This window comes from Molothrus aeneus, chromosome 3, assembly GCF_037042795.1.
Source record: "Molothrus aeneus isolate 106 chromosome 3, BPBGC_Maene_1.0, whole genome shotgun sequence".
In the NCBI taxonomy this organism is placed as follows: domain Eukaryota; kingdom Metazoa; phylum Chordata; class Aves; order Passeriformes; family Icteridae; genus Molothrus; species Molothrus aeneus.
In genome coordinates, this window is record NC_089648.1 from 91,720,084 (window position 1) to 91,792,172 (window position 72,089).

At 39.3% G+C, this 72,089-nt stretch overlaps 1 protein-coding gene across 1 annotated transcript; it reads right to left on the minus strand.

Moving 5' to 3' along the window:
• Nucleotides 1-15,448: 15,448 nt before the first annotated feature.
• Nucleotides 15,449-45,361, minus strand: TTK (TTK protein kinase). Its single transcript, XM_066545899.1, has 23 exons — nucleotides 45,334-45,361; nucleotides 43,834-44,003; nucleotides 41,474-41,618; nucleotides 40,973-41,198; nucleotides 36,694-36,800; nucleotides 33,004-33,147; nucleotides 29,795-29,903; nucleotides 29,605-29,680; nucleotides 29,425-29,522; nucleotides 28,793-28,892; nucleotides 27,967-28,084; nucleotides 26,444-26,625; nucleotides 26,188-26,324; nucleotides 24,341-24,467; nucleotides 23,183-23,275; nucleotides 21,323-21,480; nucleotides 21,088-21,239; nucleotides 19,769-19,893; nucleotides 19,381-19,461; nucleotides 17,969-18,145; nucleotides 17,571-17,661; nucleotides 17,239-17,336; nucleotides 15,449-16,143 (listed from the first exon to the last, which is right to left on the minus strand). The coding sequence occupies exons 3-23, from the start codon at nucleotides 41,616-41,618 to the stop codon at nucleotides 16,054-16,056; spliced, it is 2,634 nt and encodes an 877-aa protein (XP_066401996.1). The 5' UTR covers nucleotides 43,834-44,003; nucleotides 45,334-45,361; the 3' UTR covers nucleotides 15,449-16,053.
• Between the last annotated feature and the right edge of the window lie 26,728 nt (nucleotides 45,362-72,089).

Below are 72,089 nucleotides of genomic sequence, written 5' to 3' on the forward strand. Positions count from 1 at the left end.
TGCTTTGCTTGTCTGAGTAGCTTTTACTTTCCCCATCAAACTGTATTTATCTCAACCCACGAGTTTTATACCTTTTACCCTTCCAATTCTCTCCCTTATCCTGCAGGTGGGGGAATGAGCAAGTGGCTGCTTGGGGCTTGGCCTCTGCCTGGGGTCGAACCAGGCAGGTGTAAAGGTAATAGAAGCTGCCAAGCCAATGGATTTATATGAAAGAAAGCCAGGAGCCAGAGGGATTTGCATGCAGATACTCTTTGTGGCATGGATGGAGCAATTGGACAGGAAGAGAATGGAACTGAAGACTTAAAAGTAGAACTGAACTACTCAGCACCTCAAAGGGAGAGTAGAATTCACAGACAACTGGAGAAGAGCCCAGGGCCTCCAAAGGTAGTAGAAATATACCACAAAAGTATAGTCAAGCCTAATTCTCAGAGCCCTTTTGAACTGTGCAGAGGCACAGTTAGATCACTGAGATCAATCAAAGAGATGACTGTTAAATAATGATCTCTTGGATGCCAGTGTACAGGAGCCATTCTCTTCTGACACCTACACCAAACTGCTTAAAAAGGGTGATGGAAACATTGCTGGAGTCAATGTCCACAGCACACAGCTCTGTTTTCTTTCCAGAAAATTCATTGGTTAGCTGGTCTGACAGAGGGAAGAGATAAAACAACTTGTGAAGTTGATCCCTGGGCTTTCAGACCACGCTTTGATTCAAGAAGCAAGAGACAGTCCCAGTGCATGGGCTGGCTGGGACAGTGGGAGACCCTCACTCAGCTCACCCAGTGCAACAGCTCTGCAACAGGGAGACTTCTGGGTTCTCACTGTAGAAACCCAGGAATACCAATGTTTTTTCTTCAAACAGTTCATTAAAATCAGCAGCTGTTTGATTTGCAGCCTCTGTGGGGAGTGCAGGCTGCACCTCACTCCCGGCTGGCACAAGCTCAGCAGATTGACTGGCAGTCCCAAATCTCACAGCCTGATCACCAACCTCATTCAACAAAGCTAAAAGAGAGATAATAGTTGGAAAGGAAGCAGCTGACCCAGGGGCAAGAGGCATTCATTTTTCCCACCCTTTAGACCAACACCAGCCTGCCCAAAGTCTTTTTATCGGGTGAAATTTCATCTGTTGCAGAGGAGTTCTGAAAGAGATGACTCACTGAGAAAGATAAGGTTCTCAATGAGGCCATAAATAACAAATCTAGACAGCAATGTCACCCCTACATTTTAGGTCATTGAATGTGAACATAATGAAGTGCAGTGTGCAGCTGCTGAAGCTGAAGCTCAGAGAGGACACAGTTTTTCACACAACCTGGTGGTAGATTTGAGACTCAAACCCATTTTTCCTATGTATTTGCCTGGCACCATGCCAGCCAGGGCCATTTGGACTCCTGGGCTGAGCCCCAGATTAAATAAATTCTTATTCTTTCTGGCATTGTAGGACAGATCTCTCCTACTGAAGCTTTATGCATTTGGGAGCCCATTCATGTGCTGACAAGCCTGCAGTGGCCCAGCCTCTGAAATGCAAACAGAAACACTTTTGGGGCACAACTCCAAGGCCTGCAACACTTGCCAGAGCAGCACACACCTCCTCCTTTTTATTCCTCTCAGGTAATAAGCTTAAATTCCAAGTACCCCTCAGGAGGTTTCACCAGGCAGCTCTTTACAGTGCTGTGAAGGACTCCTGACCTGTTAGCAATTGGCCCTAGCAGGAACAGACCACTTTGTGGTTTAGTCACATCCTCAGTCAAACCTCTCTGCCAAAAGGGCTCTGCAGAGGGATCTGGACAGGCTGGATCAACAGGTCAAAGCCATCTGTAAATTCAGGAAAGCCAAGTGCCAGGTCCTGCATTTGGGTGACAACAACCCCCTGCAGCACTACAGGCTGGAGGAAGAGTGCCTGGAAAGCTGCCCAGAGGAAAAGGACCTGATGGTGCTAGTTGACAGCAGATGAACATGAGCCAGCTGTGTCCAGCTGGCCAAGAAGGCCAATGGCATTCTGGAATGTATCAGAAATGGTGTGGCCAGCAGGACCAGGGCAGTGACTTTTCCTCTGTACTGGGCCCTGGTGAGGACACACCTCAAGTGCTGTGTCCAGTTCAGGGCCCCTCACCACAGGAGAGACACTGGGGGCTGGCATGTGTCCAGAGAACAGCAACAAACTGGTGAAGGGGCTGAAGGACAAGTCTGATAATGAGCAGCTGAGGGAACTGGGGGCATTTAGCCTGAAGACAAGGAGGGCTGGAGGACACCTTTTATCAGCCTACAGCTCTACAGGTTCCTGAAAGGAGGTTGTAGCCAGGTGGGGATCAGTCTCTTATCCCGTGTAACAAGTGACAGGATGAAAGGAAATGCATTTAAGTTGTGCTGAGGAGCTAGTCTAGGGGAAAATTGCTTCAGTGAAAGGGTGGTCAGACATTAGAATCAGTTGCCTAGGCAAGTGATGGAATCACCATTCCTGGAAGTGTTTAACAGGCCTGCAGAGGTGGCATTTAGGGACATGGCTTAGTGGTGGACCTCACATTGCTGGGTTACCAGCTGGGAGTCTGATCATCTTATATGTCTTTTCCAACTTTAATAATTCTATGAAAGTTCAGAAACCTCCCTCTAAAACCAGCAAGTAACCATCCCTCAGCCAGTGCCAGCATTGCTCCCCTTCAAGCAGCCAAGCCAAGGGGCTGCACCTCTGAGGGGATGCAGGGTGAACCACGGCCATTCTTGTTCTGGGGCTTGTTCAGCCTCTGTTTCTCTAGGAGCTGTGCCATACTGGGGGGACCTCCTCAGCCACACAAAGGTGACCTTATTGCCAAAAGAACTCCCTTGGCTGAGGGAATGCAGCTGCACCCAAGCCTGGCTGTGCCGTGCCTGCAGGGGATGCTGCAGAGGGCAGTAACAAACATTAGGCTGGTTGGGGATGCAAAGGTCAGAGCCTGAGTAAAGCCGTGCTTGAAGGGAGAGAAAGCATGGGATGCAGACATGGAATGGAAAAAGGAAGGAAGAAGAGGTTCAGCATCTCAGTGGTAGCAGTGGCTTTGCCTGTTGGAGGGAGGGTGCAGAGGGCTGCCTGCCCAGCCCACTCCCCATGCTGAGCACTGTATCTGCCTTTGGCTCACAGGCCCTTCTCAAATAAATGAGTTGTCACTGCCCTGGCTCTCCCAGAAAAGCCGGTATCCCACCAGAGCTAAGAACTAAATGAGTCCTTGTTTTTCCTCCATTTGAGTCAGTTCACCACAAGCACATGTCCCTCTTGGCAGGGAAAGGGCTGGTATAACTGTGCACCACAAGAGGGTCTCGTGTGCTGGGGCAGAGCGCCCACAATCCGGGGGAGGTCAAACAGAGCAGAAATACACATTCTTACAATGTGGTGGTGGTTTTAAATAAATTATGCAGGGTTTTTTTTCCCCCCGAAGGATTCCTTTATAGTGCAGGGTACAGTCCCGCACGAGGTTAACAAAATCCCTGCTGCCGGCAGTACTGTGGTGCCCTCAAGTGGATGCAGAACTCGGAGAAATGTGCTACACTCCCTGCTCCCTGCCTCGCAAACCCAGCCTGCAAACAAAGCTCCAGCTCACCGCAAGAGCTCTTTGCAATGCCAGAGGAATAAATGTGCTTCAACACTAGGACTGACAGACCGAAAGTTTCTCACTTAAGAAAAATTTATTTTTCGAGACATTATTTGATTTATGGAAAAAAAAAAAAAACTTCAAAAGGGGGATTAGTTGCAGCACTACCCTCATGATATTTCCAAGGAATAAGCTGGAAATAGAGATGCTTTTGGGTCCAACCACAGACCAAAAGCCCTTGAGCTTGATTCCCCTCACCACATGCAGTATTGCTGGCCTTCCTCTAGAAATTGGCAGTAGATGCCAAATTGCCTGGCATCGGTCCCTATCAATGTGTCATCCAACCACTTCTCAGTGCCAGCAGATGTGAAATACCCCATTTCCCACCTGCTGCTTTCACTGGTGGCAAGTTACCCATGCAGGGCTTCCTCCTCCTCCTGATTGTCCTTCCCATATGCTGTGTTCTTTGTCACATCACAGAGATGTAGGGGCAACACGGGCTCTAACAGCCAGTCTTAAAGAACACAGGGAAGACCTTGAGAGGCTGGAAAGGTAATAAAAACATCCTGACACCCAGGTCACATAATTTTAAAACATCCCTAATTTTCTTTTAAAACTACACAGTGAGCATGGCTGTGCTTACTGCTCAGAGGCACAGGATAAATCATGCTGCTGCTAGAGAGAACTCGAATCATGGGGGAATGACACAGAACTTAACAGCAGATATTGACTAATTTACCTCAGCTAAACACTGCACAGGCAGAGGTTCTGTTGGAAGAGCACTGCAGGTGCTGATCTGGGGCACACACATGCCCATCTCACTGCCTACCACGGCCCTTTCCACAGAGCAATTCCCCAGCAGTCCCAGCTTATCCTGGTGCCCAGGGCAGGGCTTGGCATTTACCCTTGCTGAATTTTATGGGGTTCCTGTTTATCCATTCCTCCAGCCTACCTGGGAAAAGCATGCCTGACCTCAAGCAGTAATCATCTGCAAGTTTGATGAGAGTGCATTGCATTGCCTCCTCCAGGCCATCGATGATGTAGAATAGGACACACCCCAGCAACAAGTAGAGAACTGCAGGGGTCTGAAAGTGCAACCCATGAACCACTGCCCTCTGATCCCAGTCATCCAGCCAGCATTTCACCCATCTTCTAGTTGTCCATCTACCCTTCCACCCAATCCCTAATATCCTGCCATGCTTACAAGAGTTTTATGAGGGGCGGTGCCAAAAGTCTTGCTAAAGTCAAAGGAAACATCATCTCTTGCTCACCCCTCATTCCCAGATCCAGTCATTTCACCACAGAAAGCCACCTGATTAGTCAAGGGTGACTTAATCTTGTGAGCAGCTGTGGAAAGAACTGGCAATACAAGACTAAAGCTACATCAAACCATATTGATTAGAAAGAACATTCCTAGGTGCATAGAGGAATCATGGCCAACCAGAGTCAAACAGAAGCAGCTGTCCAGCTGAGCAGGAATGAATACAAATCTTCCTAAAGCAGTGAACTAAGTTCAAAAATGTCTTACCTAACTTTCTTCTCTGAATCAGCTGCTTTAGAGTATTCCTATGCAAAAGTATCCAAGCCACTGTTAAAAACCTGGTAAAGATTTAACTCTCAAAGGAGTTAATTAAAGAACCTGATTACAATACCTGTGAGTCACTGAAGGAGTGCATGGGCAATGCATTCCTAAAACACCAGCAGGACATGGAGCTTCTAGCATGTGGGCCAGGCACAAACAGACCCCAGCAAGTAGCGTGTTTGAGCAGAAACAGCAGCTTTGACCACAACCTATAGTCACAGAAAATTTTAGACTCATTACTGGAAGACCAGTGTTTGACTCTGAACAAAAAACATGCCTTTCAGACAGTCAAAAAGCTCTGTGTGCTTTCAGTCAATGTAGGTAACACACAAATCAAATGCTAACCTGGGAGATATTTGGTGAGTGCAGAAGTTTTTCCCTGGGGATCCATCAGAAGTGAGATAAACTACAGTGCACAGCCAGTGGCATGTCAGTTTTGTACAGCTCAGCCAACCATTACAAGAGCTATAACTAAACACAAAACCTTACCAAAAGAAGGCAGAGCTATGAATACAAAAGATTGTTCATAATCTCTTAGTGACAGATGAGGAAGCTCTCAGTACAGGTAGAAACATGTTTAAAGGCACCTAGACTGTAATACAATTATTTTTTATAGAGAGATTTAAGAAAGCTAAATGACATTTCATATTGCTTGAAGGTGGTCTGAGGACACTGTCAACACCTGCCAGTTCTATGCCAAAAATACAGGCCCATGCAGAGAACAGGAGGGACTGCTGCCATTGCCACAGCAGCTCTTACACCAGTGCCACTATCAATTTGGCATTGACTGGACAATGACATATTGCTCTGTAGCATCATTCCTGATAACAAACCCTAGGACAGCACCAAAAGAAACCCTACTCACTCCTGGCACTTTGTTCTGACTGTGGGACAGCTGAAGGAAGCAAACCTGCACTCTGGCTGCCACTGGTACACACCTGGTCTGGATACAGTCACAGCTCACATTAAAAGCTTGCACTCATTAATACAAGGGCAACCAGTAAGCAGCAGTTACTTGCAGCAGAAATACAACATCAAGTTACTTGCAGAAATGAAACATGAAGCAATTAAAAGGTGATGCTTTGATCAAGCCAAATAGTTGAGTTCAAGCTGTAGAAAATGCAGTAGAATATCCTTCTGCTGAGGAGATCTCTTCTGGCCCTTAGTGCTCACCAAGCACCAGTCCTGACCCAACCTGAAATGCACTTCCCAGGGCAGGCTTGTGGCCACACCAAACCAGAAGCATGAGGAGAGCACTCATTTATGGCTTTCCTCAGACCAAGCTCCTCAGGCTTCTGATTCCTTTCTGACCATTCTGGCCAGCAGGTGACATCACCTTCTGGCCACCCTGGCCAGCAGCACTGCCTACAGGAAAGAGCTGCTCTCCAGAAACATAGAGGCTAAAAAAGAGATTAATATCACCATGTGCCATACCCTTTGGGAGGCTGGCAACCTCGAAAATAAAAAGTTCAAGGCACAAACTAGAGAGAGACATTTCTCCTTACCAAATAGCTCTTAAATCTGTAAGTCCAAAAGCCAGGCAGGTTCATTTTGTTAAGCAAAGAGGATAGAAGGATTGCAAGATACTCTTTTAGAAACAAGTGATCACAGAGTCAAAGTGGCAGGGCAAACAAATGCAGATCAAGGAATACAGCTTCTGATTTCTAAAAAACTCAAAAAGCAGGAATTCCAGATACAACATTTCAGAATATTATTAAAAAAAAAAGGGGGGGGGAGTATTAGAACTTTTCAAAATATTTTTTTTTCATACAAAAGGTAATCAAAATGAACAGGATGTTCTCCTATATAAAAAGAAACAGGGAAAATGAGGACAATAGACACATAACTAAATTTACATCTAACCCAAAAGAAATCTATTCTCTGCCTCAGTTTTCAGTGAGGACCATGATGTTTCCTTGGAGCAAAGGCATGGTAGCCATTGCACCTGAGCATGCTGTTGCACAACCCCATTGTCCTGGAACTGGAAGAGCAGCTGTACTTGCAGGGAAGGGAAGGTGCTGATCACCATCCTGAGATGCATCACTGCACACCTGCCCCAGGCTGTTCTTTCCTTAGCATCCCATACTGGCCAGAGACAAGCTCTGAGGCAGCATGGACCTCAATTCTAACCCCAACAAGCTGCTTTTCAGTAACTTTGAAAGGATTAGCATATGAAACTACACCTTAGGTAGACTCATTTTGAAGTGAATGCAACATGGTTGGAGATTAGCAAGACTACAAAGGCAATAAATGTGCTGATCCATGCAAGACTAACTAGCCTGACCTCAAAAGTACGTCTTGATTAAAAATATGTAACAATAATGTAGAAATTGACACAAAATGCAGCTTGGGTATTTATGATAAATGAGACCTTACTGAGTAGTTTATGACAGTCAGAAGATCAAGATGCATTGCATATATCTTCCCATGCATCTTCTGGCACGACTTTTTAATGATTGAAATGAGGGAAAAGTGAACCATTAAGACAGATGACAACATACAGTACTAACATTCATGTTCATCATATGACTTTGGATGTTATCCTGCTGGTCAGAAAGAAATCAGAAGCCTGAGTTGCTCAGTGCAAAGCAAGACCAGCTCCAGCAGGCTGAAAAGAGGCTCTTGGAGCACCTTCAGAGTTTAAGGATCACAGATAATTAATGACACCACCAATATTCTAATAAAACTTATTCTTACCTCTACCTTTATCATCCTTAATTCAGGATCAGTCATTCAGGTCTAGGTGGTAAGGAAAAAAGTCACAGTAACCTCAATCATACATAGAGCAGGTTAAGTACCTAGTGCCAAAGCCTTTCACTGTGTGCTGTAAACTGTTGCAAGTGAAAAAAGGGGGGCAGAAGAAGAGTTCTGCATTAGTTGTTTTTTTACTAGCTATGAAGCATAACTGCCTAAGCCAAGAAAAAAAAAATGCTGCCTAGGGATTGTAATTAGAAAAGTATTCTCTGAAAAGATAAATATTTCCCTCTAAAAAGGCACCTGGTGAGACTTCCAAAATGTTTTCTTTTTCAATGCATCGTGTTTGAATGTGGCCAACCAGGATGCACAGAAGGGCAAACACAGTTCAGTAGGTGGATCAGGAAAACGCTCTATAGAAAATTCTGACTCACTCAGCCAAGAAGGAAGTCTGGGAGAAAGGAGAGCAGACACCAGCCCAGAGAGGCTCATAACAGCTCACAAGGCAGAACCGTGGGGATGTAGCACCTCCCTGCCTCTGGTTGGACTTTTCCGCCTTGTTGTGCATTTTGTTTGGTTTTTTTTTTATCTGGATCCATTCACACCAGCAACTACAAAAGGGTTTTCCTTTAGATAAGGTAGATGCTTCATCCAGTCCTGGATTTATATCTTCATCTTTCCTTTATGCTTGCCCTGTCTTAGGGAAGTTCTTCATTATTAGGCTATGATGTTCTACGAGATGCTCAAGATGAAAATCAATTAACCCCTGTGATACCATATGTCAATATAGACTTCAAGTTATTATTATAATTGCAAAATTGAGAGAAAGATACAATATTTCAGTAAATAGAATGAGTGAGCCTTCACTTGTAGTGACTCCTGTTTACTGGAATCAGACACAATGAATAAGCTTTTATGGAAAATGTGCTTGGATGTAGCTTTGGATGCGCAACTCATGCATTAGCAATGTTTATGGATTGACTCATTACACAGCCAGTTTTTCTGCATATTCCTTTTGAAAGCATACAGGTTTTCAGAAAGAAACGAAAACTGATGTCCAACATGTAGGAAAGTTTATTTTTCAGTTGTCTTCCATGAAGCAGAATCTCCCTGAACTCAAAAAGATCCTTGGCCAGAGTTTGAATGGACAAGATTTAATACTCCAAAATAGTGACAGACCACAAAGGGATCAGCAAATGCCCCAGGGTCCTTGTTATTCAGCACTTATTCCAGATCCTGGGAGAACCTAAACTCCAGGACAGGGAGGTCTTATGTTCAGAATTATGGGCAGGAGTCTACCCAAATGGTACCAGGCCCCTGTCTAAAGTGAAACCCAGAAGAATTTGAAAGGACCACAGTGAACTCCTTGAACTAGCATTTCCCCATGAAACCACCACTGGAAAGGTTCCAGCTATTGCCTTGAAACAGTGTGTAAGGACATGCATATAGGAAAGTGTGAGGCAAGGTTCTGTGGGAAGACTGAGCACACAGGGAACTCTGGAAAAGAAGGGCTAGCTAAACAAGTTTTGCAGGACCCACCCATGTACAAAAACCCACCAGTGTGCCAAAGTGGTTATTGAAACATCACGACCTGCACCGACCTAAGCTGCTGGCAGGAATTGCTGCTGGTGTTATCAGCAGGCAGCGTGTGAAGTGGGACCTAGTGCCAACTAGGTCAGGATGTGGCTACAAGCAGAGTCAAGAAAGCCACAGCATGGCTACAGAACCTAAAACCGGATCTGTGGGACCAAACTTCTGACAAGCAGATCTGAACCCTGCTTCTACCGCTGCTGTAGTTGCCTATTCTAGCTACTTGCTTTCTTGTAGCCTTGCTCCAAAGCTGACACCTAGGCAACAGCCTGCCATGATTCCAGCTTCCAGCTGCCCTTCTGAGGTACAGCTATGATCTCAGCAGGGAAGTAACAGCACAGCTACAAAACCTGCCTGACTCCTTGAGGCAGTGGCTCAGGTGGCAGGTGGGAAGCAAGATAAGGCAGCACAGCTCTGGCCAAGCTGCTGCTGCTGGTACACAATGCCTGCTAAAACATGATCACCTTCCATTAACACTCGTGGAACAAATACATTCAAACGCTTCTTGCAAAAGGTGCCGCACTGACAGGCATGGAGATGGAAACCAAGTACCCAGGACCCAAAGAAACCCAACCAATTAAGGAATCTATTGTCACAGGGGTCAGAGCACAAGGCAGTGTGGTCTGCTAAACTTTTTTATCATGAACCCTTTGAGCAAGGTAAGCAATTTCATTTCTGGCAAAACAGCCCAGGCACTTAGAATCAGAGATATATATAGGGGGAATTCCCAAGCTAGAGATTACATCTCACCACTTACATACAGTGCCAAGGATCATCCTGACCTCCTTGAATATATCCAATCTCTTTTTGAATACACTAGTATCTTTGGCTTCCACAATACTTCAGATATACTTACATGTTGCATACTAAACCCTAGGATCTTCCTTTCATCCATTTCTAGCAGTCTGACCGATCATTTCATCAGCTCCTAGCCCTGCACAATGCTGATTCCTCTTAGTGAGAGTTTCCTGAGGAAGTCATACAGATTTTAGTATTGTATGGAAGTCACTTCCATCTCCCTGAAGGCCTGCATTGGGTCTCTCCATATGCTCTAGCTTTGTTAAACCTTTTCAAGGACTGCAGACAGCATTTAAATCAAATATATTTGCATAGCAGCATAATAATATTTTCTTGCATTCTTCCTTTCCCAATAATTAATATTCTAATTGGTTCCTTTGGTACAAGGTTTGGGCAGACATTTTCAGAAAACTACTCATAATGCAGAAGAACCATCCCCAAATACCACTCCAACAGCCCCTTGTGTTGTATGTATGTCTGGATACTTTTTTCCCATGTGAATTCCTTTGTGTTCTGTCAACATAGGCTTTATTTACTTATGGAAGGCATATTTGGTAGTCTCATTTACAAGCTTCAACATGCATAAAGACAAGTATCATATTTACTACCTTCCCTTCCTGTGTTCCTAAGGCTAATTTAAAAACCACACAGGACAACACCTCACATAGCTCTTACAAACTCCTTTAGACTCCAGCAGTCAAAGCCACCTGGGTCTGGAGAGTTTTATCAACTGCCCTAAAAGGCTGCTACTGGCATATCAATTTCAAGTAGTTCCTTGGACTAATATCTTACAGAGCATAGCTTGGCATGAAAATCTCCAACTTTCTCAGCTCTGAACATTGATGCATGTGAGTTGGCTTTTCTTTCCAGATGAGAAGCTAGAGCAACAGGAGCATTCTCTAACCCATGGCAAACAGCAAGCCAAATGCCAGGGTTTCTTTGAAGCTTCCTCTGCTGTCCCAAAAATCAATGCTTTGTTCATATTTGCATTGCTCAGCACCCATCATTGCCATTAGGAAGTGTCTTAACAGATGTCCAGCACTGCAAAAGTAAAGTCCAAACATCAGACTGAGAGATATTTAGGCAGACACTCATCTTTCACTCAGGTACCCAAGACCTCCTGAAGACTCAGAACTTCTCATTTCTGAGGTACCTTCCTGCAATGTTGGTGAGTGCTTCCTGCTGGATGGCTCAGGAGTCCCTCCAGCACACAGCAGCTGCTGCAGAGCCCAGCATTTCCCCATCACTGTGGAGGGGACTTCACTGCCTTCCGCTGCACAGAACTATGTGTCCCATTGCATGAACATCCAAACACGTGTTTTAAGCCTGATAAGAGTATTTCAAAGTACAATGCCACTCTGCAATAGCAGTGAAAAGCTTTATGCCCCAATGAGTCACTGAACACAAGTAGCACTGTACAGATCTGTGGTACTGAACAGCTTTCTGACAAACAAAGCAAACAAGACAAGGAATGTAAAGAGCTAAGACTCACAAATATTTTATCCATGACCTGGCAGTGCTAGGCTAACAATCATTTGGGACCTCTAAGATTTTGTCTATTCAAGACAAAGGAAGCAAGTGCAAATCCAATTCATATTTCTTTAAATATAGTTACTTAAAAGCCAATTAAAAATAAAAATAACAGTGACATAAAACAGGGGAAAAGCAAGAGACACAGAACATGTTACAAAGAGGAATTCAAAGCATGCCTGCACTTACCACATAACATACACATTAAGTGGGTACAGAGACAAGCCAGAGAGCCTTACAATATATAAGGGTTAAGACCAATGGACAGATATTTTAAAACTGACTTATTCCTTGTGTTTATTCAGGGATCAGAACAGTGGTACCACTATTCCACATCAAATTAGTCAGAACTTTCATTGCAAAATCTGCCTGGATTTTAGCAATTCATCTGATTAGAGCCAGAATCTTCAAATTGCATCATTGTTTAGCTGTGAATATTCTACCTGCCAACAGAAGAAATTGAGGTGAGGAGTCAGATTTTTATCTCAGGTTTCATTTCAGCAACTCCCATGAAAGTGTATGGACAGGCTGTATAAAGACTTCTTCTGAGTCCATACAGGTGCACACCTCTATATCCTACAAGTAAATCACATTGCAGTGCCTGCTCCATTCTTTATAGCCTTTATCTCACAAGATTTATCTCCTAATTACTTTATGTGAAGCAGTAAGCAAACAAGGGCACACTGACAAGCCTTGTGCTCCAGGCAGGTGGGACAGATAACGAAGTTTAGAAGAGATATATACATCAAGCAGGAAGGGAATACTCCCATATTAGCAGTTTACCCTTAGCTGAAACAGGACATGCCTTAGCAATAAAAGTGTTAAAGAGAGAAATACAATAAAAAGTGGTATTTGTTTTATTTGTTGCTGCTGAGAACTCTGTTTTGTGTGAGCAGCAAGGCAATAAGAGTGTAACCAACTGGAAGAAAGAAGCAAGGATTGTTATAACTGGCACCTGCAAGGATTAACCAGAGATGCTTGCTGAGGAGTTCAGGGAGCAAGCTAGACTTCACACCATGGCTAGAACTCAAGTTTGTTCAACTGTTGAATTTTTAACATGATACTTACCACCACTCCCAGAATTAGTTAAAACTGTTGAGTATGCAACCATTCTTAGGTACTTAAAGGAAGAACAGAAATCCACAGGAGGGACCAAAATAGTGACAATTTGACAACTTACCTCCAGACTAACTCACACTCTCTGCTCTGCCCTCTGCTGTTAGGGATTTTACTATTTCCCTCCTGCACAGCTACATGTACAGCAGTAGCACCTTAAGAGTGCCTTCCACAAGACTAGATGAGAAGCAGGAGTTTGACTCCTCCAGCATCATGGTGATGGATTTGTGAATAGATTTTTCTTGTTCCTTGGTCAAGTGTCCTTAGAGCAGAGGTATATGCAAGCAAACAGCCTCCTTTTCTTGATCTTGTCAAGGACTCAGTTCTAGGTGTTGTCACAAGAAGAATAACTGCATGAGCAGAGCCTTCAAAACTTAAAACTTTATTTAGTGTTTGAATTCCAACTAACCTTACAGAGCAGAGTTCAGGCAGAGTCAGAGAATCATGGAATCAAAAAACATCCTGAGGTGGAAGGGACCTACAAGGAACATCAAGTCCAGCTCCTGGCCCTACACAGAACATCCTAAGAGTCACACCAGGTGCCTGAGAGCATTATCCAAACACTTCTTGAACTCTGTCAGGCTTGGTGCTGTGACCACTTCCCTGGGGAGCCTGTTCCAGGGCCCAACCACCCTCTGGGTGAAGAACCTTTTTCTGATATTCAACCTAAACCTCCCCTCCCCTCTTCCTGCCATTCCCTCAGCTCCCACCACCACAGAGGAGAGGTCAGTTCCTGCCCCTCCACTTACCCTCCAGAGGAATCTGGAGACTGAGTCATGCTAGACCCATTCATAAATGAAAAGGAAAGTAACCCTTCTGCAGTTAGGTTTCTTTTATAGTGCCAGCTGCTGAGCAGAGCTTTTGGAACACAGTTTTAGATTTACAGGCTGTAGACTCCCAAACCCATTTTTCCAACAAGAATTATAACAGGGAACTTAGTGAAGTGTTCTCATTTACCTTTGTACCCTTCACATAGCTGTGGAATCTCATTATTAGCTGATATGGTATTGTACTGTAAATTTATCTCTTTACAGACATACTCTGCTTTACCAGCCATCTTCTCTCTCCATTATATACAATGTCCTGAAATGCAGCCTTGAGGGTGACAGTAACACAGGATGGACATTTTGTAACCTTGAAAAAGCTTTTAGCAGTTACCTGTTACCCAACATTTAAGATTGTTATTTTGTCCTTTAAAGCTAATCACACATTTCTGTAATTCACTTATGCTTTTAAGACTCCAGCAGAACTTGAGAAGGGAGATAGCTTTCAATAAAGCAGAAAAAAAGCCCTGAAATAGTTTGAAGACTCGTAAGTGGCAGCTACCAAGGCAGACAGATATCCTGCAGCATGTCGTGGAGGTGGGGAAGAGGAATAAATCAACTGCCCATCTGCAATGGAAAAAAATTATTTTAAAGGGATGATTGATAACAACCCACTGCCTCTTATCAGCCCCAGGGCTCTTTCATAAGCTCCCTCTCATGTCAGTTATATTTCCTGTGGGTTCTTCAACAGCCACGGAATAAGAGAAAGGCTTGATAAATCATACACTACAAAAGAAAAATAGCTGTAGCTATTGTAGGACTGCTATGCAGTAATGTAGCACTGCTTCTCAATATTCAACACAAACTAGGGAAGCAAAACAGCAAAAGTTAACAACTGTAACATTAGAATAACTACAAATAATTTTTTCAAGCTCTGTAATCTAGACAAGGACTTGGGAAACTTTTCACTTTATGAAAAGACATTTCTGCAGAGTAAAGATTTTCTTCACAGGTTTTTCTCTGAAGAGGCTGATACTTCTTCCCCCCTTCCAGAGAAAGCCAAAGTGTTTCAGTTCCCATACCTTAGCAGTCTCTCAAACTGTTTAGAATATCAAATGTGCGGAACAATAAAATCTTTTCTTCATTGGCTTCAACTTTGAAAATTTTAATATATACATAACAAGCTATAAACAAAAGGTGGAGTACAATTAGCACAGGTACTCCTTATGCCTGAAATACCTCTGAACTTCTGCAGCAGCAGCACTAAGTCTTTAAAAAAAAATGAGCAAGAACAAGACCACTATGGGGAACAAGCCTTTTTCACTAGAAACATGGGACAACTACCCCCATCCTGACAGATGACTAATTGAGATTCCACACCCTGTTTCACATAATGACAATGAGACCAACCCCTTAAGTTTATCATTCCAGGTTTACTCTTAAGAAGGAGATGTGCTGTTCTTTCTGTGCTCCAACACTGCAGTGGAGCACACATTCTCTGCCCCTGTTTCAGCCCTCCTGTTTATCAGGAATAATTCCCACTCTGATCACTCTCCCTGTGTAATGTAGAGAATCACAGCTAACCCAAAACAAGGGAGGGCCGGTATGAACATACACTCGCATCAGAAATGTAATTCAGTTAAAACCTGACCAATCCAATAACAACCATGTAAAATCCACTTCTCTTACATTCAGTGCATTTTAGCAAATGCTTAGTATCAATGCCTTTAAAAACCCAAATTAGTAATTTATTACCATTGTGAATCCTGAAGGAATTTCTATTTTGAAATTTGAAAAGCAGACTTAACCTGTAATAGCATTTTTAATACAACAAGAGTCATTTTATTCATACAAGTTCAACACAGTACTGATGATTCCATCATAACACTCAACCACAGGAACAGCTCAAAAGCCGGGTGACATTTACATGCATCTACCAATATTATAACTGGTGGTTTATACAGAATGCTCATTTCCAAGGTATTTATTAGCAAAGGACAGAACAGCATAACACTGTTTGTGCCTTACGAGATGTTTCAAAAGGTATTTCATGTTTTTCATGTACATCAGCTGGCTTTTTTTGGGAACTTTTTTATATTAGCTTCTCCTAAGATCTCATCTTGAAAGATTCTCACACAAGTTTTTGTACTCCAGACACGGTTGTGCTTTGTAAGTAACACAGACCATAATCACCAAGTAGCCATTGTCATTCCTCAACCCAAGCAGCATGCAAGGAGTGAAAGAGCCCACTGTAAAAAGCATTCAATTAAGCTCTTTTTAATGACCTGAAATCATTATCAAAAGAACACAACGAACATATAAAAATGCAAACTTTATGCTGAGTGTCCTTTTAAAAGCTAGCAGCACAAAATACTTTTTGAACAGACCAGACATCTGTTGCATCCTGAACAGTAGTACATCATTTTGTTGTCCATGTTTTTTGACTCCCAGGTTTTGCAAATGCTGATACATCAAGAGTTTTACCACTGTTGCACTGTTCATATAAAGTCTGAAAGTTAAACACACAGGGTATTCAGGTGAACATAGTTGTACTGCACGTGGATTCAAACAATATAACAAGCATTACACTTGAAATAAATCATCACATACTGAAATATTCCATATTAAAATTGCTCTGTCAAATCAAAAAATAAAACACTTAAGACAGCTTAGTTGTACCAGTTGTAATGCAGTGCAGTGCCCAGGGGAAAATACATACATTGACTTTGCAGTGTGGGCAAAGTTATAGAGTTTCACAAGTCAGGAGAGAACAAATGAGCTGGAGAGATCTAAAAATCAAGTTTACTCTATTAAACGTCTCCACTATGGAAACCCCAGCATGGAAGGAGTTATTTGTGTACTGGGGGCATGCAAGCTCTACATGAGATACTCAGATGCCCACAAACAGCCAAATCACCATTTTGTTAGAAGAATAACTACTTGTTCAACCTCATATTCAAAACAGATCAAGTGCAACTAGAAGTGTAAGCATGAACTCCTTTAGATTTAATATACATTGAATTTGCTTTCCTCCCCATGAAAGCAGTTTTGCATTCTCTAGGTCTTATGTATATTTTACCACCATCACCTCTGAGACACAGATAGAAAGAACAGAGTTGAAGATTTATCAAGCTTCTCTTTCAGGCAATAAACAGAGAGGCTGCAATACTTCAACACACAGGAACTAATTTACAATAACACTGGCATTAACAGCTCAGCAACTTCCAGGATGCAGGAACAGTTGCAGTCCAAAAGTGTGCATACTTAACAGATCAATTGAGATAATTTTTCCATAGTGAGGGTTCTTAAATTAGAAGACTCCCACATAGGGGTTGCTTAAAAGCATAGCAGATCTACCAGGAGGTGGAAAGGAAAGAAAAAACTAAAAGTAAAGATTACTGGCATCACTTTCAACCCTTCCAATTCAGAATAATGTAGAGAGATTCTGCATCCTTGCAAATAGAAGCGCTAAGATATGCAATGTTTTCCCAGCTATGGCTGAAGATTTCATATATGTATTGTTTCAGTTTCACTACTAAACATTCTAACCTTGCTCTGAATGGGCATGTACTACAACACAAAATAGAAAAGACAATTTACTTACCCTCGCAGCTCTAGAAATAGAATTGGGAGAATTCAAGCCAACAAGCTGGCCAAGGATACGTTTCATTTCCTCTGTTGTTCCTTTTGCATTTGGAACATCTGCAGGTAATTTATACTCATGGTGAAATTGTATACATTATCAGCATAAAAACTGCCAGAACAGTTTGCAACAGGTTTAAGAATTAAAATAGTGAAGTCTTTTCTGAAGCAGATGTAGGCACCAAACAAAACTGAGTCACATCAACAAGCTCATAGTACCTCTAATTGTAAAGTGGTTTTTAATGCATAGTTACAAATACTATTTAGTAAAAATGTATTTTAAAATAAATGTACCTGTTGGACAATGACTTTGAATTTGAACATAGGGATGTACCAGCAACTCCGAAACAGAAATTCTCTCTTTAGGATTTCTTATTAAACAGCGCTGCAAATGAAGAAAGAGGAAGAATGTTTTGCCTATAAATTATGAATTGTCCTAGGAATTAACAGTATTTACTTTGGTTGTTGAACCAAAGGACTTACTTAGCTGGTATTGAGCTGAAAAGAGACTTTAATATGAAAACTACATGAGTAGCTCTACCTTAGTTCTTCTTTTAGAATAAGGCCTGTTACTACAAGTAGCAGTGAGCATCTCTCTGTGGAAAAAGTCTTTTGAGCACAACTCATTCAGTTTTATAAAATATGCTTTAAATAAAGAAATTACCATTACTTAAAACAAAAGGAACAGTTACCTTCAGCACATCTTGAAGATCCTTCTCAGCAATATCTGGGAACCCTATTTCATAGCTTGGATCAACAATAGCATGCATTTTATTGATGTGACTTGTTATATGCTGAAATGGAGTCCTTCCATATGTCATACAGTACAAAATGCAGCCCAGTGACCACACATCACTTTTGGGACTTATCTAATATTAAAAATAAAAAAAAATTACTCTCTACTTAAGGAACTGGCCCTTCAGTCAATTTATCATGTATTTGTACAGTTTTCATTGTGTAAGAGATCTTTGTTACTATTACACAAAATCACCAAGACAGCACGCCATTATCTACTAAGACAGTAACATTGCTTCCTTCACTGATATTCCATAAGAAAACTATTGTTGTAAACTATTTTTGAAAATCAACTTACTTGAAGAACTAACTTAAAAATAAAGTTAGTCCTTAACAACTCAAACTGCAGGATTCTAATTTCAGATTTAAAAATAAACACAACTAAAAGCATACTAAATTATTTAAATCCAGGAAATGGTCAGAGATCACTGCTATATCTCCTAAGTGGAAAGCCACAATTCAACTCCTCTGGGTTTAAAGGATTCAGATCCATATTTCAACTATGACACTCAGGCTGGTCCTTGCAGGACAACTTTGCACTTGTCCTTTTGAAGCTGAAGTACTTCAAAAGAAGCACAGAGTAGGGGAGAGGGGGAAGTGGAGAAAGATGCATACAGAGAACCTGACTCCCAGCACAGTGGTTAGATTTCTGCTTAGATGAGCTGAAAAAATCTGCACTTCGCACGCAGTTTTAATTTAGAAATACAAAAGGTAAAAAAATTACCATCCTTAAAAAAAAATCTACTTTTGCAATATTTTATTGTCTATTTAGGAAACAAAGATTTTATTTCATTACATAATAATACTTCCATTCAACTGTTAAAAAGTTAATCTTCATGTACATGAGAGTACATATGGATTTTTGCACCAAACCATGTAGGCCTCAGTTGAATTTTGTCTGCTAATGTGAAAAGTGCTTTCCCTTCAGTACTTTTCTCATCATTCACATTCCATTGCCCTGGTGATATAAAATTTTCTACAATACACAATACTCTGTAGCAGAGAAAAACTAACAGGATACACTGAACTCATATGTGGCCCTAAAATGCCCAAGCCTGTGCCTCTGTTTTACTTTCAATTTTACGCACTAATTGAGCACTTACATTTTTCTAAACACTATCTGCCAAATGCTTTTAGGTAGTTAGGGAGATTAAACTTAACCTTCCAACTCTGCACACCATTACAGCACAATAAATTCTCTTCTGTTTAAGTTTCAGTGGAAGATTTTGAAAAAAAATCTGAAGATATATGATTCTTCAGATTCTTCCTTCCTAACATGAAGGGAATAGGAGGAAAAAGATCATACTACCTTAGAACGAGGCTTGCCATTTTCTCCATAGGAAGACTTATCTTCTATTGCTTCAGGTGGCATATAATTCATTGTGCCAGCCTAGCCATAAAAATGAAAAAATATTTTAAGTAAAGCATGCATTAAATTTAATTAACTTAATAAAACTTAGATTTCTGTCCCTAAACACTGAAAAGCATCTTAAAAGTTTGTTTCTATTAGGGTTGAATGCCATTATTATTTTCTTCATTAAAAACATGTAAAAAACAATATACATTAATTATGTACACATATAAAACCATTCAGCATAAGATTTCAATAGTAGTTGAGGTTATTACAATCAAAATTATCAGCAGGTACTATTGCATTTCACAGAAAAATGGACATGAATTTTCCAGAAGTATTTCACCTGAGAATCTTTAATGATACTTGTCACATCTGGCTGCATTTGGTTTGCAATGCCAAAGTCAATTAGTTTTAACATTCCATCAACTATCAGAAAGTTTGCTGGTTTCAGATCACTGTGAATAATGCCTGTAAAAAAGAGTTTAAAGTAAATCCAAATTACTACCATAAGGTTAAACATTACTCAATTCCCATAACCCTTGCATAGAGAGAAAGTGCAGATTGGCTTTATTTGAGTCTCTGCAGATTTCATAAGAGTGCTTCCATTTTTTCCTAAAGAGTTCTTAACTTACATGAATTTACAGTTAGAAGTACTACTTAATCAAACCTGCAGGTACCCCAGAACAGCTCCAAGCAATTTGAGTTGCAGAGTTTGTCTCAGTTTGGGACAGACACTCCAGCTCTGTGGGCACATAGCCACACTGGATTGCTGCTCTGGAGCAGTTCAGTGGCCTGTCTATGCTTGTCGTTCTCTCTTTCATTAGCTAAGCAGGTAGTTAAAATAAAATAATTATATTGCTTAGTCTGATTAAAGGTACCATTCACTGAGGAATATACACAACTGACTTCTTACAAACTCTACTTGCACAATTTAACATGAATTTTGGTTACTATCTACATAGTCAACCAATCTTGATATTTTACAAAAATCTATGTCTTTTTTCAAAACATCACATCTATGTATGCCTGCTGAATTTCAGTAGGTTTTGCTGTTTGCTATATTTTTGAATGTTCCAGTCCTAAAATAGATGATGCTTTATGCTACATGCACTACTCTTCACTTCATTATTACATAGGAAAAGATCCAAGTCTGCCTCTCCTTTATACTATACAGACAAACAGAATATAGATGCTATAGATGCATACACAAATATATAGGTAAAGAGGAGAGGAAGGCCTGAAGAACTCTAGCAGAAAGCTGGAACACTTTGTCGAAGTAAAGATGGCAGAGCTGTCATTATGTCAAAGCTAAGTATGGAGAGACTGAGTGGCTAAAATTTGAGTCTAACAGAGAACAAGTGGGAGTATACGAGGTAGTCTAAAACAGAAAATATTTTCTGGCTGTTGAAAGAAAGCAGATAGCATTACATAGACAGTGATATTTGTGAGATCCTTCTTGACTTAGCCAAGTCTGTCTCTGGATCAAGATTTAACTTGGTTTTTTGCATCACTGCTTTTTTTTTTTAAATACAGTAAATACCCATCTTTGAAGATCACTAAGATTACACCAACATTAAAAACAATACCACCTCCAAAATTAAAACAAGAGCCATATTATCTGCCATATATCCTATACAAATACCTAGAATTATTTAAGAATACCATATTCATGGATTGTGTGAACAGCTTCCAGCATATTTTTCCAATAGCTCTTTCGTTCCAGTGGATCCATCTTTTTTTTCTTTTTAAGCCAGCTATTGAGATCGATATTTCCACACTCCATTACCATGTAGATATGTTGATCAGTAATTTCACTAAAAATAAAACATGTGTTAAAAGTGAAGGAAATATCTTTTTACAGTGAAATACTGGTTAAATAAAGTTAGTATTTACTCACTAGCCATAAAGGCGGATGATCTTATCACTATGTTGCTGCAGTTTACTCAAATGAGCAATTTCATTCTTATAGCTCTCAACAGTCTGTTGATCAGCTTCCTCTAGGTTCACATATTTGACAGCATACAGCTGCTTCTTGTCATTCAGTACTTGAAACACCTACAAAACAATATGTTAATAACTTCATTCATCCCTATTCCAATGTACCATGATCCTTCATCTCAACTCAGCCAGAATACCAAAGTCTACCTTTTCAAAATGAAGAAACAATCTGACAAAATTCATACAAGCCAGCATGAAAAAAATCAAAGACACCAGTTACAACAGAACCAACCCTCTATCAGAAGCTATCTTGGTGCCACATTATATTTCACCAGGTGTAGTACATCATGAGTCTGCAGTGTTCCTAAGATAAAGATTATGAAATAACACTCTCAGAGATAAAGGTTTGATCTGCCCTCACACATTCACTTTGTCACACCATGATCATTTGGAGGCTAGACTACATGGCACATTAGAAGAGGTTGAGAGCACAAAGTCTCATTTAGTCTTGAGAAGGCTGCAGGAAATCCTATATGCAGTCTTCACCTATTTAAAGGGAAGGTATGACAGACTCCTCTTGAACCATCCAAGTATGAGATGCAACAGACATAGCTAACAACAAGGAAATCACAATTGAATGTTTTGATTTTTTCACTGTCATATAGACCAACAGGAAAACTGCTTGTCCAGATAGGCTATGAAATCTCCATCCTTGGCAATATTTAAACACAAAACCCCATGCATACCCTGCTCTATTTGAGCCTTGTTTTAAGCAGACTATGAGAAAGTGACATGCAGAAGTCCCTGCCATCCTACCTCATTCTACAACCATACATTGGCAACAGAGAGCTCCTCTTTCTGGAGTTCCCTGCTAACTGAAAGCTGGCTAATATTAGTCCAACTGGCAAGAAGGATGGGAGGGCAGACCCAGGAAACTACAAACTTGTTAGCCAAACCTCTGTTGCTGCAAAAATTACAGAGAATATCCTACTGGGTACAACTGAAATGTAACAATCAGACAGTCAACATGGATTCACAAAGGGAAAGACCTCTACGTAATTAGTTAAATTAGGTATCCTTAGGACACATCCTCCCAGAAGCTCTGCTAAAACACATGGAGAACAGGGAGGTGATTTGAAAGAGCCAGCACTGCTTCCCCACATGCAAGTCTGTCTGACCAACCCAGTGACCTTCTGTGAGGGAGGGACTAAATCAGTGGACAAGGGAAGAGATAGAGATGTCATCTATCTGGACTTCTGTAAGGCCTTTGACATAGTCCCCCACAATATCCAGCTAAACTGCTTATGCTGTTAAGAAACTAAGGAACTATAACAAGCCCAAGAGATTTTGCCAATATTGTTTCTCAATCTCCCATGACCCCAGATTTCCATGTAAAAAGCATCTCACTCACCACTTCAGACATAGCTACAACTCTACTTCTCACACAAGTTACAGAAGTAGTTAAGAGATGGTCTGTCTCCTTCAGGCTCTCAATCAACTTTACAAGTCACCCATTTCCCAACAGTGTAATCACACTGCTCTAAACAACAGCCTTTCACATTAGGATGTACACAATGCAGCACATCTCTTACAATAGAACAGCTGATTCTACCAGGAATTTTAATGCTTACTCTACCACAGAAATAATCTTCAAGAGCAAAAAGTCTAAGCATGGCACACCAGCAAAGTTCTGGATTCCCTGGGTCAAACATTGTGTACATGTTAACACTAGGGACTCATTAGGTGATTTCAACATTTATAATAAATTGTACTACTGTGTAAATGAGTGACTGACTAAAAGGATAAAGGAGCACCTTACCTTACTTGAGCCTCCACTACCTATTTGCTTTAACACTGTATAAACTCTTCCATTGATGACAAGGCATTCATGCGAAGGTACAGAAGCTGGAACCTGTGTACACATAGAAAAGGTTAAGAAATAAATATTGGTACATGCAACAGAACTTGAGAGCTCTACTTTTATTACATTAAAATGCTTTAAGTTGTCTTGCTCTTTCTGAAGATGATAAAGTTGTTTAGAAGCAGTAAGGAAACTTCAAATGAAAGCTAGATCCCCATACACTAATCATCATTTGGCATGTGACATCACTGCATTCATGTAAAAGGTGCCAATGCTCCTTACACTGGAAATCAAGAAAAGAATCTTTAATAAGGCTTCCCAGATCATTAGAGACACCTCCCTCTTTACATATAAGGTCAGAAACTACACTACCTAAGAGACTTTCAGTCTCAGCATGAAACTTAAGAGCTGTACTGAAGCCATTCTTTTTGAAGCTAATAGCTAAAAGACTGCAGTAGTGTGAAGTTGAAACAGCCTGCATTGCTCATATCTGCTACACCAAGCCATAGAAAAGTCTCAAGTTTGATTTATTAATTTATCAATACTTATCCTCTGGTAGGAAGCTTAAACCTATCCCCCAGCTTTATCTGCAATTGGGAAGGTTCCTACCTGAATATGCAACACATCTAAGGTAACCCATTTTTACATTATGTCAGGCCACAACAAATGTATCAAAATTTGTGAAATCTAAAAAAAAAATGGAGAAATGCAATCTTTTACCTCCCTCAAACTCATGATTTTCAACACACACTGCTTCTCTTTAATGGTACTGTACTGGGTAATACCAGTGTAAAAGCACTGCAGAACAAAAATAGAGGCTCTAGTTCTTTTCTCTGTCATTAAGTAAGACCTGAAAAGGCGTAGATTGCTTAGAAAAGGCTTAGACAAAGGCTCCAGCATTTTGACAAAATTGAACTGATTTTTCAACATCTGACTTAGGTCATCTAAATTCAGACATACACACAAAGAAAGTTATTTTAGGAATACTAGACTACTTTCCATTACTCCTCCAAGAAGATGAACAGTAACTCCAGATGAAAAAAAATATATACACACATTTATTTTACCCAAAGTAGTTCCCAATGAAAATATGTGCTAAAATGACAAAATTGTTACCTGCAAGCCAACTTGATTTTGAAATGGAGTTGCTGGAGTATGTGGTAAATAATATGGGAACTGGCTGTATGGAGTAGAAATTTGACATCCTGGCAGAAACTTGTCCTTTACAACTGGTGTACTGAAACTAACAAAAAAATAAACAGTATCTGCATTAGTTGTATTTTCTAAGATTATTTTAACAACAAAGTTGAAATCTTCAGTGTTTCTTGAAAGTTAAGCCCTAGTGACTAGCAAGAGCTCAAGCCTCCACTTCATTCACTAATTATCATTAAGACCACTTCAACATCTTCATTTAGAAGTCTTTTTTGAAATACACTGAAGCCATAACACGCCATAACACGCCATAACACGCCATAACACGCCATAACACGCCATAACACGCCATAACACGCCATAACACGCCATAACACGCCATAACACGCCATAACACGCCATAACACGCCATAACACGCCATAACACGCCATAACACGCCATAACACGCCATAACACGCCATAACACGCCATAACACGCCATAACACGCCATAACACGCCATAACACGCCATAACACGCCATAACACGCCATAACACGCCATAACACGCCATAACACGCCATAACACGCCATAACACGCCATAACACGCCATAACACGCCATGCAAATACTTTTAAGAACACAAACTCACTATCTTCAGACAATAGCTGGCACTTCCGAGCAACTGAAAAGTGAAGGAACTATAATGCTAGAAGAGCTGACTCTAAGAGAGTATGAGCCAGTTACTCTTCTCCAGCTTATTGTTATTTATTCAAAAACTTTTTAGATTACCTATTTTTTAGAGTAAGCATATTCAGACAGACAACTTCAAAAACTCTCACTATTGCCTTAAGAGCTTTAGCTACACTGTGTATGAGCAGAAAGATCATTGATTTAAGAAAACTAAAGATTGTAAAAAATCCTATGGTATTTATTTTGTTCTCCTGATGTGTCTACCATCTCTTTAGTTATATTTCTAAACATACTAAATTTTTCCCCAATTGTATTTACAGAAACTAATGCCAAGATCAGAACTGGAAAAAAAATGTATATAACTAGGATTTATTTGGTAGTGTAAAATCACATAAGTTTAAAAAAAAAGGACAAAACAAGTCCAAATAGAGAAATAGAAACACTGAGCAATTCTGCATATTTAGCATGTACAAACTAAGTAAAGAGAATTTATTCAAGGACTTTTATCATGTTCTTTCATGAAATTATGTGGTTCATGCCCTACCTACAGTCTGAATTCTGCAACTATAGAGACAGAGGTCCTACCAAAAGGAACAGTACTTACTCAGCATACAACCTTGACCTATATGATTCATCCTAGAGACTTATGAAAACAAAAAGTAATCATATAATTAGAAAGATTTGCCAACACAGGCATAGGGGTTTATGCCTTATTTAAGGTAACATGGATAAACAAATGCTATAACTTCCTAACGTAAGTGCTTAATTCTGCAAGCTTCTGGATTTATCAAAGTGCTTTTAAAAATCTCAGACACTTGCATCATTGGAAATAAACTGATATATCATTATCAATCTAAAAAGCCTCTCAGCCACAATTTATCCAAAAGAAAGTGTCATGTAGCAGGGATCAGTGAAAAAGATAAACGCTCTACTAGGGACTTATTGATTTGATGGTAAATTTTCAAATGCTGAAAAACTGCCCAAATAGGCAAAGGTCCCTAAATGCAATCTAAATCTCAAAGTCAGGCACTTCACAGAAGCACTTGGAATATTTGCTATCGAACAGAAAAATTTAACAAACCCTGTAAAAATCTGCTTCAACCTTTCCAGAGATCAACTACCACCTTATAGTAGGCTTACCAGGCCATATAATCATTAGATGTGGTGCTTGGTGTTCCATAAATGTGTGATGGGTCACTTTTCTTAGAAACAGCATCTGATGGTGATGATCGTCTTGAAACAGGATGACCAGACTGTTCAATGTTCGTTTGTTTTCCCTACAAAGGGCAAAGCAAGATATTATATTACACAAGGAGCCACAATTAAGAACACAAATAATTTCTTCAACATGAGAAGGCTGCTAGCACACATGTAATGTATATTTTTGTTACTTTACCTCTCCATAGCAGCTTCTCTGTGACACTTCTTGAGCCGGCATTTTTTTTCTGGCATTAACACAGTTTAGTTTAATCTGCTCCAACTGCTTTCTATAGCTTTCACCAAAACTAGATTGCTGCTGTTGACTTTCCAGATTCCTGGGCTCTGGTGTCTTCAGCTCCAGATGCTGAACTTTATTTTCTGTGGGAAAAAAAAAACCCAAACAAAAACCAGACTATTAAAATGAATCAATATTCAACACTTGAAAAGTTACTACAATAATTTTACCTCATTTTCTAGATCAGACTAAAACACAGACAATTTACTGGAATTAGGCCTTAAAAGACATTAATGAAGTCCGTAGCTGCATGTTCAATTCAGTGTAGTAAAATGGCAACTTTATTCAAAAAGTCTTAGGATAACACTGTAACAGTAACAGAGATGCAACTGTTTCTACACCAACACAGGCAATGAGAGTAGGTTCACAAATCATACTACAACATCCCAGGCTATTGAGCAGGTTTATAAAGCACTGAAGATAAGCTTACTACCATACTCCAAATTAGAAGTCTGTTGTCTGCAACAATAGGCAACCTATAATCCAAGTGCAATGACTGAAGCCAGAGGCCTAAAGGGACTTGTCACTGTCTCCTAGTTCCTTTTGCACAGGTAGTACAAGAGTGAAATGGTGGGATGTGACAGTGCAAGCTGCAAACAGCACAGCTTAAGAGTGCTCCTTCACAAGCCTGAAAAGTTTTCTTTTCAAATTACTAGAAAGCAACATCCCATGCCGAGCAGCTTGGTGCAAGTCAGCTGCTGAAGGACTGAACTACCTCAACCAACATCTAACCTGGAAACAGGAATGAAGCACAAACAGGGCAAGTATGACCTGAAACCAAATTATTCCCAATGCAAGTCAGTGGGAAAAGCTCACTGAGGAGCTGACAGGATGCTGAAGTTTAAAAAAAATTACAATTTTTCAACTGTAATGTTTCTTTCCTACAATGCATATGTACTTATACAATCCTAAATCTAACTCTTGCAATATTAGACATTTTCACCTAATTTTTTCAGCAGGATGAGAACACCACTTAGGGAACTAGCTTTCTGATGAAACACTGAAGTAGTTAGCAGCTAACCATAGGAGGTTAGTACATGTATTCCGTATTCCATACTCCATGAAGCTGGTAAATAATAGCAACCTTCTAGATTTTACTAGCCCTGAAATCCCTGCTATAAATCCAACCTGGTTACAACATTTTCCAGAAAGCCAACAGAATGTCATCTAGTACCATCACTATTTTTAGCTGACTTCACATAACAGTCAAAATCCGTGCAATATCTAGTGAAGTATTTCTGAAATACAACAAAACTTTTAAAAAGAACTTGAAGAATTGTTCTCCAAAGTTATGTTAATAATGCAGTAACTTCCACTTTTTGAAAAACATTTTATTTAGCAACACATTTTTTAAAAAATACAGAATAGCACGTTCTCAATGCTTATTCTATTTCAAACTACTCATACATGACATTAACCATTACCTGCTCTTTTCGTCACAAGACTTGCATCCACTTTGGTTTTGAGAGTTACAGTTGAATTGGTAGCTGTTTCTGAGCTGCCCTCATCCAACATCTGTAAAGCTGTTTTTTCTTGTAAGGACTAAAGAACATAAAAAGCATCTTAAAGAATCAAAGGAAAATTCAGAAGTAGTATACAAGACATTTCCTTACGGTGATTAAGTGGTAGGTGCACTGCAAAACAAACATGCCTCAAGGAACTGTGCAGGTTACAAAGACAAGTATTACTGATGCTATTTTTATATACATCAACACTCTGAATTTTCATAATCCAGTTTCTATAATAAAGGCCTTTAAGTGCTTTCTATTCTGGAATTCTTTTAGCAGATGGGGACATGGGACATGAAAATGTAAGACATAGAAATGCAAGACATTTGGTTTTTGATAAAAAAATCTCTATTAAAAGCTGTAATTTATGGCTCCATAGAGCACTGAGTTGAATTGACTTCCTTAAATAGGGTCTTCCCATGGTAAACTACATGACTTCAGCTGAAAAAGGTACTGTAGTCAGGTTGAAATCTGTTTATCTCCTCTTCATAAATCATATTCCAAACACCACTCCCACTGCTCCCAACAGATGCACTGTTCAGAGAGAGCTCTTTTATAATGCCCTATTATGCATAACAAATTTCAAGTTTAAAAGCCATAATCAATGTTTCTATCCACAAATGATTACTTAAAGGGAAATCCTGCATTATTTCTTTCTTGAATTGAAAAAGCTGTTATCTTTTTTACTAATATCATAGGATAGCTAGAGTTCCTCCATGTATTTAAAAAACACTTAAGTTACCTGCAAATCTCCCAGGTTGCACGAATCACGCCCACAAGGTTTTGGTTCTGATGGTGGAAAAGGTGCAACAAAGTCTGTTTGTTTGGAGTGGGACATTTGCCTGTTGAAGTAACATTCTTAGTTACATTCCATGCCAACACAGTGTGGCAATGGTCTTTTTTGTGAATGAGATGAAAAAAGTAGTTGTGTGAAGACTTCTGGCTACAAGTTTTAAATATACAGAAAAGCAGGTCCACTCAGCAAAGTCAGAAACAATACAAAGAAGAGCTACAAAATGAGGATTTAAAAATATCTTGAGTTACAAGACTGTATTTTCTCTTATTTTAAAAACTGGACTACATAAACTTAGATACTTTGAACAAAATTTATTTCCTCTTCAATTTCCATTTCTTTTGAGCTTACTGATTAGCCAGAACACATTTTCTCTTCATCTTCACATGCTTTTGTACAAAGAATTTCCATAAGCTTAGAAGTAGGTTAGTGCACTATCTGTTGCAAGTATAATGACTATTTGTCTCTGTCCTTCAGGTCAAATTTGACATTGACATCTGACATTTCCACTATCCAATAAAAGTATCATTGAAAAGGACTATTAAAGTCTGTGGTGCTGTAGGTAAATCCAATAACCATACCTCTTTGTAATACTAGCCATGAGTGGGACATCTGAATCCTCCATGTCATCACCATCATCAGATACTAGGGTAACAGGAATCCTCCCAAATGGGCAAATCTTAGAACAAATTCAAAGTTACCAGGTGTGTACAGCAAAAAAAAAGAGTTTAAGATTTTAAAGAAAATGTTACATGTTTTACCTGGTTAGATTTGTTTAGTGGTCTCAATGGATTGTGGTAATTAACTAGAGCACCCAGCTCCTGTGACTTCTCTTCCCTAAAAGAAAAAAATAACCCCCCCCCCAAAACAAAACACACAACACTGTAGTGTATGTGTTTGCTTTTGGTTTAAATGGTGTTATAAAAATTAAATAAGAAATTAAGACATTACCTAAATAAAGATCTGTTAATAGTAGAAGAATTTTCATTAGAATCATTCTTTTTTAAGCTTCTGTGATTTCCACCTATATTCTGAAGTCCAGACTCCTGTGTACTTGATACTGTAGGGAAAATAGTTAGAATCATTCAGATCATATCAGACAAATTCAACTAAATTATTCTAAGCAACTAATTGGGTTAAATTGAACCAGCTGATCTCACTGATAGCAAATTTGAGAGTGGTCATATAAGCTGTGTGAGGTCAGGGAGTATCAAGGCAGGCAATAGCAAAAAGCTCATTCACCAGCCCCATCTTAATCCAGAAGAGACTCTTGCTTGATTATTGAATATTTAGCAGTAGTTTTATGAAGTTGCACATTAATCTTAAAATTAAATGTCAAGTCAACTTAAGCTTTGTGAAAGTATATATTTCACATATAAACACAACCAGAATTCAAGTTATTTGAAAAGTCATTATAGAACCTCAAACCCACAAATAAACAGTTCAGAACAACACTGTCTTCCACATTATTTTTCTCTACAGGTGAAGGTAAGGTAATTTCTCAGAGACAAAGAAACCACAAGAACTCAGAATACACTAATGAAAATGTATCAACACCTTAATGAACACACATTCACATTACAACACAGTTTAATTCAACATTTAGGGAACAATGTGGAGTACAAGCTATTTTAAGCACCTTCAGATAAACAATCACTTGAACTCAGCTATTTTCCTGACAAACCCCTTTTCAAAAATGTAAATTAATATCTGGTTATTTTGAATAAGATCTCTTCAATGCTACAAGATTTTTTTTAAGACAGACACCAAAGAGCATATTTAAAAAAAAAGAAAATCAAAGGCCACAGGAAGTGTTCAAAGCCAGGTGGAAAGCTTTCAGCAACCTGGTCTAGTGGAAGGTATTCTTGCCCCATAGCAATGGGTTGGAACTAGATGTCCCCTCCAATGTCCCTTCCAACCCAAACCCTTCCAACCCAAGATTCTAACTAAGATACTATATATTATGATCTTTTACATCACATAGGCCTTGTGTTCCATCAATATTGGAAATTATCTGCTTGACCAACAAGATCCACAGCTACCCACAGCCTTCCAATAAATCACAGTTTAAGGACTTTAGTTTTTTAATATAGCACTTAACATGTTTAAATTTGTTTTAGCTCATTAAAATGGATTTTACTTTTCTTTTGAACTCTCCCATACCCCTTTTCTACTTTCAGCCAGAAGTCAGACTTCTGGTAGATGAACAATGCAGTATTGGCTATTTCTAATACTTAACATTTTATAAACTACTTATGCCAATAGACCAAACCACTCATTTAAATAAAACAAGTGCCTCAGTGTACAGTGTAGTTTTATTACCAACCCAGGACCATCACCATCTCACAAATGCAATTCACACTTTTTTTCCCCCAAAGATTTTTTTTTTTGAACCACCAAGCTGGCCACTGGATGCTCACACCCAGCTGGTGATCTACAATACTTTCATTCCTTCACTCTAAGACAGCCTATCTGCTTCTTATGATACTCCTTACCACAGCTGGACCGCATGACCTGCATTTCTGAAACACTAAACTACCTTTTCCCAACTGAACATGTTTGATTGCACCTGGTATGCCAAATACTTTAGATTGCAGTGTGCAAATGAAAGAGAAAAAAAGGCATTAATCCAAAGGTTTCTAGACTTGATGCATGGTTTATATTTGCATCACAACACTAACAGCACATAACTGTCAAAAACATTCTGTACAATCTTTTGAGGCTGTGAACAAATGCATTTACATATACAGCATTCATATTTTCAAATCAAAAAAACTTACAAAAGCAGCTCTTCAAATGGTAATACAAAAAATACCTATATGCCAATATACTAAAATCACCTCTCTTGCTCCAGAGCACCATACAAACTCACTTAAAGCCAAATTCAGTGATTTACCCCTTTTATGTCCCAGAGTTTGAGATATTTCAAGTCTGGTGTTATTTACCTTTTAAAGTTTAATCTTTAAATAACTAAATTAATAGTTTGCATTTTTCAAATACCTAATTACAAACCTATATATACCTAATTACAAACCCATATGAAAAAATAAATGAGCGTACTCTTGCCCCAAAGTTCACTACTTCCTAACTGGCAGGTAGAGTTTTGCCATTCATTCTCACAGGTATTTCCTTAGCCCTGCAGCAGCAAGTCAATGTCAGCAAAAAATTATACAATCCATGAAGGATATTGGTATCTTCAAGATATTCTCCTGTGGCACAGTACATCAACAGTGGCATTTATGATGTCTATATCAAATTAATGATAAACAGAATAAGACAGAAAATAGAGTTTATTAGAAATGAATGCCATAGCTGAATACTATTCAAAGAGTTCACCCCCACTAGTGTTTCAGTCAAATGTTGATTCAATAGGTGCCAAGCAAATATCAAACACCACTCCTGAAGATATATCCCTAAGGAAATTAAATCAGACTTATTTTACATTAATCCTGTCTTTACACAATGCAAAAACATGGAAGTGTTAGACATCACTCTTGAAAGAGTTAGCTACACACACTTCAATACTAAAGTCAAACCATATTTTTTGCTCAATTCCACTCCAAACAAATTTATATCTTGAAAACTTCAAGAAATAACTGTTCCCTTTTTGAAATTATATACCCATCAATAAGGATCACTTAGGACTTACGATACAGCCAAGCACTTCAGTTTTGTACTGACAAACACATGAGTTTTCTCCAAAATAAAGTAGAAATGGATTATTTTTCCTAGATTTGACTTCACTGACATGATTGTCAACTCTTTCCCAGTCTGTCACAAGATACACCTCCAAGCAACCTATATAAGTGTAGTTTAGTCTGTGTATTTCAGTCCTAATTCCTCTCCACCGACAGCAGCTCTTCCTTCACACTTAGAGCTGCCAGTCTCTATTACAAACTGCAAATCCCCAATGACTGCCAGAGGAACATCCTCTGCAGAATCAGAGTTGACCATAGCACAGCTCCTGCAAACTGCAGTCACTGCACTGAAGAAGGAAACAAGCATTGAAGCAATGAGATTTACAATACAGACGAATATATCTGTTTATTGGGCAATAGAGATTCTGAGTTTATATCTAGAAGGGAGAAACACTAGTGATTTTTTCCAATCTAGAATCACAACATGCATAAGCAACCAGTACTTTAAGAAACTGCAATTACCTGCAAAGTTCTCCTTCTCCTCATCTGAGAGTAACTGCTTTTTTTTCAAATGTAAGTTTTGTAGAGCAGTTTCCAACAATTCCAGAGGAACAGCAGAGCACTCCACAGCTTTCTGAAGGATCTGCTTACACTTCTTCTCATTTTCTAAGTGTAAGAAGCACAGAGTTAGAAATCACAGAAGTAAAAAAACCATTACACTGGGGCAAGATTTTTTAACGAGATGGTTACATTCATGTTGTCTTATATTCACTTTGCATAGTTCTATGAAGCCATTGTTCATTAGGGACACCTCCCCTTACATTGGCATTTTAAGGAAACTGCCTGGAAATAGTTAAAAGCAAATCACACAAGTCAGTTTTTCACATTAAATTGAACACCAAGTCACAAAATACATTCTCAGTATTTTTTTAGGGTTATAGGAACTGTAAGAAAATTGTACTCATTCTAAAATCCATTTTTTTCTGTCGTATCAGCAAGGAAATATGACTTTTATGGACTTCCATTTAGATCTGACCAGGTAAAAATTTTATTATGTAAATATTCTCAAACATCTGTAATGCACTTAATAGAAATCACATTTAAAACCAGCTGTTGTTAAATAAAACAACTCTGGACAGCACTACAGTTAAGAAAAGAGGAGAGAAAAGCAAGGATATTTTTTCATTACAGTTTTAGACATTACTAAATGGCATAAACAGAACTTTGAAGAGAGATGGGGTGGGAAATGGAATGTGTTAACAAGACATATTGAAGCAGTCAATTCACATATGCAAACAAGTGCATAGGCATCTATTAGAAAAAGTCAAATAAAGGAAAAAAGTGTACTGTAACCACAATACTTTACTTGGTTTGAAGAACATCTGGGCAAAATGATGCAATGTTTTGCTACAGCTGTCAATGCCCCTGAAACCCCAAATGCTCTTCTTCCTCCATTCCAAAGCAGCAAAACAAACCACTTGGTTCTTACCTTCATGCCACATATATATTATAAGAAATACTCAGGTATATGCATAATAGCATATGCATGTCCCCTGCACTCAAAACTCCACTCATAAATGAAGTTAGACATCACTTCGCCTGTAGTTCAGGTTGGTGGAAGTGCAGTGTAGGTACCAGGAACTTATGCTTTAAGTAATCTATTTTAAGACCATTAAATGGATGATGCCAAACACTGAAGCAAGGAAGGACCAAAATTAGATGAGCTATAATTTCATTTAAATAAATTTTGTGCTAATTTGTCAGAATTTCATTTTTAACCATATAGTCCAATACTATTTTTTCTCCCAAATCACTAGCAAAGTGGATAGCCTCTAAGAATCTTTAACCAGCATTCTAACTTTTGCCATATTTAGTAACCACACGTTGCTTCAACAAGAGCTGCTACTCAAAAGTAATTCCTCCTAGTACCGTGTGCCTCCTTGAGTAAGAAAGAGCACGACATCAAAACATGTATGTGAAAAACTTTCATCCCCCTTAACAAATGATGAACCAAGGCACAAAATCAAGCCAGAAGTATTTCTGAATTCCAACCAATCCACTTCATCACATGCCAAAAGCCTGAATCAAGCACCCTGGCATAAGATTTGAAACAGTCAAGAGTAGAATTTTATGGTCATGAGTTCTGACCAATTCACAGCAATCATCCTCAAGCACACCACCCAAGGTACCCAAGGAATGACAAGACAGCTCCTCATCTGGGGGACTTAAATGAAATTTTACTAAGTATTTTAGTAAAAAAGAGCCACAAAAAACAGAATGGCACCTTTACTGTGTCACTCCATTTCCAGGTCACTAATATTCAGTTATTAAGAAATCAACATCAATTTACCAAATCTAATTTCACAACTTGAGCTTTTATCTTGAGCAAAACTGTGAGCTAAGGAAGAGAACGTGCAATTAAGTTTTTCTTCTTAATGCAAAAGAAAGCAATGACAGGTGTGCCAAGCACTGCTGAAAACACTGGGATGAAGAAGCAACAAAGCACTACCCTCCTTTCCCTCTGGCCTAAGTGGACACAGTGAAAAAGGAACAGCACTCTTAAGTAACAATTTACAACTCACATGTTGCACTAATCCTCTTTGAGGCACCCAGCAGGGACGCTGTAGCTCCATACACATTACTAAAGGACACCTAGATCAGCTCAAGGGTAACAGATACAAATCAGAGAGCACACTGCAGATAAAACAAAGCCGATCATAACTGGCTTATTTCCTTTGGGATTAGGACTTCATTCTAGGTTGATTACTTACTGTCAAAGTAAGGTAAACTACTGCATGAACACATCCCATAACTACAGGATGAATTTAGTCACTGGTAACCTGTAGCAGCATTTCTACACTTTATTAAATTACACAATAGGTTTTATTACACTTATTTAACAATATCTTTGTTATTGCAGTATTAGTGTTTAATTATCTGTTTAAATAAACATCCAGTGCTCACTAAATAATTATATTCTTATTACTACTGTTTAGAAGTTCAATACCACAAGTTTATATTAGAACAAGACTGGTCAGGTAACACAGAAACTGTGCAATTTCAAGACACAAACATGCAAATTTTTGTCTTTTTTCCCCATCCTGTACAGGAGTCATTCACAAAACATAACATGTACTTCTGGGAGAGGGGAGTCAGTTCATGGCCTTTCCTGCTCTAATGCAAATCAATTTATCACAAAAGAAAAAAAACTGGAAATCTGAGATGACGAGTATCTACTTTGATTTTAACAAAATGCCTCAGCCTCATGGGCCACACTTTGAGCATCTAAATAATAGCCTAAAACACAGTTAAAAAGTAGTACTGGAGCAAAACCACTATCCGTGGAAAATAAACAGAAGTAAAGAAAGATAACCATAAAATGCATTCAGAATTTAGAGTATAGAATAGCTACACTAAATAAATTAATCTAAGTTTGGGGAGAATTTCTCATACTAGGCAGTATAAGAAATATATACAACATACAACAATATACAATAACTTGCACAATACTGAAAAAATATGAAGGAAAACAAATCACAAAAAAAATTAATACATTCATCAAGTCTTTTCCATTCAAATAAGAAAACAGCTTTCATGGAATGTGCTTGTCTTTCTGTACAGAGCAAACTGTCAAAGGAAGAAATATCCAGGGCAAAATATGTCACTGCTCAAATCACCCATGGAAACAAAAGATGCAAAAGATCCAAAAGCACAAGCCCACAAGCCTGTGGGCAGCCAACACAGCCTTGGCCAGCAAGTACTAGGGCAACCAAATTGCACATTGACAGTGTACTTTGGTCTAATAAAAAACAATCTACAAATGCTTTTTGGAAGAGGACAGAATTTCTTCCACAAGCAAGCAAAGTATTTCAGCCTCACTTTTCCATGCAGGAGGAGCCTTACTCAAAAGCCTTTCACTGCAAGATCTAAATTAGAGAAGTAGAAATTACTAATAATTTTCACCTAGTTTGAAAGTTATTTCTAAAACAGAAAAAAATCCCAATGATCTGTGTGCATATTTTCACTTTAAAAATGAACACACATTCTCAGTAAATTTCAATTTAAAAAATACCGATTTTTTTCTTTCTGATTCAATACCTATCAGTTTACTTACAAATTATGTAAGGGAGCAGAAGTTTGAAACAACAAAACAGAGAACAACACAGAACAGCAACATCAAACAAGTTTAGTTGTTCTTGTTTTTTTACACACCTTGTGATAGCTCAAACTGTGCAAAAGCCACATGCACAAAAGCAAATTTCTTGCAGTTCAGTCTGGCCAGATGAAATTGGTCCCGTGCCTCCTCTGGATCTTGAAGCCTGTAAAGACAGCACATTCATAGTTATAACAAGGTGAAGAGCTTGAGAAGGATGAAGTTCCATGTACTGGATGAAGCCTTTGAATAACTTTGAAAAAGTAACCCACCTATAGGCTAAAGATTTTCCTTTCTCTTAGAGCAACCAGTGAACTACAAATAGTCAAAGAATCTTAAACTCTAATTATTGAAAGACATCAAGCTGAACCTTCCCAAAACTCAAGGGACTCAATCCTTAAGCTCTTTCACACTTGATAATTCATTTTTGGCAAATTTTAATCCTAGTGTTACATTCAGCCACAGATTGCTGAGCAGGTTCATGCTTACACACAGCACACCAACATTTAAATATTTGAGAGCAACTACAGCTACTGCAAATACCAGTCAAGACACAAAAGGCCTAAATCTACATCACTACATAATACATTAATATTATGTTTCAACTGACAAAAAAAAAAGGAGCTTAACACTTTTACCAGCAACATCTGTAATCAAGAGATAAAGGAATTCTTTCCTAAGTTCCCCCTTGACTCAACAGGTACCCAAAGGTATCACTTAGAAGTGGAAGAGCAAAAAATTTATGACCATAGTTCAAATTGAAAGTACAGAAAAATACAACATGGAAAGGTAAAGAACATTTTCAGTAGAAGTCTATGAAATTTTGAATGAAAGAAGTTGTTCATGTTACTTAGGCATGTAACTAGAGTCACATAGGTTTACTGAACTCAGCTCTGATCATCCAAAGCAATAAGACAGGTACAGAATAACCCATGTGCAGGCAAAGTCTGAGCCAGAGAAATTCAGCTGTAATGTATTACATTCACTTTCAAAGAGCTTGTTAAAATTTAGGTTCCTGTAAAAGCAGCAACAGCCTGGAGAGCAATACACAGAACAAGACCTAACACTAGCAATAGGCACCAAGTGTCACATGCTTGGTGGCACTGTGCTACCGCCAGCAGCACTTCACAAGAGCAGGTTTGCCATTGAAAATGTACAACACAGAAAATCATAGAAGCATTTGCTGTCTTCAACTATTTCAGAACACAAGAGTTCTTCAGACAACCTTGGTATCACAATAGGTCAAAAGGTATTGGCACAGCCAGACTGCAGCTAAAGCAGACACCAGGACAAAAAAGGTCCAGTGCCAAGAATGGAATAATCCAGTTTCTCACTTAAAGGTTGGGCAGAGATGTGATTGCAAGCAGGCTTGGGGAGAAAGACTTGGGGGTGATGGCTGATGAAAAAGTCAACATGAGCCAGCTGTGGGCACTTGGAGCGCAGAAAGCCAAACAGAATCCTGGACTGCACCAAAAGGAGCATGGCCAGCAGGTCACAGGAAGTGATTCTGCCCCTCTGCTCTTGGGAAATCCCACCTGACACACTGCCTTCAGCTCCCAACATAAAAAAGACAGGGACCTGTTGGCACAAGTCCAGACAAGGGCCACAAAGATGATTAGGCAGCTGGAGCACCACTCCTATGAAGATGGGCTAGAAAAGTTGGGGCTGTTCACCTGGAGAAGATTGCATGGAGACCTCACAGCAACCTTCCAGTATCTGAAGGGGACCCGTAGGGAAGCCAGAGGGGGACTTATAGTCAGAAACTCTAATGGTAGAACAAGGAAAAATGGGTACAAAATGAAAGAAGCAACTTCAGCTAGGTGGCCTAAATTATGGTAGCCACAATAAAGAGGTAACCCTGGAGCCACTGGAACAGGTTACCTAGGGATGCTGTGGATGCCCCAACCCTGGAAGCATTCAAGGCCAGGCTAGAAAAAGCCTTGAGCAATCTGGTCTAGTGAAAGGTATCCCTGCCTACAGCAGGAGGGGCTGGGACTAGATGATCTTTAAGATCCATTCCAACCACTTAGCATTCTGCAATCAGAACAAAATAGTGTTGATGGCAGTAGATACTAAAATCTCAAGCCACTACCACTGCTTCTGAAGTTTGTGATGCTGATTTGCTCTTCCACCTTGTTTAGGTGGAATATTTGGGAGAACAGCAAACAATTCTACTGAAAAGCACATCTTTTCTCCCACCCAAGGTAGTATCAGAGCACCTATCAGTGTCACTTCTAGTATCAATATTGCTTTACTTGCAATAGCTAAAAAAATAACTAGAAGCACTCAGAGTCATGAAATGAGAGGATTTTCTTTAACAGAACCTAAAACCAAGTAAAGACAAAAATATATAGTACTGGACAAACTGACAGCCAGGAACAGAGAAGGTAGAGTGTAGAACACCAGGGAAATTGAGAACAAAAAATTTGGAGCAATGAGAATACGCTATGAGCAGTAAGTAAACAAGCCAAACACAAAAGATCCAAATAGGTAGCCACTGTTTAGGTTAATCTCCAAAAATTACAATCACTGTTGGTTTTTAGGTCCAACCAGGCAAAAGTAATTTCATTACTTTTGGTAATGAATGGTGAGATTACAGATGTAGTTCATAAATGTAGTCTCATATAAATAACTGATATTATATGCTACTCTGAACAAGAAAGTATTAGATTATAAAAATTATTAACAAGCTTGTATCTGAAAGTAATTTCCAAACGAGGAACCATCATTTAGGGAGATCCTATAGTGAAGTTCCAGTGGGATTGATGCTATATCAGATTTTGGTGGGTACAGTTTTTAAAGGAGTTTGGAGTGGCTTGTTCATCTTTTTAAAAGAAATTTTTATTAGGCATGTCAAGAAACATATGACTGATGATATTTACCAATTTAAAAATATGTAGCAGAAAACAAAAAGAGCAGACCTGAGCTACTTTGTGAGATAGGTAAATTCTGTAATACTGGCTGCTAAAGTAGAAGTTATTTCAGTACAGCTGTAGAGTGCATTTTAATAGTGAAACAAGACACTACTTTCCCACAAAGTCCCTAGAGGCTGTAGCAGTGAAACAACTGAAGATATTTCAGTGAGACATCACTACTAGAACTGTTCATACTATTCATGTATTAACAAGCTACTGACAGCACCTTTGGTTTTGCTTTCTGCAATACATCACACAGAATACTGAACATAACTCTTGCACACATTTTAAAAGTACCCCACCTTTCAAACCATGTTCTAAAGATCAAGTGAAAATAGGCCCAAGTGATTAGGGAGGTAGGAAATAATCTTTCTGAACTTAAACTCTCCTACAATGAGATAAGAGATGTGACTTGATCACTATTCTGGAAAAGAATTTCCACAAACTAGGATCCAGAAGCCTATATTACAGTTTCTGCTCTGAGGAAAAGCAACTGATCTTTGAATAAGAATGACATCTTGCAATGTATCCTTAAACCTTTCTGGAAGAGATTCTTTCCTCCACTTACACAAAAATACCTTCCCTCTTCAAGATACTGAAGATTGACAAGGTCATTATTCACTCCTGTTTCTCAACATGAGATTCAACAGATTACTTCCACTGTGTGCTTTTAGTAACAGTGATGCAGCAAGGGCCATGCAAAGGACACTGCAGAGAAGTAGACATTTATCATACTGCAAGATGAAACCATATGCCAAAAAGTCAAATAGAGGAAGAACATACAAGAAAAAGATTAGCTATGTTCACTGGAAATTAACTTGCTCAGCTCTGATTGTTAGATTGCTGCATTGTTTAAATACAGCTCTTCATCAAAATATTTGCTGTACTATTTCAAGTGACATAAGAATCTATTACAAAAAAGATTCTAATTATAACCCTGTCCCAAATTATGTTTGAACACATCTGAACAACAACACTGCTTGAATTTGGACTGAATAAAGCAATAAATGACCACAGCCAAAACTAATTTTCAAAGTGTGGAACTGGTGAATGATGTTCTGAGACATTCTTTCTATCTTAAGACAGTTAATTTAATCAACCTGCGATGATCTTGTCTAATATGAGAGGAAGCATACTAAAATAAAGCTCAAAAAAGGATTTCATGTTATTCCCTCTTGTACCTTACTTAGAGAACCAAGAAAAAAAGTAGTGTATTAACATCTCTAAATCAAATAGCTCTAAACAATCATGTTTATTAGCATAAAAAATACTGTGGAGACAGCAGATAAGCTGACTGACCAAAACTACTTACCTTCCACACTCAAAATGATAATTTGTTTCAGAAAACACTAATGAAACAAGGTATTCTTACCTTAATTCAAAAATAGAATGATGAGTTCTCATATTGAAAATTTATACTTACGCTTTCAACTCAGCAAATCTCACAAGGATGCGAGCATAGCTCTCATCTTGACTGTACTTTTCTGCAGGTAATGCAGTCACTGCTTGACTGTAACGGCCAATGAGTCTATTGAGTAGGCTAACATCCATCTGAGGAACACCCTTTTTCTCTAGCTTAAGTAAAAAACATAGCCAATCTTCTGGATTGTTTGTTGTCATCATTATTTGATTGACCGTTCCAGAATTATCTGATAGAAAAACAAAAAAGGAGATTGATTACAACATCAGCAAACATGTACAGAAGAAAACACTTTTTATAAGCTTTTGTGCAAGATAGTTACTGACTATTTTTTAAACAAGATTAAAGAAACAGAGCTAAAAAATAAGGAGAGATGAAATTAGCTTTGTGGTCATTAATATTAAAGAAACACTAAACTTGAAATCATTTCAGTTAATGGTTCTTTCAGTCAATCTAGCTTAAGATCTTTTGCATAAGTGACAGTAGAAAAACAAATCCAAATACCTGTTGTATCAGCTGAGATTTTAGTATAGTTAAATTCATCTGTGATGTTCTCTTCATTTCTGTATTTGTTTTTCAAGTTTCTAACTCTATTCATGATTGATGTAATCTGCGGCAATCCTCTTTCACTTAAATCTGCCTCCTCCATCTGCAGGCACAAGGTTAAAAAACAATGGAGTTACTGAAGAACCCTGTTGTAGCTCACTTTGATTGGAATTACCATGGGAAAGCCTCTCATGTATCATTTGGATGATACATGAGAGATACTTGAGACTCAACCACATTATGTAACAAATACTCTATTTAAACCTTTGTCAATGTAGTTACACAAGTAAACTACTTTACAGAAGACAACTTGGACAAATAAAAAGAATTGGTACTTAATTGATCCACCCAAATCCTAATTCATGCTTCACAGTAGCCCTTTCCAATCAGGTATATTCAGTGTTTGAATAAAATGGGGGGTATGATGTGTTGCCTGAAATAGTTTCCAGTGCATCACATTAAATCACATTCTGTACTCATAATTAGGCTGGCTTTAGTTTAGCACACAGTGTTAATCCACACTCTTTCCCACAGGTTACAGCAATTAGTTCTCACTGTGGGTTAAGCAGAAAAGAATTCACATTCTCCTCTGTTCAAAGGACAAAGACAAGTGACACCTATTTTTAAGTTTCTGAAAGGAGGTTTAGAGATTCAAAGACTTCTTATAAGAAACTTATGCCAAATCCTCAACGTTCTGACAGTTTATCATCATCTGAGATAGCACATGTATATAGCTGAGAGGTAAGAATTTAGGCAATCTGAGCAGAGCAAGACTGCTAAAATAAACTAAAAAAACCCTAATGATTTCTTCCTTTTCTGCCTACATTAAACAGTTTTTCCCACATCAATGTTCCATGCATCTAATGAACATAAGAATTCCAGAAAAAACTGTGATGAATTTAGTGCATATTCAGGGGGTTTGACATTCTAATTACTGTGAAGTTGGGCCCAGAAACAAGGAAAGCAATGCACTTCAGACAGATTAAATAGGCTCAAAGAAAGACTAAGTTCAGTTCTACAGTGAAATGTTGGTTTTTGTCCTCTTGTGTATAACAAATCAACAAAAAGTTGCTAGAAGGTTAGAAACTTCAGATCTACTTTTAGGTGAATTATTGCTAGAGAGGGAACTGAATGGAATGAAGCTCATCTACCTTTAACCCCACTATCTAAAAAATACACCAGGCACCACTCTCAGGAAGTCCCACAAATAATTTTTAGAGCATTGTTCACCAGAAGCTGGCATGTCTTTAAAAGCACCAGGCTCCCAGCTTTCCCCAAGCAAAGACCATAAATCAGAAAGATTATCATGCTTGCAAGAGCTTGCTTGTAAGGCAAAAGCAGGCATATTCCATGTTCATCCTGACCTAAATATGGCCCACCAAGAATACCAAGCCTGCTCTTGTCTATACAGAAGTGCTGTTTTGTAGGTTCAAAACACAGTGTCACTGTGTAAATTCCAAGACTTAGTCCAGCAAAAGCACCATCTACATTACCACTATGAAGAGACCTTAGCACATTAAGGGTCTGGAGAGACACTCAAATAGCCTCAGGCAAGACCTATGATGAAAACACCCCAAAATCTTTTGAAAGCTAAAGACTGCATGCTAAATCAGTAATATCTGAAATACTATTTTTGTTTCACTGAGCAGAAGAAAATAAAGGAACCCTTCTCTTATTTATATTCCAAAATGTACACTGAACAGATTTTAATTTCAATGCTTGTTTGGATCTTGCTTTAATATCTCTTTCTCCCCCAGAGCCAATTTAGGCTCTGGGAGTGGGTCTGTAAACTGTCCCATCCCAAACATCTTTTGGGGAACACACTGCTAAAAATTACATAGGTGATTACTATAGCTAACACTGTTCAGATGATACTTATTCACTTCATAAGGAAAATTTTAGTACACATTGCAGTTTTGCCTTTTAACAACACTGTAGAAGGGGCTACAGGAAACCAGGTACTCCAAATCACCTCTTTATGGGTGAGAATATCCACAGAGATCTGATTTTCAACTGTACCCACTCCCTCAAAGTATGGATGAAGTCAGCTTCTCCAGAACCTGAAGCACCAAGACAACCAAAAGAAATTTATTTACCTCATGTTAAGAAACACCACAATATCTCATTACAACCATAACTGCTAAGAATTCCCAGATGGATTTTGGATTTCTTAAACACAGTCTTTATATTTTCCCCACCAGTATCAAATATTCATTATTCTTCCTGCAGCGACAGCTTCCCAAAGGTAGTAGACAAAAAGAAAAATAAATTTCTGTATAAATTTCATCTTAAGTCACGACAATACACATCAAACTTACATTTCTGGTGTGCTGTTTAACTGCTCTAGGTTCAATGTGTTACAGAGAAAAACTCTCCTGAAGAATAGATGTGCCTCGTCAAAAAGGTAAGATGGATGAGGGCCAGACTACCTTAGATGATCCCAAGAACCCAAAGGCAAGAAATGAAGTTCTCCATCCTGAAGAAGTTCCTGTGCATCAAAAATTGATGGGTGAAACACTGTAAGCTTATTGTGCAAGCTTGCCTAATCTTTATATCCCAGAAATACAGTTTTTATCAAAATCAATTAAACTACTTCTAGTTAGAAATAAAAACAGAATTAAAAAAGCTTAAAGACAACACTTTGAATGAGGACAAGCACTTCCAAATGCGTCAGCTTACTGTGACCTTCAGAGACTAAAAAGTACACTAAGGGCACATTCATCTATAATAGTGTCATGATTTGCCAGCAATCTTTCTACTCATGCCAATATTCAACCATAAGCAAGTATTCAGAGCTTCATTTTTTCTTAATCAGCTGCATAATTACTCAAAGAAATAATTTGTCATGAATTTCCCTGGTGTGTGTGTATATATGTATATATATTTAAAATCTGAAAACAGCAAAGACCTAAACCAGGCACCCGCTGTTACAAAGGCACTGAATGGGAACTGAGGCAGTAACTGCACCAGCTCCACTGCAGCATACCTGAGATGCAGAAATGCCTACAAGAGAGAAGGTTAGGGAGAACCAGGGAACAGGGAGAGCACGTAATGCAAAGATCACCAAGAACTACCCTAAATAAAGTATAGTAGTTAAAGTAACTTCAACCCCTCACGCAGACCTACTAAACAAGGAGCCAAAGTACTGAGACTTGAGAGCAGTAAATGGATAAAGTGGCAGTACAAGCTGTGGCAAGATTCCACATCTAACACACTCAAAAATACTCAATAATAAAAAGAAGTAACAGCATCCAGTCTTGAAATACTGTATTTACTGTATTACACTACTTGTTCTGTTTATGTCTTCTATAGAGAGGTAAAATAACACCTCTTTCTGAAATATCTACCCAGCCTTAAAAAAATACTATCTATAAAATTGCATAATCTTCCTTCTATTTTATTTACAAGTCCTAAATCAGGATTTTTTTTAAAAGAAAAACAAAAACTCCCAACACTAAGAAAAAGCATCGTCAATTATTAAAAAAAAAAAAAAAAAAAAAAAAAAAAAAAAACAAAACAGCAACACTCGGAAAGAAATAAAATAGAAAAATATTAAAATCTAACGTAAGACACAGGAAGGATAAGACACCAGGATGCAAAGTTGGGCTAAGTAAGAGAGAGACGGAGCAGCAGCGGAGCAGGTGAGGTAATGTGGCACAAAGACAGGCCGTGAGGCGGAAGACACAACCAGCTTTCCTCCCCTAAGGGGCGGAAGCCCAGCGAAGCCGCAGCCCCGGGGCTGCCGAGGAGCCAGCCCAGCACCCCCGCGGCCTCACCGCAGATCAGCACCACTGCTGCCCCCCGGCCCCGTCACCCACCTTCCCTCACTGCGCTGCTCCCCGGCCCGGTCCCTTCCCCCTCGCTGTCCTTCCCGGCCGCCCCTACCCCCGCTCGGCCCGGCCGCCCTCACCGAGGCCGCTGCGGGGCCGGGACGCGGCTCCGACCGAGCGCGTCCGCGCGCTGCCCCCGGTTTGAATGTGACCGACGCCCTAGAGCGCCCTTCCCATTGGCCGGAGAGCGGGAGGAAGCGAGAGCTGATTGGCTGCAGGAGGGAAACACGGGCGACCCGCCCGCCCATTGGGCGGTGGTTAAGCCGTGCGCGGCGACAGCGGGTCCCAGCGCCCTGTGGGGCCGGGAGGAGGGGCGGGTGCGCAGGCGCGCCGGGGCGGTCGCGGCCCGCTCCTGGTTCGGGATAGGGAGCGCGGGGACGGCGCCGCGCCAGCTGACTTAAATTATTTATCTGGAAATGCTTTCTCTATTTGGCCGGTTATAGTTTAAAGCTTCATTAAGTTGTAACGGAATAGCCGGGCTGTTAAGTGTCCTTAACATTACGTCTCCCTGTACCTTTCCCTCCGAGGGATCGTCCCTAGGCCCATCCCGTGTCTGCAGCGTGCCCAAGGCTGCTACGAGCACCTCCTGCTCTGAGCGTGCCGCTCCTGGACTACAGCAATGCAAACGCACTCAGCAGAACAGTTCGGCCTCTCGGTTTGCATTCTGGGTGCACACGATAATTTGTGTTCTTTGCAGCTGTGTGGTTCTTCTGATGTTTATCATGAATTCAGTATTATGATAAATATAGTCTATTTTCAAGAATGATGGCACATTATAAAGCTCAGATGTGTATTTATTCCTTATTAATTTGGTAAGTTGCTAATCATTCACTTGCCATAAACATCACACATGATGTCTAATAATAAGATACCTACTCTGGCCTTTCATTGAAATTTATCTCATTTTTCTTTATTCATATACATTTTAAATAGCTCAGCTCATCTAGTGATACAGGCTGACTCTACACTCAACAAAAAGATTTCAACAAGGACATTTTGTGTGTTTCTCTACTAAATAAGAGCAATTCTAATTCTCAGCTAAGGCTAAGTGAGATGATCTTTTTTAGCATTGCCTTACTCATCCTTCCGTATTTTTGGTGGGTATGATGGGTTTGTTGTGTTGGTGATCTTGCCTTCCACCAGAATCCAAATCTAGTGAAAATGTAAAGAAACAGCACAAGTTGCATGAATCTGCTCTGCATTTGGCTTCACTTGAGGGACATAGAGGTAGACTATTTTATTAGCAGGAGTTTTGATGGGTGTTATAGGAGAGGAAAGTGGTATTCTTTTAGTAAGTGAAAAATACCTTAAGGAGCTGTCATTTGATTTCTGTAGCTATGACAAGAAATATCAATACCATATAGATTCCTGGCAAAACTAAAATAAATAGGAGAAGGAAGATGGAATAGATCTTGGGGGGAAAAAAAGCCCCAAACAAACAAAAGAGTCAGAGAAAGAAAGGCTGCAATACTCATGGAAAAAAAAATGAAAGAACCTCCATTTAGCATTCTTCTACAAAACATAAGATATGCATGGGTTTTGGATGGTTGGTAGAACCATTCTTTATTTGCTTATAAATGTTTATGCTTCTCATTTTGTTTAATATAAAGTCATAGATACATAGGGAATTCAAGAAGTGTATGAACTGTAGTCTCTACCTAAAAGTAATTCTACTTTGAGTGACAGAAGTGAATTGCAAAAACAAGTACTAGACTGGGTAACAACCTAAAGGAGAGAGAGGTCAGTCTTTGTAATGAGTCACTATCAGGGGAGTCTTGTTTGACTCTTTTAAATATCTCATCTTATGGTAGGATTTCATATTATTTTGGATAACGGTATTGTAAATCTAAGTGTAGCAAATGTACAGGTGAGTCACGAAGGATTTTTTAAATGTTGGTAAAATCTTTATACCACACTATGGTGTTTTCTGTGATAGATATAAGAGAGAGGCCTTCCTCCTCTTGAAAATTTGGCAGCCACTAGCCCATCCTCTTAATTTGGTACTTGAGGTTTAATGTCTGAAGCCTATGAAGGGCTTATTTAAAAGAAGAAAAATGATAGGTCTTTGATTGCAACTGTTGACAGACATTCAGTGAGTTGGTTTGGTGGAAAGTGCATTTGGAGAAAGCTTTGCTGAGCATTTCATGGACACAATTTACTGAGAGTATCAGGACTACTCCTGACTCGCAGTGCATGGCCACAACCTATGGATGTCCATGAAAAGAAGCAAACATACATTCAAGATGGCAGAGTCACCCCAACGACTGAGGAGTTGTTCTGAAAGCAGTGAGTAAGTAACAACTATTAAGATTTTGAGCAGCAAAAATAATCAGATGTCTGGTATTCCCAGTCCTCCTATTAATTTACAGAATGGATGAATGCTTTGTGACTGGACTTGGAAAGTAAACCTTTTCTCTATATTGATGGTCAGAGTCAATCAATAAAATAATGAGAACCATTGCTCTTTCGGGCTTCTTTGTGTTGTCTGATTCCATTTCTGCTGGAGGTCTATAAAATGTGCAGTTTGTCATGCACACAAAATACTGATGTAGAAACTGGCTAATAAACAGACTTCAAAAAGGAAGTGTCAATAAGAAGTGTAAAAGCTGGTCATGTCAGGAAGGATACCTCAGGGATTGGCTGTAACAGTGATGTGTGTATTATAGTGGTGATTTTGAATTTTTGCTGATTAACTTGATACAAAGATGGTGTTAAGGCTGCAGGCAAATGATCAGGCTCTTGACTAGGGCCTGGATGGAGGTTAGGCTGACTGAGGGGGGGTGGAAATACAGAGAATGTAATGAGAAGTTGCTGAGTATAATGTTGTAAGCAGCTGATGAAAGCTACAGATCAAACAGTGAAAGTTGGCTGGATCTCACATGTCATTATGGAGGAGTTGTGTGAGGGGCGGCCAAACCTCACAGGTATTGAAGTGGAATATTTTGAAAAGGTCATCTTTTATGTAGCAGGATCATACACCATGAAGAGCACTCACATAACCACATCAAGAATACCAGCACCACAGAAGTATGAGGTCACTTGGGTGATGGTGCCAGCCATACCAGATGTGAATGTAGATTTATCAAAACTGGGACCAATGGAGAAAAAGGAATTAGAGGCGGGTTCAGTATGGGGGAGACTGACACAGACAAGCAGGTGATATACTCAGTCGTGTTCCTAAGTGCCGCATTGTCCTCATTTTGGCTGGGATAGAATTAATTCTTTTCCTTATAGCTGGTGAAGTGCTGTGGTTTTGGTTTAGTAGGAGAATCATGTAGATAGCACCCTGATGTTTTGTTTGTTGCTCAGTAGTGCCTACCCTAAGTAAAGGACTTTTCAGTTTCTCATACTCTGCCAGTGAGGAGTGGCACAAAAAGCTTGGAGAGAGCATGAGCAGGACAGCTGAGCTGAACTGGCCTAAGGGATATCCCATATCTGAGAACATCATGCCCTGTATATAAATTGGGAGGAGTTGGCTGGAAGGGCTTGGTCTCTGCTCGGGGACGGGATGAGCACTGGTCAGCAGGTGGTGAGCAATTGTATTGTGCATCACTTTGTTCTCTTAGGTTTTATTTCTCTCTGGTTTATTTTTGTCTTCCTTTTTGCATTAAAATTATATTGTTATTTTTATTTTATTTTAGTTAAATTATTAAACTCTACATACCTCAGTGCATGCATGGGTTTTACTTTTTTTTTTCCTGATTCTCCTCCTCGTACCACCAATTGTGGGGTGGGGACTGGTGAGAGATGCTGTGGTTAAACCATAATCTTAGCAGTTATTTTGGCTCCCACCATGGGGCATGATATCTTGAGACAATGACAAATCTGACTAGAATGTATTAGAACAATTTTATCATAAGCATTTATTATATCAGTTTAATAGTCTCTGGTCACCATGTTGATTTATTTGCTCTCAAAGTTGGTGTGCTTGTTCTTTCAGATGTGCTATGTCATACCTTACTTGCGGTATTTCACCCATGAGAACTGAGCTAAAGTTATCATGTTGCTGTACTTCGTAGCACTGGCTTATGGTATGACAGAATTGCTGGTCATTAAACAAATCTAGTATTTGTATTCAGCATTGCTGTCACCACTGTCACCACTGTACTTTGGGAGCCATCCATTGGAAACTATTAATAATGATAACTTTTTTACCTACCAAGTTCATCACTATTTAGTTTTTTGCAGGGAAGGAAAAGTCTCTGGATGAGAGAGCAAAACAACAGGCACTGTGGTTAGCCCAGCCCTGGGGACAGACACCACAGCTGATCCAACTCCCTTGACAGGCACTGCAGCTGAACGTGAGAACCAAGCTGTGCTGGTGTCAGATGCTCCTGTAGACAGGAAGAAATGGACATGAAAGCTCACTTAGTAAAGGACAGAGCAGGGTTACCAAAAGAACAAGGAGGAAGAAACAGAACAAGAGGTGACCCCCTGATCCCTATCCTTGATGATCTGCAGGATGTGTGAAAAGATTTCAGCCATCATCCAGATGAGCACATTGGTCACTTGGCTGCTCCAGTGCTGGGATAATGGATCTAGTATCCTGGAATTAGAGGGTAAGGAAACCAAGCAGCTGGGATCACTTTCTGGGTAAAGGGAGTATTGATAAGGCAAATGGAAAGAGGAACACAAGTCCTCAGCCTGTGGTGGAGATGATTCCTGTCAGGCATGAAGGAAAGGAATCCTTTCAAGAAAGACAGATGGACCACCATGAAGACAAGTATCCAGTACCTTCAGGAATTAGCCATGCTAGAGATGATTTATTCTGCCCCAAACAATAGGCAGTCACCCACAGATCAAGATGAAATCTAATGTACACGACCCACGTGGCAGAAATTTGTACCGAATGCACTTTCTGTGTATGCCACCTCATTGGCAGTCATTATCTGGAAAAACAGAGGCACCAATGATGGATGTAGTGGCTCACCAACTCCAGCAATGTGAAGAAAATCTCCGTTCTTCCCTATGAAGCTGTATCTTGGCTGTAGAAAACTTGTCCAGAAGTGGGAAGAACTGTTCCAGGAGTTTCAGCAACAAAGAGAGGATAGGTCCTACTCATCACCTGTGCAGACTAGTATGTCAGCTATTGCAGTGAGTGTACTTTTGCTCAAGAGGGAGGATATAGAGGGTGTACACCACAAGATACCCTGTGGTTTTACCTGAGGGACCACAAAGAAGACACGAGGAAATGGGGTGGAAAGTCTACCTTGACTCTAGAGACATAGGTGCATGGGTTGCAAAGAAAAGCAGTCCCAAATGGAGGTTCTTCCAGGAAAATTGCTGCTCCAGTCTTCAGTGGGCAGTTCCCCAGTCAGAGCGGAAGGGTTGGTCTTACTTCTGATCCTATGGAAATTTATTCTGATTTTACAAGTCAATGGAGACATTTATCACCAGTACTAGAGGGGCTCTTCCTGCAATTAGGTGAAAGAAGAGGACAGCCTGGTTTACTGACTATGGGGATCCCAATGGCCTCGCACATCAGATCCACAGGACTGGAAGGCTCTAGTAAATACCAGTCCACAGTGTCCACTAATGCCATCAAGATCACAAAGAGGCAGAACCCACCTGTGTTTCTGGAGTAATGGGAGATCACAGGATCTGTCTGTGTTGAAGATTGAATTAAGTCTAACTGAGAATGAGTGCAAAACCCCCCATCTGTGACTGGCCCAGAGGTTCCATGCATCTGCCCTGTAGACATCTCAAGAGAGGGTATTTGAAAGACCTAAAAGAGTATTGGTGGGGTTTTAGTATAGCTGCCTTGGAGAAGGAGAAAATTAGGCAACTCTCTACCTTGCCAGGTCTCTCAGAGGTCCCTTCAGCATTGCTGAAGGCTGAAGAGTAGCACTGATGACTCCTACCACTGCAGTGTATTGGCAGCATTATCACACCAGCTGAGACTCCCTGATTCCCATCCATGAGCTGATTCATCAGCTGGAGAGCCAAGGAGTGATCAGCAGGACTCACCCTTTAATAGTCCCATAGGGGCAGTGTGAAAGTCTAATGGAGAAAGGAGACACAAAACGGACTCCTGTGGCCTGGATGAAGTCATGCCACCACTCAGTGCTGCCATACTGGACATGCTGGAACTTCAACACAAGCTGGAGTCAAAGGCAACCAACAAGCATATCACAATTGACATTGCTAGTGTTTTCCTCAGTCCTTTGGCAGCAGAGTGCAGGACACTGCTCCTGGGGCATCCAGTGCAGCTGGGATTGACTGTCCTGGGAGTGGAAACATAGCCCTACCATCTGCCACAGTGTGATCCAGACTGCACTGGAACTCCAAAACACCTGTAATACGTGGATGACAGATAATTGAAATTATTGCAAGTGGCTTGGTAAGCATCTCTGTCAGCTCCCTCAGTATCCTTGTGTGGATCCCATCTGGCCCTATAGACTTGTGTGTGTGTGTGTTTAGTGTAGCAGATTGCGGTTTCCCCTTGGATTATGGGGGCTTCGTTCTGCTCCTGGTCCCTGTGTTCCAGCTCAGGGGGCTGGATACCGAGAGAACTACTAGTTTTACTATTGCAGGCTGAGGGAAAGGAGTCATTTAGTGCCTCAGGCTTTTCCTTGTCCTTTGTCACTATATTTCCCTGCATCCAGTAAAGGATGGAAATTGTGAGGAAAAACTTCTTCATGGTGTGGGTAACCACTACTGGAACAGATTGCCCAGAGAGGTTGTGGAGTCTCCTTCACCAGAGATACTCAGAACCCATCTGGATGCAATCCTGTGCAAAGTGCTCTAGGATTACCCTTCTTGAACAGAGAGCATGGACAAGATGATGCCCTGTGGTTCCTTCCAACTTTATCCATTCTGTGAGATTCTATGAGATTCTCCTCAGCCCTTCTTTTGGTGGTATATTTATAGAAACATTTTTTATTGTCTTTTATGTCAGTAGCCAGATTAAGTTTCAACTGGGCTTTGGCTTTCTAATTTTCTCCCTGCATGACCCTGTGACATCCCTGTAGTAGCATCTCCAAGCTGCCTGCTCCTTCTTTCAAAGGTGATACATCCTATTTTTTTACTCTTAAGTTCCAGCCAAAGCTCTCTGTTCTACCAGGCCAGATTTCTCTGCTGGCTCACCTTTTGGCACATGGGAATGCCCACTCCTACGCCTATGAGAGTTCCTCCTTGAAGAATGTTCCACCATCCTGGACTCCTTTGCCCTCAGGACTTCTCTCAGGGGATTCTGTAAACCAGGTTGACACTGAGTACAACAAAGATGATTGCTCACCTGCCTGTTAGATAATTAGTAATCTGCCATGGATGGCTTTTCAGCTGGAGCTCTTCTGTGTTTTGTTCTGTTATCTGGCCAGTATAATGCATGTATGAGGCCACACAGGAAATCTGTGATGATATGAGAGTTGTGGTCCATCCAGTAGGAGGATAATACCCAGCTGTACACACTGATTTCATCAGATCCAGCTGGTGCTGTTCAGCAGCTTATTTCATTTATGACCAAACTGAGTTACAGATTTATGTGGGCTGGAAATAACTAGAAAAGAACAGAGTTGAGAAATCGTAAAATGTTGCTTGTGCAGGTTCACAACTTTGGGTCATGCTGGATCCATGGGTTCTATTAAATGTCCATGTAAAAAAACCAAAAGAAAACATATATATGTATATATATATATATCTATCTGTCAGAAATTTCCTTTCAAGTATCCATTTTATAGAAGCTAAGCATGGTACAGTTCCCATGTTTACTGCAGCACCCTTTATATTAGTGCATTCTTAAATACTTCTAAAAATGTCAGATAACGTATATTAACTGCCTTAAAACCTATCAAACTTGTTACACAGTGTGCTATTCAATTCCTTAGTGAAATTTTAAATCTGAGGTTTGATCTTTAAAACTGTAAATAATGCTGTCTACTACTTCTGAGATTAAAGCTTTGGCAAAAGTGATCAGTTTAAGCCAGTTAGTCAGATAGTCACAAGTTATCTTTCCTGCCTACATTGTAGTTGGACATGAAAAAAGTCCAGTTCAGAAGAGACACAGTTGTACTGGGACAGTCCTCTGACACCTGCCTGGAAAGCACCATGTGCTGGTTTGTGCAGAGTTCCTCTGCACAGCCCTTAGACTGCATGTGGTTCCTATGTGACTACGTAAGCATGGCCAGAGAAATTGAATCTATTTTTGCCACTCCCTAAAGAGTGAGAAAGCCCTGAGAGACTCCCATTTACTTTTGATGAAAACAAGGGGTGTAGGCAGAGGGATATAATTGGTTAATGACAACCAGTTTAAGAAATCTGAGACCTGAGTTTGTTCAACATCTATTCTTGACATCTTCCCTCATAAAGTCCTCACTTGAGACCTAGCTATTGTTAGATTTTGGAGAAAATACTTAGACTATCAGAAAGAACCAAGTAAAAGTAGTTTTACTTGGGCAGCTCAAATAGTAAATTAATGGTGTTCATGGGTGAAAGATGCATTTGTGTGCAATACCAGATCAGGGCTTAAAGTTATTACAACATATCACCATTGTTCACTGCATTATTAGAGTATTTCAGAGAGGAGGTGGCCATAACGCAATAGTGTGTATCAGTCACTTTAACATGTATCTTTCTAAAGAGGTGTAATAGCCATCTGAGCAGCAATCACCATTATAGCTGTAATGGGACATACAGGTGTGGTATCAGACACTTCTTGTTCCACTGTCTAAAAAAAAAAGATTAAGAGCAAACAGATTGTTTACTGCCAGATCAATAACAGAAAATAGATAACAGATAAATGCCAGAAAATAAGATACAGATTTGTTTCTGCTAATTCGTGAGTCTATGTGGCCATGTGAGGTCTTTAGGAGGCTGGGAGAGCTATAAAGTGTTGGCCATGGTGCTCCACAGACTGTTAACTGCTGATACCATTGCAACTGTAAAAAGTCTCCTTTACCACAAACAGTGAAAGCAAGAAAAGATACTGTATACAATTGTGAATTTGGTCCTGAAAAAGTGATGTTACTATCTAGATTTCAGTAACTTAAATTATGCTCTTAACCACAAGGACATGAAATTATTTCTAAATATTTAACAAAGAAGCCAATTCTTATTAGTCTGGTTTTATGTGCAGCTTCTGTTAGCCAGTGTACCTGTGATGTTTAGTAAGATAAAAAAATAATTAAAAAACCAACAAGAACAACAACAACATGAGAAGCGTTAATTTTCTGGAAATCATCTGCTGGGAAAAAAGGAGTAGAATTAGAGAATTAGAGAGATGGAGTGTGTTTGAGGAGAACTACATCCAAGAAAGTACAGTCAAGGTCCAAGAAGCCTAGGCAGGGTCTTCAGAGAATAAATCCAACATATAGTAACATTTACCCTGCCCCGTAGGTGTAATTATGACTCTGTTTCTATGCTACCTCTTACTTGCCAGTTGCTTCTTTTCCCAGCATCCCTTTTCAACAATTTTATAAAAACTGAGCTGACAAAAAGCTAATAAGGAAAAGGCCTGTGTTTTCTTTACAAGTCTTTCACTGTCTTAGTAACATACAGTTAAGGTTTAGAGTGTGGTTTTTTCTTCTTCCTTATCTATGAAAAATGATGATGATAGTAATGGAATTGTAATTATCTCAGTGCCTCATGTGGAAGATACTATTATAAGTATGTAAATTGAGTTACTCTTATTATTGCATATATAAAAATATATTTGGACTGGGACAAAGTGTCCCCTCATAACTAGAAGTAGTAGTGTTCAAAATTTATTTAAATACTTAATCATTAATACTCCACCCTCTGAATTATCAATGCATCCAAACAATGTATCATTAAGCCACAGAGATTGCACTTCTGACCTGTTAATTAAACCTTTATTAATGGCCTTAAGACGGAAGTAAATAAAATATTAGTGAAATTGATACATGAATAGGAGGAGTTGGAATAGAAGTAACATGTAACAACCTTAGAAGAATAAGAAGTCAAACCAGATGGGAAAACAAAATTATTAAAAAAACCCTGTAAGCATTCAAAGAAAAACAGCTAAGTGGGCAATCAGTAATGCTGCTAGGGAAGTGAAGGTGATGTTACACAAGGACCTGAGTATGTCACAACTGCCCCCCCAAGCAATGGCATTTTATGCAATTGAACTCTGAAAAAGTTCTCATGAATCTTGTTTTTCACCCCTTACCTGTTTTCTCCCTTTTCTGGAGGGAGAAGGAGGTCCCTACTTTCATAATGCACCTAAAGAATCTAGAGTACTTCTTTAATCCCAGTGGAAGTGGGATGTTCCACTGAAGCAGTGCAGCTCAAATACACATTCCTTTTGATGCTCTCTGCTACAGGGAAAGTAACCTGAGGCCATGGGATGAAAGAAGTATCTCAGACTGGCTCACCTCTTTTCTCAGCAGCATGATCAAAACATTCAAGGCCAGTTACTTTCAAAAGCATCTCCTAACCCTGGAAATGGATAAATGATTTCCTGCCTTGAAAGTTCTCACCGTTTCTGCTGATAATAATGAGAAAACAACTCCAATGTTAGCAACATGCAGCATTTGACATTTGTCTCACACTTAGCTTTAGTGGAAGACTCCGGTGAGTCTTCCATCCACAAAGCACTCATCTGCTCATTTCAACAGGAGATTTTCCTGTGTTAGATGAACCATGAGCATGCACAAACCACAACTACCCAACAAATTAATGATCTGCAAACAAAGAAGTGTGTCAAAACTTTTGCTGCCAGAATTAGGAGAGAGATCAGATTCAGATTTTCTGGTCTTTTTTAGCAGCCCTGGACAGACTGCATCAAAAGCATCATGGTGGCTCCTGGTTACCACCTCATCACAAAGTTATTGTTATTACAAAGATATTTACAATTTGGAAAGAGTTTAAAAAAATGCACGCATTTGGTAAAAAAAATTAGATAGGGACAAAATTTAACTAATTTATTTGTGAAGCTGGACAAGAAGTAGGAAAGTATCGTACCATAGCATTCAACTGGAGCAATATTTAAAATGACAGCATATCCTAGTACCATACAGATGGGTCAGCTTTGTGTTGCATCATGTTGGTATTAATTGTCTTGAGCACTTTTGGATCTACATTGTAATTACTGTCCATCAGTATTGTTGAGAAAGAGGAGCCTGTAATTTCCAATCATATAGGAAATAGGGTTAATCAGATTTTGCCAGGGAGGAAGACAGAGATGCAAAGTGTCTCAGAAAATACCTTCTTGTGGATACTGCTTAATCTGGAGTTACATAGATAGTTTTTTATTTACTGGTACCCAATATTATAATAATAATAATAATAATAATAATAATAATAATAATAATAATAATAATAATAATAATAATAATAATAATAATAATAATAATAATAATAATAATAAATAAAAATAAAAATTTTATTTACCGATAGCCAAATAATCTCATCAACACTCTCCACAAAATGCACAGTGTAGAAATTGTTTTCTTAGTAGTTCCCTTGAGTTGTATTTTATGGTTTGATTTTTAATGTTCCAAGAAAATAATAAAAACTTTCTCTGCAAGTTTTTAAGTGCTATAAGTTGTAAATTAATGCTTTTTTCCTATTTAATGAAAAAATAAAACTTTGGTCAACTGAGGATAATAATTTAAGGCAACTGAATGGGTCTTCAGCTATTTTTGGGACATGTTCCAATAAACAGAAATAAAAACCTTTTTTGTTTTCATAATATGTAAACAGTGAAGAATGGTAAGATTTGAAATATCAGGGATTGTTTCCATTGCTGGAATTAAAAACAGTTTTTAAACTTCAGCAAAAGAGGAGCAAACTGAAATTTTAGGATGAACTCAAAATGGATTTAAATGTTGTTTCTTTAAAACATAAAGGAAAAAATTGACCCTGAAGGAAAAAGACATAGAATCATAGATTGTTTAGGTTAGAAAAGACCTTTAGGATCACAGAATCCAACTACTAATCCAGCATTGCCAAGTCCACCACTAAATCATGTCCCTAAGTGCCACATCTATGTGCCTTTCAAATACCTCCAGGGATGGTGGCTCAACCACTTCCCCAGCAGTCTGTTCCAATGCCTGACCACCCTTTTGGGGAAGAATCTTATAATTTTAATATTTAATATAAACCTCCTCTGGCACAACTTGATACTGTTTCTTATTGTCTTTTTCTTGTTAGTTTCCAGAGGAGACTGGATACTAAGTAAGAGAAGGAATCAGAGAGCATAGTCCTCCCTTGTGGGGGATATGGGTGGTCTTCTCTGTGATGCTCCAGCAGATGCCCATTTCAGTCCCTTTCTTCAATCTTTTCCTTCTTTGAAGAGAAGAAACTGATTAGATTTACTTGTAATTGCTATTATTCAAGCAACAATTTATGCAGCTTGAATTAATGAGCTTGCTGCTATCATCAGTTTTACTGCAGCATATTAGTTGGTCCCTGATTGTTTTTATCTCTTTCAGGAAAAAAAAAAAAGTGACTGGGATTTAACATCCAGTTCTCAGGATGTACAGCTGAATACAGATCTCCAGATGTCTTTCTAAAACACTGTCCAAAGAACATACCAGTACTGACAATCTAGTCCCCAATACTGTGTTATTGAAAGGGCTAAAATTGCAATAGGGGGTGATGATGTTTTCCCACAAAAAGAACTGGTGTTTTTTAGCTGAAAATATGATTGAAGATTACACAGCAAAGCAAAGTGAATGAAAGTTTTTAGTAGGCAGATTGCCCAGAATGGAGCCTCAGGAGATATTTAAGAGAAAAAAAATTTGGATCTAAGCCTGACAAACATGAAGTACATTTTAAGACCTTATTACTAGAAATAAATATGTAGCTGATTTTTATCACAGCTGTAAATACCAGCATGAGCGCCAAAAGATCCACCTCAGGACATCCTCGTTATAGCTCTTAATTTTAGCTCATCTTAAATGAGCTAACCTGGTTATTGAAAGCAGTCCAAGGGCAGCAACAGATAGCAACATGGGTTCCCAGGCACTGCTGAGAGCTGTTGAGCTGAGAAGCCATGCACTATCCTGCACAGTTCTCCATGCTGTCACTGTTGCTTCTGGAACCCAAATAGCATTTTTTAAGGAATACCTATAATATATGGCACAGTAGTGACTACTGCCTGATAAAAAGTCTTGCTTTCTCCATAAGAATATGACTAATTTAAGAAATGATGATAATTTTGTGCAGAGCCATCTCTGCTATTCTGTCCTGACAGGTTTGAAACAAAGGTAATAATGAAAAATCAGGTGATTTCCCTGAGAATCAGATGTTGCAGGTTGACTGCTCAATTCCCTAATTGATGGGGTATGGAAGAAGCAGAAAATTAGGAAAGGAACCATAGTTTCAGTAGCAAACTGTGCTTGTGAACTCACTGCAGCAACTCCTCCTCCCTCCCAAGGTTTCTTCAGGAAGGAGGTCACTCAAAAAGTAACCCATGGATTAATGGCATGAAGGAAACAACCACCAAGAGAGATTGAATCCAAGGTATGAGAGCTGAAATTAGCAATTAGCAAATGTCCAGACACATGATGCCAATAAAAGATTAGAAGGCTTTGTCCACCCTGTTTCCACTGGGTGTGTGAGCAGCATGAAGAGACATGCACAAATTAGGATAATCCAGTAAGCAGAGGTAAAATAGCAGTCAAGATGTGGCAGTACAGCGTGGGCCAGGGAGGAATGTATTTGATATTCACTGGATAGCCCCAGCGACTGCTGATGGTACAATTATCAGCAATGTGGTTATTTGAGGTACCCAGAGCACAGCCCACACAGTGGTTCTTACCAGTGCTGCTGCTGTCCATCCCATTTGTGGGTGAGATGTGGAGAGGCCAGTGGAAGCAGTGGGTTATGCTATGCAGAGCACTACTCTTGGTTGCCTGCCAAGGTAACTCCAGGCTCATTGGAAGGGCTGACCTACATGCGGTAGTCTTGCAGCAACACTTGTTTACATTGTGCATGGAATAGATACCCAGAGGTAAGACAAGACAAAACAAAACTTCTTTTTAAAAGTAAGGCCATGAATAAACAGTTACCCCATATCTAGAGTGCATCAAAAGAGGATTTTTCCCCAGGAAGAAAAATACAAGACTAATCGAAGGAGGATCACCATGGCAGCACACATTTCTGATGCTGTGTGGCAAAGAAACACCATCACTTGTCCAGTTTATTACCTTATCCCCTGGGAAAGTTGAAATTCAAGATTATTACACTTTAGATGACCTTAAGACCATTGTCTTAAGCAAGCAAATGTTCTTAACATTGCTGATATTAAATCCTTCAAAAGTGGAGTAACAGTCACAGGTAGGCAAGGTTGCTGGCATTTTGACCCTACCTAGTATGTATTCCATATATACTAAGAAAACTTGATTATTGGCTACAATAATTACTTGGCAGGACATTGGCACTTAGCCTCATTCTCAGTGAGGAGGTTCTGTAGCCATGTGGTGCTCCAGTGTATGAGCATGAAAACTAGTTTGAAAAACCTGCCCCCATTTGCAGTGGTGGGAAGGGAATATAATTATGACCAAATGAAATATCTTGATTATCAAAAATGAATGTCCTGTAACACCAAGAAGCAATGCAAGGGCTGTCTTCCAAATAGAGAAGCCTGTCAGGAACCCTTCAGGCTTAACTCTGTTGGAAGGATTGTGTTGGAAACTTTAGGCTATTAAGGTTTTAAATCCCAGTGGATGTTTAGAAAGTACTGAGCCCATTGAAGATGGCCTGAGTTTTGAACAAGAAAAAGTGTGCAAAGGAGATGATGGAATATGTAAGAATTAGCAATTAATATAAATTGTCAATATAAACTGTCAGTTTATATTAATTGCTAATTCTTACATATTCCATCAGTAGATGTAAATGAAATCTACTGTACAGATGTGAAAGTTTCAGCAGATGATCTCTATAATTTCTGTAAAGCCTAGATCTTCAGTGTTTACAGGTACTCCTACTTGCCCAGCCACTAACCAGTACAGGCATATCCCATGCCTCAGTACCAGCTCTTTCATACAAAAATGTAGTCTAATACTTTCAAGATGCCTTAAAAAAAACAGATTACAAATAAGAGCTATCTTATTCACCAGTCATTACTTCAAAAAATAAATTAAAACTTAAGATAATAGAAGTTAGATTTTAACATCTTATTAGAGCAGTAGTAAATTATTCACTGTAGTGGCACTGTAGTGTGGAAATTCAACATAATCTAAATGGATATGAAGGAAGATTTTCTTCTCCACATTAAACTGAAAGAATCAAGGGTTCATGGTTCAACAAATCCCATTCCTTATAGCTTATACTGTTCGGTGAGCGCTCTACAAAATCCACGAGTCCCATTTTATCCAAAAAAGTGCTTGTTCAGCAAGCACTTTTTCAGTCTCTCTGAAATCATGATATCTGAGTCCCTGATCTATTTCATTTCTTCACCAAAAAGACCCACAAAGCACCTCAAAAGAAGTCTGCCTAGTTCTCACCCATCATTAGGCAGACACAGCAGAATTTTCTCACATATGAAACCATTACACTTAATTTTGTTTTTTTTCATTGGAATCTGAATTCCCAGGAGTAAAACCACAATGCTTTATACTAGCTGGCCAGAAGACTGGCAGAGCAGCCAGAAACATCAGATCTGGTTTTGCCCTGGTTTTTGTCTTCCATGTCTTCTGATAAGAAACCACATGTGGTAGCATATTTATACCATGAAGGTACATTGAAGAGAGGAACATATCAGCCACTTACTGTGGGCTAAGGTAGGCTCTGAATTTAGCCTAATTGCCCAGGTTACCATGCTCTCCTGTCTGGTTTAACCTCCAAAGAATGTGGCAAACAGGTCAGCTGTCAGTGAGCTCACTTTTACCACAAGGTGAGAGTAGACACAGAGGGAGATACTGATGAGTAGTAGGGCTTCAGATCCCTGGATTACTTTTTGCCATCTGCCCCCTTGCTGTTCTCCTAAGTTTGATTGCTTTTAGGTCAGGAACAGTAACTGCAATCAAGAAGAATAATTATTTCCATTCAGGAAACTGGCAGCATCTAGCTCAAAGGTATATTTCAAGATTTCTTCACAAGGCAATATACTTCTCTGTTTATTTACAGAGATGGATGTTAAACTGTGGTTCTGTGAATACTGCTACATATTAAAGATAGTAGTATCTGATTACTTTAAATTAAATACTTCCTAATAGTACTATGGAATGATTTTCAGGTTTATTTTTTAATAGAAAATACACCTTTTCTGAGAAAATATGTTGCAGAATACCCTGTAAAGGCCAGAAAAGACATTTTCTAGGACTGCTTTGGATGTTTGAAGAGAGAGCCATTTTCAATTAAATTTTCTTTCTTACAGTCCTCATTTGTCTGCCCCAGTGGCCATGACCTTCCAAATATAATTGAATGTCTTTTCAATTATATTGGCCAGTACTTGTGGGTGTGTCCCATCAGGTCCAGTGTGTATGTCCAGTTTATTAAAATAGTCCCCAACATTATCCTTATCCACCAAGAAAATTCTTTCTTGCTCCAGAACCTGGATACGTCTTGGGAAACTCTGAGATTTATATAACAGGATTTTAAGAACAGAAAACTTAGAACTATGATGGCATTGCAAAAACAAATTATTCAATTCTCATGTATAAAAATCATGTGGTTAGTGAGTGGGGCTCAGACACGATCTTATTTTTACATGTGGTGCTAGGGAGTCTCAAATTAGTCAACAGCAAATGACTCATTTCAAAAAACCAAGTCATTAAAATACACAAAAAAGTCACAAAATTACCTCAGACTTGAACAAAATGCCTTATTATCTAAGGAAGAAAAAAAAGGTGTTTGAGACCTAACTTGATTGCTGCTAATTTTTTCTGGGAGAAAAAAGTAGGTATTACAGTGGTCTCTAAGTTAGTGGGAAAAAGTTCCAAGGTACCAGTGTCTGGAAGATAAAACTGGAGACAAAACACAGCACTAAGCATAAGCATTGAAATAAAGCTTTCAAGAGGATTTGTGAATAATCATCTTTGAATCAAATTTACTCTGAAAGAATGTTTTTTGTCAAGTTTCTTTGTCTTAATACAAATGTAATACAACGAAATGCAGTGAGTCTGATATATCTACACAGATGTTAATTTCATGGTCCTGTCTGACTTAAAACTATTATCTAATTAATTCCAGAGGTCCTGACAGTGAGTTTGAAGCCAAAACCAATGTCAGACTTTAAAAGTACTGCCCATGCTGAAGGGTATGATTGATGCTGTGCATCTAAAGAATACCAGTCAGGTGGAGGTATCTCAGATCGCTGTCGAGGCATGAACACCAAAATTAGATGGGAATTAAAAACATGCATTGCATGGAAGATAGAAAAAACCTAGTAAAACATGAAATCATTTCATCAGAAGGAGAAGAGATCCCACTAAACACGTGAACATTTTGAAACTCCTACTCAATAGTGTTTCAGTATAATTTTTGTACTAATGAAGTTTCCATAGAATTATGTCCATTTTTTGCCATCATGGACTAATCATTTGAGTGTGTACATTATTCTGCATTCTGAACAATACAGCATTGAGTATGGTGTTGATTTTGTTCTAGATAAACATGCCAGAACTATCAAATGCATTGTCATGTTTGTTTTATATTTATTAGTTACTTTTTGCTTCCTTAATTACTTACCATATGCTGAGTGACTGGATTGCATAGCTGTATAGGAGGTGTAATTCATATGACATGAATATTTTGTGGAACTCTTTTTTGCATCAGGGTTTCTACCATTATGCATCTTAGTCTTTTCTCCATCTGTTGAAATGGTGAATTTATTAAAGACAGTTTTAAAATAAGACTTCTGTGAGACAGTTGTCTCAGATGTGACCTTTATGTTGAACATAAGGGAATGCATCATTATTAAAGGGAATGCATAATTATTGCAAGACTTACGCAGCTTTTTGTGGAATTATAAATTTATCAAAAATTTGCATCATAAGAAGCAAAAAGAAAGAAGAAAATAAGCTCTTAGAGAACTGAAGAACTTGTGAACAGTTCTGAATGAACAAACTGACTCCTCAGCTACAATTCCTTTTTAATATACTTCCAAAAAAGGTGGTTGGTATTGTACTTGTAAGAGAAGCTACAGTTAGATTTACATGTGCACTACCTCTCGATTGAATGATTTTGGTTGTACTATAATAATGTCTTCTCCAAAAATCCCATCCTCTTTGAGAGAATTCCTTCCCAAGTCTATGTTGTAAAAGCATACTCTTATTCTGTTTTCATATCACATTTTTCCCAAGCAGAAAGCCCATCTATTTCCCCACCCACATCTGTCTTCTTTGCATCCAGATGCTGCTCTACTGCTGCGTGTTTCACTCCTGTTCCAGAATCTCAAGATTCTCCTGTTCCAGGAGGCAGCCCCAGGTCCCTGAGCACCCTCCTAGCTGGATTGGTGCTGGAGCCAAGACCCACCCTTCCTTCCTTCCTTCCTTCCTTCCTTCCTTCCTTCCTTCCTTCCTTCCTTCCTTCCTTCCTTCCTTCCTTCCTTCCTTCCTTCCTTCCTTCCTTCCTTCCTTCCTTCCTTCCTTCCTTCCTTCCTTCCTTCCTTCCTTCCTTCCTTCCTTCCTTCCTTCCTTCCTTCCTTCCTTCCTTCCTTCCTTCCTTCCTTCCTTCCTTCCTTCCTTCCTTCCTTCCTTCCTTCCTTCCTTCCTTCCTTCCTTCCTTCCTTCCTTCCTTCCTTCCTTCCTTCCTTCCTTCCTTCCTTCCTTCCTTCCTTCCTTCCTTCCTCCCTCCCTCCCTCCCTCCCTCCCTCTCCCTTTCCCTTTCCCTTTCCCTTTCCCTTTCCCTTTCCCTTTCCCTTTCCCTTTCCCTTTCCCTTTCCCTTTCCCTTTCCCTTTCCCTTTCCCTTTCCCTTTCCCTTTCCCTTTCCCTTTCCCTTTCTTTAGTCTTTCCTCTCTCTTCTCTTTCACCCTACTCCTTATTCAAATTCTACCAGTGTGTGTTTATAGTAGAAGATAAAGGACTAACTCATACTGATTTCCATGCCAAGTGTATAATTTATTAATAAAACTTAGTAAGTTTTTGAGGACCCTCTGGATTCTGTTGTTCTTTTCCAACCACAAGCCTCTATGACTGTTGGGTGCTCCTCTTCCCTAGGAGTAGGACACCACACATACAAAATCAGGCCTTGAAATGATACCTCTAGGTTATGGGGAAATTCTACAAATATATTTGAAATAACAGCTGTCTGGAATGGGACTTTCCAAATGTCAGTAAGATCATCAAGGGCACTCAAACACATGTTATTTATCCATTAAGTAAGCACACAGAAACAGAATTGCTGAGGGTGCTATTCCATCATTCTCAAGTGGTACTCAGCATGAGTATGTGTATGTATCACAGAGTCACAGAATCGTAGAATCATGGAGTGGTTTGGATTGGAAGGGGACCTTGAAGATCATTTGGTTTCACCCCCCTTGCCATGGGCAGGGACGCCTTCCACTAGACCAGGTTGCTCAGAGCCCCATCCAACGTGGCCTTGAACACCTCTAGGGACATAAGAAAGGTATGTATTGTGACATTGTTGAAGAGTTAGGATGTTTGCCTTTTGGGACAAGAGAGATGTTATTCTCTTACTGATAAGGTCATTATAAGGCACATGATTTCCCAGTAGCTGCAAGGAATCCCACTGACCTGCTCCTACCGTGGTGCCAATTGCTGGATGATGAAAGAATGTGCAGGCTGCCGTGAAAAGATCAGTTTCTAGGGAAACACCTGGATGCAGTCCTGGCCATGTCTTTGCAGAATGATGATCTTACAGAGCAAGCACTTGCACACTATACATGTTATCTTTTCATTACTTGAGCAGATAATGGCAGGCTCTGGTTGCATATATTTTCCCCATATATGCTCAGCTGGTAAATCTGGCACACACAGACAGAAATTCTATCCCCTCCCTCTAAATCTAAGAGGAAGCAATCAAGGAAAATGAGGGATGCCTCCTGCTCCCACATCCCTTATTGCACAGTGACGTGGCTTAGGAATGAAGGAATGCCAGGCAGCCCTGTGTCATGTCGTGTGTTGTGCACTGGTGTGGTATGCACATCCACTCTGTTGTTATGGACTGATTTATGTTGTGCATTAGAGACTTCTGGTTTTACAGACTCTACCTGCAATAAATGTTTTGGGTGCAACAGCATGTTTCCCCTTCAATTTTCAAATATATAATTTTAGGGTACCCAGCTTTTATGTACAAAAGCAAAAGTACGTGTAGAACAACAGAAAATATTTTTAATAGAAGAGGTGGAAAATGTTCTTCTCTTAATCTAAGCAAATAAAACCTTATTAGGAATTGTTATCAACAGATGGCATGCATCTATGATGACATGACAATAGATAACATGCATCTATTCCCATTTGAAATATGTGCATTTGGAAGCCTGCTCTGAAGCAGTCTGGGACAAAATGGACAGAGGGCTCTGTTAAAAATTTATTTTTCTTTATTAACTAATAAAAAGTTTTAATGACTAGAAAAATATAAGCAGGATTTACTAGGGAAAATAATAATAGAACATGTATGGCATCATGATCATGTTACCAGAAATGGTTTCACTATTGCTTCATACTTGGTAGGTCCTGGAACACATTAGTAACGGAGACTGCAAACAAGGAAACTATGGAAAGATAAGCATAATTCCATCTGTTAATGCAAAGGAGATTTCTTCATTACCTGGTGGCTCAATAGTGTGTTATAGACTGCAACATATCTTAGTTATGGAAGTTGCCATTGAAAACAAGCACTCATTAGCATCCCACTGACCACTGCAGTTCCCAGGGTATGAAGTGGTCTGAGGTGTCCCTTGGCAGCTATGGGGAAAATTTAGACAAGCCTGAAAAGAAGCTGAACTAGGAGAGGAGTTCCAAAAAAAGCAAACGTTTCACAAGGCTTTCCACATCCCTCTCAGTCAGAAAAATCTTGCTGAGAAATGGCACAAGCCAAAGACTGTAATTGTACCAAGTTCCACAGTCCATCCATTTGGGATAATTTTTCAGAGATAGTTAATTAATCTTAGTCTACTGCTGTGTTAGAGCTACAGAAATATCAGAAGAGATGGGTACTCTTCCTTACCATACCTATATCTCTTATATTTCTGCAAATTGCAAAGACAAATTAAAAGAGGCCCTTGCTGCATGATTAGATCACTTCCCTTTCTCCTCTGTAGTTTACCAGGTACAGGAAAAAAAGAAGTGGTGCAAAAGAAATGCTCTTTTCCCATCTTTACACAAAGACAAATACAACTCACAGCTGTAAACCACTAATAAGCTCAGTGCAAAAACCTGGATACTGTAGCAAAATTGAGGAGTCTCTTCCTGTTCCATTACAACTCACTCATGACAACAGTCAAAAGGGTCAGTGGACCTTTTTCCTGTCACAGATTCTCTAACACACAGCTTTTACTTAGTTCAGTGCTTGTAACATTCAGCAGAACATCTAGTTCACCCACTGCCAGAGGCCGACCTCAAGGTCCGTGGTCATCGTGGTCTCTTCTCCTGCCTCTCTGCCATTAACATGCAGCCTCTCAGTTACTTGCACCTGTGTCCTGCAGGGAAAGGTTGAGAGAGCCTCGGTTCAAAGTTATGTCATTGCACATGATGGTGGCTCAAGGAGTTGGCTGTTGGTTGCTCACACCAGCAGCTAACCCAAACCGTACCATGACCCAGATAGCAGCAGGAAAAGTGACTTGGCATTGTGTTCGATGGCATAACTGTGATGAACTGGGTAGCAAATGGAGAGAGCAACACACAGAAATGAAAAGTGAAACATTGTGCAAATGTCAACTTATGAGGAAGCTGACCAGTACAAGGAAGAGTGAAAAGGGAAAAAGCAGGGAAAATAAAAACGTGGCAAGAAATACATGCATAATATTTTGAAACTAGTTTAGCAATATGTGCTTGCTTTTTTCTGTGTAGCAAAGCAGGAAGTTAACTGCACAGGATTTCTCCTGCAGCTCTGGTGATACTCACTGATGAGTTGAACTGTAACTCAGTACAGTTACAGTCTTTGCTTGTGCCATTTCTCACACTGATGACATGTTTAGACGTGCAAATAAGTGCTGGACAAGAATGGCAGTAGGGGCATGAAGCCAGGAGGGGAGAGGAGTGCTTTGGGGGAAAAATACACAGCAAATACTTATTGAAGGCAAGCTCATACATAGGGACATCATGCCTACTGAAGGTGTGAACAAAACCTAGCATCAATAGATACCTATGTCCCCAAAAATAAATTGGCAGCAGGGAACGTTCATGATCCTGAAATGAAATCAGCTGCACTTGCAAACTCCTAAACACTCTCTGTCTTGCTTTCAGCATAAACCAGCTGGGCTTCTTCACAGCTGTTCTAAAGATTTGTCCAGGGAGTTGGACCCAAACACTCTCAGCCTGTCTTCATAGGAAAGGTGCTCCACCCCTTTGATCATTCTTATGACCTTCCCCTGGACCTGCTCCTGTGCTAAGGACCCCAGAGCTGGACACAGGTGAGATCTCATCAGAGCAGAGCAGAGGGACAGAATCACCTCCCTTGACCATCACACAAGGATATGGTTGATTTTTTTGGGCTGCAAGTACACATTTCCAGCTCTTGTCCAGCCTCTCATCCACAGTACCCCTAGTCCCTCTCATCAGGGCTATCAAGTTGTTTCCTTGCTGAAAGATTGGATTACTCAGAATCAAAATAAATGAATCATACAGACACACAAATATGTCAAGTATGTGGAACAGGTATTTGACCCTTGCCCTGTGGCTCTGTTCTCAGTCTGGCTATATCTATACCAAGTTTAGTGTATGGATGTGAACTCATCAGGAATTACCTTGTGCACACCACACCTCAACCTATTTACTTTGAATAGGCCGGAAGCAAGGACTATATTACACTGTTTGTATTGATTTGGGAACCACACCTTATGATTACCTTATCTTTGGGCTATGAATGTGAGGCATCCTCTTGTATTTACATTTATGCCACCGGTTTTCTGTGCAACAGGGGACAACTTATTTAAACATCCTATGGCTCCATTTCTTCATCTCTAAATTGGGGGCAATTCTTTCCTCATAAGATTGTTATGAAGACACATTAATTAACGTTGATAAACAGAGGATATCCTGGGGTGAATGAGACGGATACATGAAAAGTATTCTTATCATTCATATTATGACAGCACATTCTGCTTGTATGTACACAGGGAATATACACACTGGCTCAGAATGGGTGAAGTTTACCTAAACTATACATAAAGGGTGGGATTAATTTTCTTTAGTCACCTAACACCTACTAGTCACTGCTCTAGGCTTTTTTGCATCATTGATAGGAAAACCCCAGTCAATGACTTTTTTATCTAAAGGTGATAGAAAACATCTTCCTCTACAAGTATCTATTTCTCCCCACTGGCTATGGAACCTGGAGCAGCTCATAGAAAATTTGCAGGTGCACAATGGAAATTGAGACTAAGCACAAACTTACCATTTTGATCAAGCAACTGCTACTATTTATTACTTATTCATTAGAATGATAAGGCTAAAATATCACCCATATTGTACCCACCATATTCTTTAAAGTCAAGTTGGATAGCCACATAACAAAAATTATACAAGTGCGTACGCATCTTTATTATTGCACAGGTGGATTCTTATTGCACTGTCTTTCTAAGCATACAGACACAAGACTGCAGAATCACCTGGAAGCTCCAGAAACTCCAAATTCTGCAGGCATGAGCTCAGATGTCTTCACTGAATGCATGGCAAGCCCTAGCCCCAGAAATTGAATATGCAGCAAGAATCCATTTAAATTTAACAGCAGAGCTGAGGTCACATTTGGGAGAAGGAAAGGAGGTGTAGGAAGCGGTAAAAGAGGTGGACTCACCTCAGGTAACCATTTGAACATCAGTAAGATCAGTGAGTCATTGTTATAGGTCACTATATCTATATAGGAATATTGTTTTTGCAGTCTTTAGACTTAACATGGCCCAGATGCCATTCTCCCTCACCTTCCCTCCTTTGGCCAGAGCATTTCTCATGCAACCATGTCAGAATGTTTTAAAACTGCCAATATCCAACTTGCCCACAGTATATTTTTATCTAAGTTTATTTTGCAAGGCCTCTATGGTAAGGGCTCTGTTCCTGCTGTAGGTGTGATTCTAGCATAAAGGTTCCAGTTCCAGTCACTGTGGCATTACAGATAAACTATTACTATTTGCAACTAATAGTATTCCACTCATAGGTGGAATTCCATTTATACATGTGCTAGACATACAGAATATTCACATTTTAGGATATAGTGCAAGATATTTTAACATGTTTGACATTGTCATGCAAGGAAAATCTCTATACATTCATGTGGAATTTGAGCCCAAGTGGCAATAAAAGTTGCTGTAAGTGCTATATTTGGTTTAGTGTTTGATTTTCTTGGTAAAATGGTCTTCCAGAACTCCTGTGATGTTGGATAGTCTGACTGTATTGTAACTGCTGTTATTATTATTAATCACATTGCCATTCCTACAGGGTAACATATCTGTTGTTATCATTACACCTGTACATTCCCAAATATTCCTTTACAGTATGATTTAATCTGTATCATCAATGAATTTGAGTAAGTTTGGGATTATAAACATTATCTGATCATAAATCCTGTATGATGTACCATGAGATAGCATATACTAAAAGTATAGCTCAGGTCATGTAACATTGTAACCTGTGTCCTTTTGCACGTTTCAAAAAAAAAAAAAAAAGAAACTACATCTAGGAATAGATTTCATTTTTACTTGTTATACAAAAAACTTTTCTGTCAATTCTGACACATTAAATCCACTACACATTGAACAGAGTACAATTTTCATCCCACCTAGCCACTTCGGAAGTCACCAAGTAAAGCTATCCCATTTGAAACACTTGAAGTAATATTATAAGTTAATGGATGCATATATTTAATTATATTGGTAATATTAAAAACCCTAAAAAGCACAGAAATGGAAAACTCAGAGTCCAAGAGTATTAAACATTAAAATACTTGGCCAAATGACTCCCTTAAATATTAAAGTTGATTTTTCTCTGATCTTAAAACACTAATTAATTTAATGTGCATTAGAGAGAACATGTTCAAATATTAAATTGGCTGATATCACAAATGTGTAACTCATTAACATGGCTCAGGTTCAGGACTCCATAAAAAGGCAGAAATTTGATTTCATTAAAACAAAAATAAAATATGTAAGCAATTAATGGCCACCAACCAGGTATTATGAAATACAGATTTTGCTAGATAGGCTTACTATTTGAAGATCAACAGTCTGATCAAAAAAAGTAATGGTATTAGCCTATTAGATAAAGATTCTGCAAGCATCTGAATTACACGAGTTTAAAGAGTTACAGGTGCAAAATCTAGTTAATTTAATTTATGTGGATTAACAAGTAGCTAAGTGACAGTAAGTGTAACTGCAAATGGACCATCAGCTGTATGGACCCCAATAATTTCTGAGAAAACATTGACAGATCTGGCATTCACATTTCTACAAATATACTAAAAACTTGCAAGAACTTTGGTGAATAACATCTGCAATGTGTCTAACACTAACCATCAAAATAAGACTAATCTGGTTTGCAGTCCAATAAAAAATAAAGAAGTTACTAGATGAAGAAATATGAACTGAATTCCAACATAGAGAAGAGATTAATGACAATAGTTTGATCTATACAGTAGGGCTGACTAAGTATAAAAGCTGCAACTGGAAATTCTGGCAAGAAAAAATTATTATAAATAACAACTTATAAGTGATTAATTCAGAAAAAAAGGGAGAAATGGAAACTCTTGTATGCCACAGAGATAGAAGATATGACTTCTTTTTCTGTGCTGCAGAAAGTTACGTGGAGGCTGTTTGCTAGGCAGCCAGCCTGGGCTGAAAACAGAGCAGAGATGTTGACAGCAACCAAGAAGGATGTTTCATCTGCTTCTTGACAAAATAACCAGCAGCTCTGAGCACCACAGCACTGGGCAGATCTGGGCTGGCACTGGGTTATGGACCTGCACTTTGGCAGAAGTTTCTGGTGCACTCACTTAGCCCTGTGTCAGCAAAGTACAGGAGATAGGTTCTCTCATAGGTACTCTTATAGGTTCTCTTATAGTCAGGTACTGTCCTGCACTGCATTTTTCTTTAGGTACCAATATTATACTGTGTAGAACTTTAAAAAAGTTAGAAGTATAGTTTCCTTTCTGTAGCTAAATAGCCTCTGTGAAATTTGAATACAGCCCTGGAGCAAGCCCTGTACCTACAGATACCCTTCCTAGAGCATGCTGGTACAATGAATGCTATTGAATATCATATATACTGTATGGATACTGGTACTGTTGCATGGTGTAATTCTGTCCAAGATGCAGAACTGCATTTGTTAAATTTCAGAAAATGTTTGTCAGCCTATTTCTTCAGCTTGTCAAGGTGACTCCAACAGCAGGCATATCATCCAGCACAATGATTGCTCCCTACATTAGGATATCATCAGTGAACTTGTGGCAGATACATGCTGTTCCATTGTCAAAGACATGAAGGGAGATGTTAAACAATACTGCTCCCAATGTGAATACCCAAGGAATATCACTTGTAAACAGACAGCACATCATTTTCAGCCTGTTGCTCCAGCCTTTTTTTTTACTCACTTTAATTCACCCAGCTAGTGAATTAAACTAATAGGTAAACCCACCTACCCTGTCTGTCTAGTTTAGCTCCAAAGATACTGTAAGAACAGAGACAAAATTTGCCTAGAGTTAAGGGCAACCACTTCTCTGCCCTCAT

Coding starts and splice junctions, on each gene's coding strand:
- TTK (XM_066545899.1), bottom strand. CDS start 41,618: ATGGAGGAGGCAGATTTAAGTGAAAGAGGATTGCCGCAGATTACATCA. Junction 21,240..21,322: donor ATCATCCGCCTTTATGGCTA/GTGAGTAAATAC, acceptor TTTTATTTTTAG/TGAAATTACTGATCAACATA. Junction 18,146..19,380: donor ATGGCAAGCCTCGTTCTAAG/GTAGTATGATCT, acceptor TTTTAATATTAG/ATAAGTCCCAAAAGTGATGT.